The following is a 72,089-nucleotide window of genomic DNA, read 5'->3' as shown; positions in this document are numbered from 1 at the left end:
CAACTATGACGGGTTACTACATAAATTCCATGATGGTTTACATAAGCTTTCTTTTATCATTCTGTATCTTACACTCCAAATGCATCATTTCATTCTGTTTGGGGTAAATGCTTGTATATGTTTTTCTATAAAGATCCCCAACTGTTTAGACTATTAGTATATAGTTAATAACATATCATCCATTTCATATACATAGTCTTGGGGAATCTGACTTAAAACGACCCCACATATAGTCTTGAATATTTTACTATAAAAGATTCCTGTTATGTTTCCGTGATGCATTCCAGTTGGGAGTGCACAATCTAGGGCAAGCCAAACCCCACACAGGTTATCAATTAGAATCACTTAATTTCAAACACCTTCTATTAGGAGGATCACCTTCGTCATAGTGATTTTTCCCAGTAGTTTTATAGTTTATATTTTTCTGTCATAGTAATTTAGGAACATAAAACCAAAAAGCCAAAAACAAATTTTTCTTTCACCCTTTCATAAAAGTTCTTATTTTTCATGTGCTTATAATAGAGTTTCTCGATACATCAATAGTTATGTGATTTTCCAAAAAAAACAAAACGGGCAATGGATTCTACATAGAACAACCCTTAGAAGTACGCAATCTCCATTCTTCTAAGGGCGGTTTAAGGATCAGTTATGTGTTACTAAAGGTCGCCTATATCACCATGCACTTTCTGTCTCAACTTAACCCACATAGATACCAATTGTCCCTTGTGCACCAACATACCATCAAGTAGTCTGTGTTTTCAATATACCAAATGCACCATGGAGGCAAGACCCAAAGCCACAAACCCAACCACTTCCAGGGTTCGTCACACCACTAACTACATTCAGACAAGGACAAAGTACCTACAACAATCAGAATAGAGCATTGGTTCCACCCCCATTTTAACCAAAATCCACCAAAGAGACCTAGTTCCACCATCCACTAGTGTCCAATTAGATAAACCATTCCACTACATTATGCGTAGTAAATCCCACAATACATATAACTGAAGCCACAGTCTGACTGGATTGGGTTCAATAAAGGGCCGGCATGAAAGTTGCCTAATTTAATATCACTTGTTTTGTTTTCAAACTTAGTATTAGAAATCATAGCTTTTGAGTACGAGCTAGTATCTTAAAATATCCCTCCATAATTTTTCAAAAAATTTGAGGATATAAAAATTAAAATCTTACGCCCCAGAGTAACCAAAATGATACTGGATAAACATATGATTTTATTTTCTTGTTAAAACCTCTATATGGTTAGAGATACCTTCTGTGAAAAACAAAAAAAAAAATGAATAGATAGTTGTTTACATAGTTGACATTTCGCACTTTTTATTTCTTGCCTTGTTAATATATTAATAATCATGTATGCATGTTTAATGTTTGATATATGAGTAGAAGCTAATACATATACATCATGCCAATATTTCTACACTACATATGTTTTCAAAAATACAAAAAACCCAAAAATATCATGGTAGAATAATTACGTAGCTTACTATTTAGATATACCATGTACATCTTATTCTATATCTATCAAACCACACTTCAAACTTGTTTGGGGGTGGTATATTTTCATAACAAAGAACATAGTACAGGTTACTGCCATTTTTGCTCATGTTTCTATGATAATCTCTTTCTTTTTCTTCATACTTTATGGACAAAGCATATTTCTGTTTGGGGTGGTATAGTAACATTTTGCAAAAACTAGATATTTATTTATTAGCATTTCTTATATTAGATAGATTTTATATATTTTTTTCTTTCTTAAAATATTTCAAAAAGACCAAATATATTTTTCTATTTAGTACTAAAAGTCTTGTTTTCCTTTTTCTATGATGAATAAAAGGTTTAGAAGTCTCATTATAACAATAGAGTAAAGATTCGTTCTTCAAACTCAGACTAATATACATACAATAGTTTCTGTACCTTTTCATGAATGGCATGCATCAGCATTTGATTGTATATAGCAGTGAGTTTCCGAGACCAAGGTTAGAGCGGTTAAGTTCTATATCCTGTGAGAATCTAGCAAAAAGCCTTATCTGAATGATTATTGAATGATGATACAAAGATGTCCGGATAGAAAGATAACACGTCCACTTGCTTGATCACCACACCATATCCTATGAGAGAATTTAAGCTCTTTTTGGATCAATATAGCCAAATAAACGTTAAAACCCAAAAAGATAATTTTTCCTCTAGTTACCCCCATTTGAACCTTCACCAAATTCTAAAGGCCTTTTTATTTCTTCGCCACCAATCCTTGAACCGTTACCACACACAATAAAAAGCTTATATAGCTGACAAGTTGAGAATTGGATTATATGTAAAAAGAGAAGAGAATGCCTTGTACAAAAATAGAATAGTTAGGAGCTTCAAAAAGAAAAGAAAAAGAAAATATTCAAAGATCAAAATCTCCCAAAAGTTCAAAATCGAAAGGAGTCGAATTCAAAATAAACAAAAGCAAAGTTAGAACTCCCAAAAATTCAAAATCATATGGAGTCACAAAGCCAAAGAACTAAAGAATGAATCACAAATTCGGAAGCAAAGAACAAAACCAGATTTTTCTCTAGTTACAAATATCATGAATACCCAATTTCTCAACTTATCAGAGTTTGTTTTCCCTTCCCTTTATTTTTAAACCATTACCTTAGCCCCGTAATTCATAATAAAAGACATCTAGCTCAACTAGGAAGGGATGGTGTGATATTAAGTGGATATTGTGATCAATCGACCCCGGTTTTTTTGGACGTCATTCGAGTATGTGAGGAATATAAGTGCCCTCTGCACTTGAGAAAACGAAACTTGAGGGAATCTATCAGAGTTGCATGTGATTGCAACACACCCCTGTAGGGGACCCAACTTAAGGACGCTCTCCAAAAGTTTCGAAAACGGCTCTGCTTTTGCATTTCACCACTCATGTTTTGCACGTTTATCTTTAGATGATTAAACTACTGTATATATATTATTCTGAGTTCAAAGAAACTTTTCTTTATCCCCCCCCCCCTTTATGAGATGTATAAACCTCTGAGAATAAATAAGGAAACAAGACCATTTGTACTCAATAGAGGAAGTTTGTGAGTACCTTTTTTAGAAAACTCTCACGAGACTTAAGCTCGTTCACTAGGAAAGTCCTAGTGGTTTAAGGCCTTGTTGTATATGGTCAATGCAATCGCACTCTGCGAAACGAGATTAGTATAATAAATCACACATTTTTTATCTTAGTTTTTTGGGATTTTTTGTAGTACGTCACACTATAATAGTGCACTTTTGAGTTTAGTCACACGAAGTTCAAATATTTGATTTTAGTCACACTCTGTCAACTTTTCTATCTCAATCTGTTAGTTAACGTATTTGACTAGGTCAAACCGTACATTGACCGTATATATATACATAACCCTATATTTTTTTTTATATACAATCCATCATCACTCACCACTATACTCGAGGACAATCTCAGTGGTAGAAAACAAATACATGTTGGGAGAAGTATAAGTCGTTGGGTCAACCTCCAAATATATCAACTCTAACAATCTCTTGATCTCTCTAGCTCTCTAACAATCTCTCGATCTCTCTGGCTCTCTAACAATCAAGCTCTCTCACAATCTAACAATCTCTCTCAATATCTCAACAAAATGGGAGGAGGGGAAGAAGGCGAATCATCTAAACAGGTAAAGAATTTGACCATCTCAAGGAAATTTGGGTTTTTTTAGAATGATAAAGGTACTGATATTTACCCTTTTTGTTTTGCATTTTGGGTACAGGGGGGTTATTTTCTTTGTACTGATACAGACCACATGAAGAAAGACTGTCGTTGGTTGAACTACTTATGTGTGCTGTGCAAATCAAACACAATGAATCTATTTTTTTGTAAGCAAGGCAAAAACACTGGTAAAAGGTTTCTAAGGTGCAAAAGTCAGCCTAAATGCATTGCGTTCAAATGGATTGATCTCCCAGATGAAGAACTTAATGAAGCAAGGCATGAAACACTTGTGAAAATTGACAAGGTGGGAACTGAAGGAGGGAAGGTGAAGGCAACAGTGGAGGGTACCTCTAAATTAACTGTAGAAGGGGGTGTGGAAGATGTATGTGCCTTTGTTAAGTCTTTAGGGTTTGTAATAGATGCAATGCTATTTGAAATGAAATGAAGAATGTATTTTGGGTTTTTCAATTTGATAATGCATAATGACTTTTCTGAATTCTGAATGCACAATGACGTTTCTGAATTCTAAATGCACAATGACTTTTCTGAATTTGACTTTAACATGATTACATATGTTCCTAAAAAGAACGTGAGGGTCCAAAACCTAATAACAAATCTATGTTTCCAAAACCTGATAACAACCACCCAAAACATTCAGTACAACCCAAAATACATATAGGGTACTCATACATACATCTGTTCTAAAAAAAAAGAAAAGAACCCAGTAAAAACAAGTTCATTGAGTTCCTGAAGCTAAAGTTGGTGGCTGAGAAGCACTTGCAGCACGACCCTTTCTTGTTGGACCATTTGTTGTTGGCTGAGAAGCACTTGTAACACGACCCTTTACTGTTGGCTGAGAAGAATTTGCAATAGTAGGACCCTTTTCTTTTGGCTGAGAAGCACTTGTAGCATGACCCATTGCTATTGGCTGAGAAGAACTTGCACCAGTAGGACCCTTTGCTTTTGGCTGAAAAGCATTTGTAGCATGACCATTTGTTGTTGGCTGAGAAGAACTTGCACCAGTAGGACCCTTTGTTGTTAGCTGAGAATAACTTGCACTAGTAGGACCCTTTGTTGTTGGCTGAGATGCACTGACACCATTCTTATGTTTTTTTGTCTGTTGCAAAGCTTGTGCTGATGGGTCTTCAAGTTGTCTCTTTCTTTGTGTTTTACAGGGAGTTTTTGGAAGTCTGACAAACAACTCTAGACACATTGTATCTTGAGATGGAACTGTTAAAGTCTCCTGAGATGCATCCACCTTGTCCCCACCTTTTTCTTTGGATCCTCCACCTTTCTCTGTAGCTGGTCCACCCTTGTTCTTCTTTGCTCTACCTTTCTGTGCAACTAGCCCCCCTTGACAACTGACTTTATTATGACCAATCATCCCACATTTACTACATTTTCTTTGGTTTTTTGTGGACTGTGAGGGCCCCTCATCTTCACCTCTCTTCCTGTTCACCCTAGGCCTACCTGGTCTCCTTGAAAGCATGGGTGGTAGCACATCAGATGGTTCCTACATGCACCACACCATGTGAGTATACAAATGTCACAAACCATGTAAGTATAAAAAAGGCACAAAAAAAAGGATCACAAATGCAACTACTGACCTTGTCCCATGTAGTTTTATGAAGTGGTGGTAAGATGTAGTCTGCATATGTTCTTCTATACATTCTAATAGTTAAAAAAGGGCTACAATACCTACAAATAGACAAATAGACTTGAAATGACAAATATTTTATAAAAATGAAATAAATAAAGGGTATAAATATGAGAGTAAAGACTTAAAATACTTACTGAGTCCAATTTATGCCCTTTTCGATAGTCATATGAGATATAACACATACAACATGAATACATGGTATCCCAGAAAGATCCCACTCCTTGCAATCACAGCTATGAGCATCTAAGTTCACATTCCACCATTTACTTTCAGTTGACACAACAAATGTAAACTCAGTTGACCCTGAGACATTATATCCCTTGACAACATCCAAATGCTTTGCAATGATCTCCTTAACTCTAGGCACAAGTTCAAGGTTTGCACCCATACTATCTCCTTGGACCCTTTTCTAATACAATAAACTACTTATCATAAGAGTGAATTGCAAAGCCAGCTGGTGTATTGGTTTGTCCCTGATTTCTAGAATCCAAGAATTTAATGACTCTGAGAAGTTATTGGTAACATGTTCAACTTTTGACCTTATATCAAAAGCATGTCTTGCCCACAATTTAGTTTCCTCTTTTATAAGGTACTCCTTGGTTGTCTTCACCTTTGGTCTCTTTGGCTGGCCATCTTCACCATTACTTGGTATCCCTTTCTTTCTGATTTCTTCATTCAATACTGCAGTTTCAAGGTCTTCCATAAAGGTCTTGAACTCATGTTCTGTGTATGCACTAGATGCTCCCCATGCCAATCTTTCCATTAAAGGCCCTCTGTGATACTTTTGCATGTTCTGAAATATATGTCTAAAGCAGAACCTCTGATCAGCCTTAGGAAATATAGTGCTCACTGCTATGTCCAAACCCTTCTGTCTATCACACATGATAGTTAGATTAAATGAGTGATCCTCGAGGTCATTCTTCATAATCTCCAAGAAATTTGTCCAATTCTCCTTGTTCTCCACCTTGCAAATGTAGATAGCCAAAGGGAACTTGCCATTATTACCATCTAAACTTACAATTGACAAACAAATCCCACCATATTTACCCTTTAAGAAACACCCATCCAATCCAATGATGGGCCTACAGCCTCTTACAAATCCTCTCAAACTAGCCTTAAAGGCCACACATAACCCAGTGAACTTCTTTGTAGCATCATTCCTTGCACACTTGGAACTGCTACCAGGGTTAGCTATTAGCAACTGCTTACACATCTTAGGTAGTCTATTGTAAGAGTATTCATAATTGCCATGAATCTTATCCAAAGTTATAGCTCTGGCATGCCAAGCCTGCCAATACTTGATCTTAACTGTGAAATCCTTCCATATGATCTTAATGATATTCCTAGGTTTGTATGACTTGTGATGCAACCTCATTTGTTCATCAATCTGGCAAGAAATCCAATTAGCATTAGCCATAAGGTTTCTATGATTGCTTTCTGGGTTACAGGTGTGCTCAAAATTTGCAGTCTTGAGCTTGAAAGTGTGTTGATCATTTAACCTAGTCAGATTGCAAAACCATTTGCATTTCTTCCGTTTCTTCCCTTTCTTTTGTTTCTTTTGCCCTTGTTTCTTCCCTTTCTTTTTCCTCCCTCTATTCTCTTTCTTGCTTTGTGAATGCTCTGTGTCACAAGTTAATCTCAACCTCCTATTGTCATTGTAATCCCATGATATCACAAACCTATTTTGAATACCATAAGTCCTCATATATTGTCTGACTTCCTCTTTTGTAGCCCATTCCTGACCAAGAACAAGTTTTAACCCCTTATCCACATTAGTTTCCTCAACCCTCTCTTCTGGATGACATGTAGAATTATTTCTAACAAACTCCTCAATATTTGAACCTATAACATACTTCTAAATCTCTTCCTCTTGTTCATCAACCTCATATGCATCTTCTAACTCATCCTTAACCTCAACATCAGAATCATCCTCCACCTCAACATCAGCCTCATCCTCTTCTTCAGTTTCTATGCCTTGTTCTTCATTTAACTTTTCCTCATCATATTCACTATCTGAAAGATTACTGTGATAGCCTTCTTCAGGCTGGAACATGATCAATATCTACTCTGACCCCATTATCCATGCATAAGAAATAGATATCAATGAAACAGACATACCCATAAATTTATAACAAAATCAAATACAAACACAATCATACCTTCAACAGCTTCATGACCATTGGCATTCCCAGCAGTCCCAGCAGTCTCTATATCAACACATTCTTCATTAACTGTGTTTCTCTTCAATGGTAGATTCTTCCTCTTAGCTTTTGGGTTAGTGGGGTTCACCTTACATTGTTGGGTGCATTATTTATTGGTCTGTGTTGTAGGTGGGGAAGGCATGATTGGGTTATTGGCTTGTGTTGTAGGTGGGGAAGGTATGACTAGGTTATTGGTCTGTGTTGTAGGTGGGGAAGGTATGATTGGGTTATTAGCATGTGTTGTAGGTGGGGAAGGTATGACTAGGTTATTGGTCTGTGTTGTAGGTGGAGAAGGTATGACTAGGTTAATGGTCTGTGTTATAGGTGGGGGAGGCATGACCTCAGTGAGGTCTTGTAGAAAATCCACATAAATATGCACATGTCCATTTTTGTCTGGATTTGACTTAGTCCAAAGGTTCATCACCCTAGCATCAGTCTCTAAGAGTAACTTTGATCCACTCACCAAGGAATAAATCACATCTTTTTCATTAGGAGGAGAGGGAATAAATAACCTCATGTATCCAACCTAACAGTTTCCCCTTGGTCATGTAATTTTTCTGGAATTTTTTTGAATCAACCACATTACCTCCAACGTACTGAAATAATCTTAATCCATTAATACGATTAATAACTTATTTACCACCATAATGTGCCCTAATGACCTTGTAACTAGGCTGACTCATGCCTACATAGCAATTGAACCACAAACACCACGCTAATCAGTAAGCAATAAACATCAATTGACTAAATAATTTTACCTAATTTGTTAATGGGTACCCTTTGCTAATTAGACAACAAACCCCCAAATTTTTATCATTAAAAATGGATGAAATTATAGTAAACATTGTTAAATCAGGGTAACAATGTTAAATTAGGATAAGCACATACCTTTTGAGGAGAAGTTAACAAATTGTGATCTCTCTTTGTCCCTGCCTCTTAACTTCTTTCAAATGTCATTAATTCCCAATTGGATGTGAGTAATTTTGAAGAATGTTTTGTTTTGTTTCGGGAACCATTAACCCTAGTTTTGTTTGTTGAGTACCTAATTTAATTGACTTTCGACATTCATCGAGATTCAAGTTGTTAGACCAGATTGATAATATTTGTTTTCTACCACTGAGATTGTCCTCGAGTATAGTAGTGAGTGATGATGGATTGTATAAAAAAAAATAGGGTTATGTATATATATACGATCAACGTACGATTTGACCTAGTCAAATATATTGACTAACAGATTGAGACAAAAAAGTTGACAGAGTGTGACTAAAATCAAATATTTGAACTTCGTGTGACTAAACTCAAAAGTGCACTATTATAGTGTGACGTACTACAAAAAGACCCTAGTTTTTTTTCTCTTATCTTTTACTTGAGGACAAGCAAAATGTTGTTTGGGGGTAGTTGATCAGTCCCAAAATGTGCGTTTTATTACCTTTACAATGCTTCATATATGCCCTTCTTGTGCTTAATGAACAGTCAACTTATAACTTTTGCTACCACTTGCAGGATACAGGCCATTTAGGATGCATATTCCTAGTACATGCATTTTGGCACAAAAAGGATGGCTATTTACGCTACTTGGAAAGATTCTAGTTTCGGAGCAAAGTTGCCAGAAAGTCAAAGTCAAAAGTCAAGTCAACTGTCAAAATCAAAGACTCATGACTGAAGCTACAGACCCAAGGACCTAAAGCAAAAATCAAGACTTCTCTTATGTAGGCTTGGGTCAAGGTCCCATAAGTTTGTTTCTAGAAGGAAGGGTATAATTGTAAAAGGTGTCATATATAAACCAAAGTTGTAGAGAGAAACCATCACCCTAAATCTAATCTTTGGTCAATTGTTATTTCTTCATTTTCCATTTTCATGTTTTTTAAGCTTTAGTGTAAACCAAGTTCTTAATCAATTCAATACAAGTTTTCTAATCATTTCAATACAAGTTTCTAAATCATTTCTATACATGTTAAGATTGAGAGTAATTCCAAAATGCCAAGTAGAAGAGAAGAGTTACAAAAGTTAGTGTTTTATCCATCACAAACCTTCCTCTAAACAAAGAATATAAGATGAACTTCAACACCCTTCTCACCACTATCAAATCTTACTCTTCAAAAGTCACACCCTAAACTTTATTTATCCAGAAGTCGTACTATAATCCGTAAGTTCTTTTCATTTATAATCACGAGTTGAGTAGTTTCTCATTGAATTTATAGTCATCAAATTGATATATTTGTATTTGCTCTTATTTGGTTAATTTGCTTCGTTCAAATTATGTAGGTTTTGCGAGTTGGAGTGTATTTACATTTTGTCAGTATTGTGTTGAAGTTGCACACCTTGGTTAGTGTTTTTTTTTTCTAATATATATATATATATATATATATAGCTGAATTTATAGTTCTGTACAAATCTATTTCAATTCCTACTGAATGGTGACATCTGTTTATATGGTCTTTAGCTGAACGAAGAAACTTTGATTCTCATATCTTCAAAACTTAGTGATCTCTGCTGATTCTCAAGTATGTTCCTTCTCATTCTCACACTCACATAATTGACAAAACTAGCTTGTGTTGTTTAATTTTTTTCATCCATGAACGTGGCGATGGGACCTTGGCCAATCACTATAACTTATTGAACTCTTCTGATTCTCAAGTAAAGTGAAACATGTAACATCTCTTCTCTTATAACTCAATCTCTTTGAGTTTCCATTTTCCCCTCGATCTATTTAACCACTCAATCTCTTTGTAAGATCTATTTAATTACTTTTATAACTAGGTGGCTTTTCCATGTTGATAGTAATAACATGTCTATGCCAATGTAGTAATTTGGTTTGAATGAAATGTTGAACACACTTTTGATCTGACATAACCTTATCATCTGTATCCAATATCTAAGGCTTTAATTGTTTGCATTTGCTGATAATGCTCAAAAGTCATTTTGGTATCTAATCTCGGTTGTAATTTGCACTATATTGGATTACTTTATTGTGTGCATTCTATTGAATTTACAGACTTACTTTCATGTGCTTTATTCGGTTCACAAGCAATTTAATATAGTAACATCTAGCATACACGGTGTACGAACTTTTTTGGCTCATTTTGCTGATAATGTTTGACTTCTAAATGATTGGTGGAACTTTAGGAAGTTCACATATGAAAACACAAAGGTCCTAGCTTAGGGGTAGAAGCAATAATCACTCAAGGTCATCGTTATGTACAGCTTGTGTCAAATGAATATTTCAGTTTTGATCATGATGCCCTAAATGAATTCCGAAACCAACTGATGTAAAGAGTGTCGATCAAGGAAGGTGCCAAAGCTATGATGCAATACGACAAAAAGTAGTGTGCCTAATTATAATGTTGGTCAATTGTGCTTTTCTTATTTATCTTTGTGCTATACATATCTGCTTGAGTTGAGATTGTTCATATGCTGCATCTAAGCATATTGTAATCAGCCTTTCAAACAGAATTCTATAATGCTTAAAATTTTGAAGTTGTTTTGTTGGGTGATTGCTTTATGTGTTTCCGTATTTTATTATATTAAAGTCAAGGGTTCAGAAGTTGATTTACTATTTAAGTTTTTTTTTTTTTTTTTTTTTTTTTTTTTTTTGAATGTTGGTTTGAGTTTTTATTTGTGGATAGATGACATCTCAAAGCTTCTTTTTCACTTCTATTGCACGAAAAGACATGATGTCTCCAGTAAAGTAAATGCAAAGACTCGAGTTATATTCGTTTATTTACGTACATTTCGTGTATAATATTGGTCTGATTGCTGATTAGTTATGTTGCATCACTTTTATTCTCCATTATCTTATTTTTGCTCACTATCGAGTTGATATTGTATGTGCACAGAACACTGTTAGGACTTTGACTGCCTGTTTCCTAACACTATATTTATATTTTAGAGAAGATGCCATCCTCATTGAGTCTGTAACAAAGGCTCCATTCCCCCTCATTTAATGAGATTCATTGACTTCATCTGGCTTTAGATCTATAGTAGGTGTGCCCTTTGCTTCATATGTGAAGCGATTAAGCAACTGAAGTAGGCATGCGATATTAGAGGTACTCTGTATGTTGCAAGCATTATCGTGTAGTGTGTCAATTAAAACCGCTTAGATTATAATAATTATTTCTATTTGAATTTCTTATGAGATGATCCCCATGTTTGCAAGTCATATTTTTCCGTTTTATTTTTTCTTCATAATTAAAGGAAAATACATTGCTAGAGGTATTCAATTCTTTGTTGCGTATATGTATGCCAGAGGTGCCACTGAATAATAATGCATTTTTACTGTGTGAAACAATGTTTGTTGCATATAAGTATTTTAAGTGCTTCACACTTATATGTGACAACCAACTTTGGGTTCACCATGAGAAATGGGATTGCAAGCTATGCTTTGAAAGCAATACGAAATAGTATATAGTAGGTAGCGCCGAAGGCGCGTCGAGCTTATCAATGTCGTACAGCACGGGCAAACCCTATTATAAAACAAAAATACAACTTAATTGTGATAGCCCCCATTCCCATAAATGGTGAATCAGACGCTGCTCTAATTCTATGTGTTTGTGCCTATTATGCATATATGTCACTTGTTACAAGACTCTGTACATGAAATTTAGCTGAATTGGAGTTTCGGTTGGGAACAATTTTTGCTATATTATAATTTTAAAAGTAATCATGTGGTTAATGCTAGGCTTAGAGTATGTCTCTATGCATAAACATAAGCATTCAAATAAGTGATGTTTAATGTTTGCTTTTGCTATGTTTAATTTCATTTTGATTGAACTCATTACATAAATACAGTGACAAAAATCAGAGAAGTCTACAATTTCATTTCATTTTCATTGAACTCATTATATTACAGAAACCAGTATTACATAAACACAGTGCACATTACAGAAACAAATACTTATAAACCAGGAATACAACGACCAAAACCAAACAAATTTTCTTAATCTTATAATTCTGGTATTCCAAAGCTGTCACCTTTTTCTTCAACTCCGTTATCTTCTTCTTCTCAGAGTAAACAATTAGATTCAGTTTTCCTTGCAACTCCACCTTTTTCATGTTAGCTTCCTCCAAACTTATTTCAATCCGTTAATCTTTTTGTACAAATCAATTAACCTTTGCTTTGTTGATTTTGGAATGTTGTCCTCCCAATTAAAGTAGCCACAGTCGTGAGTTTTATATTTTGTACATCCAAACTTTCTAAATTTCCAACAGTCTTTGATATTACCAAAAGAGATGACTCTCCTCAAAAGCATGAACGATTCGAATTGATAGAGGTGGATGACATTTTGTAAGTGGTGTTGAGAGTTAGGGTTTTGAAATAGAGGAGAAGAGAGAAAGAAGGTTACACCATTCACTGTAGACCATTTTAAACTCACAATTTCAAGTTTTCGTGTTTTCTAAAATCGTTTGGAATGAGAAAATAGGTCACGTGTGTTTCATGCGCACAAATAATACCACATGTCTAAATGGCTGGACACGTGATATAGGACGGTGACCACATCAACACAAAATGACCGGAAATAGTTCCAAGTATCAAAGTGCAAATTTTTTGATAGTATAATATAGTAATGTGACTAGGAAATTGTATAGTATATCCAAAATGCAAAATAAGGCATAATACATTGTATACTATGCCAATTAAGTGATTCTTAATGAAAAAATAGCCAAAATGGGTAACGTATTTTTTCGAAAAATTTAATTTAGGTAACGTACTTTTTCTCTCGTCAATTTGGATAACGTACTTACTAAATTCGTCAATTTAGGTAATCTATTAACTTGCCGTTTAAATTAACCGTTATCTAATGTAAACAAATTCCTTAATTCAAAAGTTTTTTCCAAAAAATAAAAATGTTGACGAGAAAAATATTTTTTCTATATGAGGTAGCCTGAATATGCATATTTGTCCAATATTTTTCTTTTTTGGAAATTTTTTTTGAATTAAAGAATTTGTTTATATTAGATAATGATTGATTTGAACCGCAAGTTAATTGAAGAATTTAATAACTATATTATCCAAATTGAATTTTTCGAGAAACCGCAAGTTATCAGATTATTTGGATGGAAGAATTTAATAAGTATATTAGCCAAATTGAATTTTTTGAGAAAGTAAGGTACCCACTTTGACTATTTTTATGATTCTTAATTATTTGTAAGCGGCTGGTGGAAAATGTTGAACGAAATTCTGACAGTCTATGTGACGTGTGCAGGTGTGTTTCTTTTACCTGCCATCGTACCAACGTGTCGAGCATACGCCCCATCTCTATTTCTCGACCTAAATGTAGTTATTGCGACGGCGTTAAGGGGAGGGGTTGAACCATTGGAGCTTGATTTCAATCGATGGCGCAGCATTGTATAAGTCTCCAAAGCAATCACGGTCACTAAGTGCAGCTTCTCTTGCAAAACAGGCACGACCTCCCAAAATCCTCAAAAACCTAAAAAAACACAACTGCTCTATTAAAAAAAGTAGGGGCATTTCCGTCAAATAAAAAAACAAACTCACGCCAAGTATAAATACCATTTCTCTCTCTTTCTTCACTTTATATAAATTTTCTCTCAACTCATTTTCTTTTTTTATTATTCTTCGCACGCTTTTTAACAAACAAACGGAAAAGAAAACAAATTTACAAGCCCTAAAATAAACAGTAAGTCTCACCCTACTTATTTTACTCGTCTGTAAACTATCTATAAATTGAAGTATTGAAATGCTACATTTTGATTATGCATTTAAGTTTTTTTGATTGGTTAATTTAATTATGTACGTTAGTTTAGGGTTTTTTTTGGTTTATGAAGTTGGGTTTTGAGGTCAGTAGAATACAATTTCCATCGTTTTAGGGCTTTAGGGAGATAAATTATGCATGCATGTATGTTCACTACTGTTTTTTTGAAGTCTGTTATGATAATGTCGCTGTTTTGGAATTGTGATTGTATTTTTTCATGTGGAAATTTAGATATTTGTACTTTTGTCTGTTAGTTGGGGGAGTAGAGTAGTGAATTGCATTAGGGTTACTTGATTTGTGGGTTTTTTAAATTAGGGTGTGTTTGATTTGTGGGAATTATTCCCACAGTCATTTTAGAGTAAGGTGAAATCTATATGGGTAGTTGGTTTTGATAGGAAAGGTTTCCCAATTTAAGAGCTATAATTCTGCCCAATTCTCCCCACTCCCTAATTGTAAAAGATTTTTAATACAGTTCTGACAGAATAGGAAATGGTTCCAAAATTTCACTCCCTAATTGTAAAAGATTTTTAATACAGTTCTGACAGAATAGGAAATGGTTCCAAAATTTCGAAGTGGTCGTGGAGGCTGGGAAGGAAGGAGATAACTTGTGGACGGAGGTGATCATATCCAAGTATGGCTAGAAGAAAGTTGAATGATTTTCTAAGCTTTGTTCCAAAGCAATACAGCCATGGGTTATGGAGGGCTGTCATGAGTCTGGAAAATAGATTTAACTGGACTTGCAGTGTGTTTGTCCTCTCCCATTGTGTAATTTCTTTTTATATCAAGAAAATAAATTTTTATTGGAAAAAAGAGGCATATATCTTGATGGCTTCAAAGTGATGATACAAAATATATGATGAATGAACTGAAACTCGCAAGAAAGTTGCAACGAACTGCTGGAAGTTTGTCTTTCATACCACATGAATTCATTCTTTTTAGTTTTAATGTGCTCTCTCTCTCTCTTTCTCCCGACTTTTTTCTCCCTCTTTTACCTTTTTTTTGTTATTCATTTTATATTGCCCCCGGTCTCCTTTGTAGGCATTTTTTTTTCTTCTCTGAAGAATGACACTTGTTACTCGATCCGGTTGTAAATTGAAGGATGTTGGAAACAATTCAAAAGGAGAAAACATTGGCATAAAAGGTTCAACTGCTTCAGGTTCTACAAATTCGGATACATCTATTTTAAGAAGATCTACTAGAGAAACCCCTTCAAATAAACAAAGAGATTCAAGCCCTTTGAATACAAGAAAGTCCGAAAGAATTGAGAAGCGGACACCGCCCACTCCTCCAATCAAGAGGAAATCTGAAAGAGTTGAGAAGCAGAAGATGCCTAGTCCGTTGAGAAGGTCTGAAAGAGGTGAGAACAGCCGTTCTTCATGTTCATCAGAATCGAAGAAGTCTGAGAATGGTCTAGAGCTTTTGGACACTAAAAATAAAAAGGACTTGAGAGACAACAATGGGAGGAGACGCACAACAGACAACCCCAGAGACAGGAAAAGAAATGGGCAAACGGATCGTAGGCCCGCTCATTTATTGTTGGGAAAGAAAAGACTGGATGCTCGTAGTTACAGGGAATCATTACGTCAAGAGCAGCCTACGAAGAATCAGGAAGCAGGTATATTGAAACTCTCCTTATTTATCGTATAACATGATTTAATTTTGTGTGCGATAAGAAAATCATTAGGGCGTAAATGATGGGTGTTTTATAGCTCTGCTTACTTATCTTATATTTTAGTTGCCTACACTTTGTTCTTATCATTTTGCTTTCAACATTGTAGATCTTAATAAGAAAAAGCTGGAAGAGCATGATGACACATCTCAAGGGGATACTGACCATACAGAAGCTGGTACTTCCAAGGAAGTTAAAGATGGAGCTGACTGTGTAAGAAACATGGAGGAAGTTGAAGAAAAAGATGCTGGCGAAGGATCAAAAGTAGCTGTTGAAGGCCCCAGTTCTGGTTTAAGAAAGTTGGACCTTGGGATGTCAAATGTTCTTGGGGAGGTAGAGCCGTCTCTTGTTGGCAGGAAGCGTAGAAGACATTCTGATGAGCTTTGTGAATCCAATAATGAACAAGGTTCACCTGTGTCCAAATGCGAGGATAATTCTCTGGAATCATCTAAAGAAGTGTGTGCTGAAGCGGAGACTGCGCAGTTGGATTGCTCAGCAAGGGAGAATTGTCCAAATGTATCTATTACTTCAGAAGGAAGATCTAGATCTGGTGATCAGTGTTTAAAAAGAGCTTCTGATGTTGGTAATTCCAAGAGAAAGAGAAAGAGAAAGCCAGAGGGTTCTAATTCTGATTCTGATGCTTCAGTGCCTGCTGCGAATGAAGAGATCTATACTTCTGGCAATGCTGTTACTTCTGCTAATGCTCTGAATTCACCGCCATCTGAAAGAACGAGGAGCACTTATCTGGAGCTATGTGATGCTTGTACTAAAAGAAAAAGGTATTTCTCATTTCTAGAACCACTGTTTTGTACACCATATATTGGATGTTTTCAGGAATATTAATATCGTGATGCATGGATACTTGCACCTAAAACAAGGGAAGGCAGTTGGTATTGCTCTGTTGAGAAAGACTTGCATATGTTTTAGATCATTCTGCCTGCCTTGCCTGTTTGCTCTTACAGGCGCTTGATAGACCTATCAGTGATGAACCCTACCTAATGAGGGACATGACTACTCTGTATCTCCCTTTTGTAAGAGGGCTTTTGGGGGATATATTGTTATTTTCATACCAATCTTTGGTTGCTATCAGAAGCACATGTGTTTCGCAAGAATCATAGATAGTGGACTTATGGCCTAGTGGGTGATTTTCCGATTTGCAAATTGCAATGCAACTTACTTTGATGGCGCTTTTTGTTATTTATTTATTGTTTTTATTTTCTTTTTCTGAGGTGGGGAGTGTACTTTTGTTTGCTCGGATATCCAGTTTAAAGTTGGTTTACGTGTTAGTTTCTGCGTTAAAACCATACTATCTAAACTGGAGACTTTATACCAATTTCAAAGTGAATCTGATGATATGATTTATAAGGATTTGTTGTCCTTACAGTGAATTTGTTGGATTTTATGCTGAAATACATAAATAGGAAACTCATATATGTACTAGGGAAATTGTTTAGTACTGTATTTCATGCTTCTGTGTGGCCAGTAGAGTTTTTTGACTGCAAAAAGATTCTCAAGGTAACATTCTAGTATGCCTAATGTTATCCAAAAGTGTTGCACAAAACAATTTGTGGATCAAACGACTTATTTAAATAAGTTTAGTGATGTTTGGTTTTGTAGAAGCATTCAAAATGGTTAGGTTTTACTGAAAACAGATTTGTGAATCAAAAGTTATGACATTCTGGCTTTTGTAATGGATAAAAACGGACTTTTTGACATTTTGACTTGTTGATTAAAACAGACGTCAATTGAAATATACCTATTTGGTGTCTTATAATATATCCGAATTGTTTCGAAGGCATGGTCTTTGGGATGGGCTGAGACATTATCCCAAAGGAATGGGGGAGAAATAGGTTACAGACTATTTCCAGCAGCCAGTCAGCAGAAGTACAAGATGACCCTTTGGGATTATTTGGTGACGTTAGTCTGGCATAGAGAGCATCATCACACAAAATCAACATAATCAATACTTCTAACCTTGTCAGATGTTGCAAAAAACAGTTCTTTCAATTCTTTGCGATCTTACATAGATGAAGTTAGGTATGTTCAAATTAGTTCATTTTTACTAAAATCCATTTTTCCTTCTAGTTCACCTGGGGAGAGGGTGTGAGTTTACGTCTTAAACAAGAGTACATCTAACTAAGAATTATGGGAATTAAGTGCCTTTGAAATTAGTTGTTAGTTGTGAACTCCACTTGCAAGTAGCGAGTTCAACTTCCTTAGCCCTTACCAGTTGAAATCACGCACGGAAGTTACATGGAATGTCGTGTTGTCATAAACATAATGAATTTTGTGCTGTCGATCAGATACGGGTATCCGCTTCATCGATTCATTTTCATTATTTGTTTGGGCAGGTTAGAAGTGGATTCACAGAAGTGTAATATGTGCTCTTGCAGCTCTGGAGGGAACCATAATTCTTGCAGTGACCCTTCTCCTGAGGTTTGATCCCGTATCTGTCTCTTTTAATTCTGTCAACTCTTTCTTGTCAATCATTATTTTCTATACTTGTCTGGTTGGGTTTACAATGGGCGTTATCTTTCCAATCATTTTCTTCTCACAAAAATGAATTTGAAAATGATAATTAGCCTTTCCTCTTTGTGATTCTAGTTTCTGCTGGAATGGATTTAGAATTTGTTATTGGAAGCTTGTGCGAGAGTAGCTGGGAGTGGGGATTTAGAAAGTTCATTTTTCAAGTACTCCTTTGGCGAGAAAATTCTAGTAAAATTATCTGATTTCTTGGGATTATAGAAATGCTAAGTTACTCATGCTTATTGACATTTTGGAACTTCACCATCATTTCTTTAGTTGTCATTGTGATCCTTTGTTTACTTCAGGAGTTCTTTTTAGAGGGTAGACTTGTCGGTGGGCTTTGCTTTCTTGGCCGATGCATCTTAAATGGGTATACGTATTTTTTTTTAATGGATTGGTAAACTGAAAAATCATTGTTTAGATGTTTAATCCCACGTAGGATATGTAAAGCCTTGCATAATAATATATAGATCCTGGGGCTGCTCTACTCATCATAATTGTTTTTGAGCCGGATGCCTAAATTTAATATGGTACTGGAGCAGGCTATTGCGTTCGGCCCAAAGGGCCCGTTTACCCAAGTATGTTGTCCATGTGTTAGGCTCAAATAATGCCACACGTGATGGGGCGTGTTGAGATTTTACACCCATGGGATATGTGAAGCCTCGCATAATGATATAAAGTTCATGGGACGCTCTATTCATCGCCAGTTGGTTTTGAGTTAGATGCCACAATTTAATACTCATTAAAGTGGAAAAACAAGATACATCCAATAAATGGGGTCAGTAGGTCCCATGTCTGGCTTCCTTAGCAAGGCACTAAGCTAAGGGTGATCCAAACTCTTTGAAAAGTTACAGTAAAGAAGAACTCTTTGAAAAGTTACAGTAAAGAAGAATCTTAGTTGAATACAATTTGTGTAACTTCTGTCTCTTTTAAGTCGAGTCACCTAAGCCCATCACATTGTAAAAGCTAGATTGAAAGAACCAGCCGGTGCAAGTTTTCATTGTCAAATGTCTGCATATTAATTTCCTTTCATAGGGCCCATACACTCGCCATTGGAATGTTCTACACTAATCACTTTACCGTGATGGGGAGTGAATGGTTGATAAGAGTATTACCAAGGCTTTATGTTTTCTTTGACATACTTAAAAAGTCAGTTTCTCTGTCCTTTTGTTCTTTGACACAGCTGTTTCAGTGTTTACTAATTGTATTGTTTTGACACAGGAGGTTCATCAGCACGCAGCATTTTTTTCGAATCCTGAAAACGAGGAGATGCCTATAACTTGTGTACTGAACAATGAGAATAAAACAGATGCTGACCAGATTGAAAAGAAAAGTGGAGACGATGTTCATCTTCTTAAAAATGAGCTTTTGCCCGAAGTCGAAAGGTGTGCTGCAATTCATTCCTATATTTATTTTCATGTTCATGTTATCTTAGGCGAAGTTGTCACCACGAGCATTTTCTGTTTCAGTCATTCTTATTTATTAACCTTTTCTTCCAGGAATTATGTGCCTGATCAGACCCATCTAGACAATACAGCTGAGATCTCAACCCCTTTGGCAACGGTAACCATTTTTTTTTCCTCAGCTCTGCCTGGTCATTTTTTAATTAATGTTTCCAATGAGCTTATTTATTATTTTGAGCATTTTACCGAGAATATTTTCATGGACCTTTATCTTTTGTATCAGGATGGTAGTGAACATGGATCCAGGGATGGCTTAGGACTCAATGAAGAATCTTGCAAGATGCTGCGGCTAGAGGAGTCTTCTGTGAACACTCAAACGGAATGTGACCATAATGCATGTGTCGTTTGCAAGCTTGGTGGAAAGCTTTTGTATGTAGCCCTACATTAACTGGTTTTCTTTTCTGAAGTACTAATCTGAAGGTGGCAGTAGTTTTGATATGAAATTTTGTCTATCCGAAAGAAAAAAGCCTTGCTGTCCAAGTTGCTTACTGCCCCATTCTTAATTATGTTGGGGGTTTATCCATATTAGCGTTAAGATGTATGGTTTCCCATTTCTTGAGTCGTATGTCAATTCGACAGATGCATAGTATGGCTGTAGCTTTTTCATAGCCTTTCAGGGACCCTTCTACCGTTGTAATAGTTTCTAGATATTCGCACATCCATTGACATGGATGAGAATCTTCAAGGAGATAAAAATTGAAATATTTATGCTACTCATGTAGACTTAGCTATTGACAAGTGGAAAAAGCTCCAAGATCATGTAGAGTTATGCGTTACCCTCAAAGTAAAAGGGAGATGTTAAAAATGGACAGTTAAAATGAAAAAACAAGGCCAACATGTATTTGTATTGTATTTGTGTATCTGTATTTGTTTCATGAATTGTGTATCTATATATCGATGAATTGTGTTTCCTGATTTTATGTATTACAATATCCATATTGTCGTATAAAATGTCAGGTGCTGCGATGGAAAAGGGTGCAAAAGAAACTATCATCTCGATTGTCTTGATCCTCCATTCAAGGTTGTTCCACTTGGAGTTTGGCATTGTTCACAGTGCATTAAGAAGAAGATACAGTTCGGTGTGCATTCTGTGTCTAAAGGAGTAGAGTCTTTATGGGACATTAGAGAAGAGGAGGTGTCAGATTGTGAAGGTATGGTTGCAACTTGCAAGTGAATACTTTTTTTCTGAATTTCTTTAATTTTTTGCACATCTAATTCTCTATGCCCTCTAATACGAGGATTATTGGTGTATTTTTGCTAATATTTACTACGTAAACCGATGGTAGGGATCCAGAAGCAGAAGAAATATTTGGTTAAGTACAAAGGTCTTGCTCATGTTCATAATAAATGGATCCTGGAACATCAGCTGCTTCTTGAAGCTCCAGTGCTTGTCGCCAAGTTCAAGAAACACCAGGTTTCCCATGTTGATATTTCCTTTCAGTATTGCAATATGACAATATGTCATTTATGTTTTTCTTATAGTGAGTCACAGTCAATTTGCGCCTTTTGGATTTCTTATACCACTTTGCATTAGTGGATACGTGTCCCTGTCTTCATTTCTTTTTTCTCATCTAGGTCCTTAAGTCGGAATGGACTACACCACATCGTCTACTACAGAAAAGAGAGTATGAGTGGTTTGTGAAATGGAGTGGTCTTGGATATGAGCATGCGACATGGGAGTTAGAGGATGCACCCTTTTTGAGGTCGCCTGAAGCTGGGACCCTCATAACGGATTATGAAAGTCGTCATCAGAAGGCAATATCGGCGTCGAATCCTTCGAGGGAAAAGGTTTCTCTTCACTTATTAACACTTAAAAGTCATCTCTAACTAAGGATTGCTACTGGAAATTTTAAGTACTTCTTATTATTTCATAGACCAAGTGTTTTTAATAGTGTGGGTTTAATGTCTTCTTTTGATAAGCTCATTTGATTGGAATGGAACTTGTGAGCTTGAATTGCTTTTTATTGAATCCAATTCTAACAAGGATACTGGTTGAGCTGGTCAGCCAATAAATACTTTCCCATTTGCCCAAGCAACATAAGCTAAACCGATAAAAAAGGAGAGGCTAAACCGTTTAGAAATGTTTGCAGATTAGCTATTCCTTTCATCTCTGCCAAGCCTGCAAGAGGTCAGCGATGCTGCTCTGGGTGGATGTAGGATAACTGGAGTGCTGAAACTCTCTTTCATTTTGTTTCAAAGAAATTATTTTGGTGTGCCCATTCAGTTTAATGTACTAGGCGACTAGGTGTGGGTTTGTTTGTGCCCATCTACTATGTTACGATCTTGGGCTGCTGATGGACCAGATTCGAGCTGGACCTGTATAGGTTTAGGATGGTTCCATTAAGTAAATATATAGGTCCAAGCACAGCTTTGATCTGACGTATAAGGTTGGAAATCTAGCCTGAAGCCTGAAATCCAGCCCACAGCCCAAAAATTCTAGGCTTTACCAAGTCGGAGCCCGATGCTAGCTGGAACTGAACCAAACCCGAATTATTTGGTGGTTGTGGAGCTTATGCTATTATATCAGAAGATTAATCGTCGACTAGTCACTACTAAGCTGATCAGCTTTGCTAATAAACCCCCCAACTTAAGTTGGGGCTCAAATCCCCGAAAAGTCCCTCTTAATCGTCCAATTTTCCGATTAATTTCCCTTTTGACTAGGTCCTTTTGCAGATTACTACCCGTTCAACAGTTTTCTTCTCCCTGAGGTATAAAAGGAAAAGCTGATAATATTTTTTCTTCCCTCTTTACGTATAACCACAAATGTTAGAGATAGTGGTGAAATTGTGTTTAGGGATTTTTGTGTCTTCTTTTATTCAATTTTATTTTTGAGTAAAGGTACACGAAATTCTGAATAAAGGTGCATGGTAGAGGGGAGGGAGATGATCATCCGTACTTTTTGAACTTCAAAATTTAAACTGCTGTACATTTTATCCGCAGCTCTGTTTTAAAGCCGTGTCGACGAGACCTTCAAACTAGACCACTCATTGCCACAAAATTGTAGTGAATACATATTTTTTGTTTGGTTCCTTTGTAGGCGAGTTTGAAATGCGATAGTGTCCTGACTGACATAGCCACTGGTGTATGCGCTAAAGGAACATGAAATGTCATGAGTGCTAGAACCGCGAGTGGGTGTGTTGAGAGGTGCCAAAGGCACCTGTCTTTTCTTGAGTGGTATTTTGTAGGTGAGCCAGAGGAGATTGGAATTATGCCGAAGGCACGGTACACGCCTCCAAGTGCATTAGCTACGAGTTGGGGCACCAAAGGTGCATCGAGAGATGCCAAAGGCACCCTAAATTTCTTGAGTGGCGTAGCCATAGGTTTTTGCTAGTATATTAAAAAAAAATCTATAACCTAGCCACCTAGGGAGGTTTGAACTTAGTTGGCAGAGTGTTTCCAGAGACTACCATTTGGTGGAACAAGAAATCAGACCTTTCACACTCTCAAAAGTTGTCTGTGGTTGATGAGCAGCGAGTTCAAGATGTCATGGTGGGGATGGGGAAGCTGACCTTTGAGGAATGTCTGTTTTATTGCTTCCATAGTCTGATAATTGTGACACAAATACACGATCCCTGATGGAATTCTATTTCAAGTTTGGTTTTGCTTGCATTTTGAAAGATGTGATTAGTACTCCAATGCCCTTGTATATTTTATTTTTTTAATAGAATTTGTTTACTTAGGAAGCAAAAAACAAATACTGATCCCTGAAGAATGGTTTGAGAGAAAGGTGAACTTGATTGGTTTGCCTTTTTGTTTTTTTGAGTTTTCAGACAAGTTATGAACTGACCAACGCTTTTGGTTGTTGTGAAAAAGACAGATCCCAAATTGAAAGGGGTTGTGTCACTGGAAAATTCCAGTCCAAGATCGGACAGAGAGAAAGACAAGGAAGTTTTGGTTCGAAAGGAACCAAGTTGATATTGTGATCAACAAGTTAGAAAGACCACTCGAGAAAGTTAAAGGAGGGTGTAGCAGTGAAGATCGAAGAGGGATGAAGAGCTTAAGAAGCTGAAGAAAAAGGTTCTTGGTGTGGGGTGAATGGACAATGGGTGATAGTTGGATGATGATAGCATGGAGTAGAAAGACGAGAAAGGAAGTGAGGTTAGGCTGGTGGCTATACAGGAGGAAGCAGTAAGAGGAAGGCCTTTTTGGTAACCTCATCATTTGCCAAGGAATTGTGATCCAAAGGTCTCCGGTTACACTAAATTACAAAGAAACTTGAGTTCTTCCCCACACTACCTGTCAAAGGAAGTGAGGTTAGGCTGGTGGCTATACAGGATCCCCTCACTACTTCTGTCAAAGTTGCCTTGCGCATACATTTGGAAACCAGATCAATTTCAAATTGCATGTGGATCCCTGGGACGGAACCAGGATTCGAAGTATGGGGGTGCTAGAGTATATGAAGTCAACAGTTGACTAAGGGGTGCAGTAATAGACCTTCTGGAAAAATTTTGAGGGTGCAAATCCTTGTGGTTTAGACATTTTTCTAGCTAATTACTAATAAGTTGCGAAGTTTTCCCACACTCTCCCTGGTTCCATTCCTGGTGGCCTAAGTGGTGAAGCATTGGGGATTTGGGCCAAGGCTTTGGGATCTATTCCCACCTTTACCTGATATTCTGGGAATGTGTCGGGCTGGGTGGGGAATTAGGGCTTATGGATTAAAATGAATAAAGTTGTAATTTTGTAGCTATCGAAAAAGTAAGTAATGAAAAATAAATAAGAAATCAATTTTGACTTGCACAGATTGTCTATTTTCTCTTATACTTTGCAAATGTTATGGCTAGTGAATCACGTCTAAGGTATGTAAATGTCAAGAGACCTTACAAATTAATCTAAACCATTGATATTTACTCACTCCAAGAAGGTATGGTCCTATGGGTTTGCAGAATGGTTTTACGACTCGAGTTTGAACTGGCTGGTTTGAACCGGAGTCGGAGCTGCCCAGGTCGACTTTTTTATGTTGAACTGGTTAAATATAGAAACGGTTTAATCGCTGGTTTGAACCGTCCGATTCAAGTTAGAAACTGGTAAACTTGGTGGTTCAAGCATAACTCGGTTAAAAATCGGTTCAACTCGGTGGTTTTTACTCAACCCAGCCGAGTTGACTCAACTCAAATATTAAGTACTTTCCTTTATAGTAATTTTTAGGATTAACAAAGACCTGGCCGGGTTTTATTTGAACTGGTCTGGCCCGATCCGGTTAAAAAAACAGGTTCTGAAAACCATGGTTTGCAGGCTGGAAATAGATTAATCACTGTTGCACATGATCCAATTAGTGATTGCTTCACTTGGACTCACAACTCAAAGGATACACAACAGTGGGTTGGGTATTGTCACAGCGTTTATCAACATATACTAAGTAGTGTGTGAGCATTGAGCATACTACGTACCGTGCGAGCATGAGGAATGTTGAGAGAAATGCAATTTGATAGTGCATATAAAGTGTGATGAATCTTGTGGTGCACGTGTCCAAGTTCAAGCCCAAATCTTTTTGTCATTTATATTATTTACTTTAATTTAGTTGACCCATGTGTAATTAGACTATTGGTTTGCTTTGTTGTCAAACAAACCCCAGGTTAAAATGAGGGCTTGTAAGAGATTAGAAGGTTGCTGGTTTTGGATTAATGAATTATAAGTGAGGCTCTTAGGGTGTTCCTGTTTATAGATAGATGTTTGATCGAAGTTTTGGCCGATAAGATCACATCAAAGTGTCTGATGGGTGGAGAGCGTTGCCTAGGTCTGATTGTTGGACTTACAAAGGTCTGAGATAGATAGACCTTGCAATTAATTGTTAAAGGAAAAAAGAAGGGGGATTGGTGGAGGTGGCCTTGGGTGATTGTTTAGCTGCTGTTCGATGGCGTGAGGGTTGAGTAGAGGGCCAGAGACACGGACCATTAAAACACAGCCCATCTTTAAAGAAACTTGTGTATAGGTAATCACTGCCAAGTGATTGATACGTCTACATGTGTGCAATAATTGGGTGTGCAAAACTTTTATGTACCCTCAACCCTACCCTATTGTGGATACTAGAAGACACCTTTTTGTGTTTCCAAGTATCGCTTTGTGTTATGATTTTCTGGTAGTATATCATCTTTCAATTATGGGAGCTTCTTTCCTTGTTGCAGCACTGTATTGCACTAGGTAGTAGGTACTGCAGCCACATATAAATTTTAAAGATTTCCTCATATGTGCTAATTGCCATTACATGCATCTAGTTTTTAATTAAATATTAGCATTGCCCTCCTAGTTAACGTTGCGTATGATTACTTATTTTCCTTATTCACCTTGTATACTCTTTTACGTTGTTATTCACACTTGCATTTTCTTTGAATTACTTATGGCCGTTCTATATATATTAGCCTTCATAGTTCATTCTATGTGCTACACTTCCCTATTATTTTTTGCTTTGAACATTCTGACACATTGCATATGTATGTGTCATCAATTTTATGCAGTTACTGGAGCAAAGAAAATTTACATCCTTTAAACTGTCAAAGTTGCCTGGCGGAAGTGTATCTGGACCTGATAATGATCATCTAAATTTTGTGAACAAGCTTCGTGAGTACTGGCACAAGAATCAGAATGCTGTTGTCGTTGATGACCAGGTTGGCGCTTGCTATATCATAGCTATCCTTATTTGTCTTTGAGTTTTGTGGTTATCTATGATAAGTTTGTGCTTGATGTCAGTTCTATCCCAGCAGTACCTGACATTCGTTTGACCCAAATTCAAGCATTAAGCCCCTGTAAAGATTTAGATATGTAGATGGAAAGTTATTGACCTAGAAATTCTAAGAGTCGGCAGACATTCATAGTGGTGATTCTCAGTGTGTGCTGTTTTAATCCCTCCCCTCCCCCCCACCCCACCCACCCACACAGAGGGAGAGAGACACACACACACGCACACACCAACCAACAAAATAGCCAAATTTTTATGGTAGTTTGTGTTTCAAGTCTTTATTAGTATGATAGTATCTGATGAGGAGCCTAACTTGTGGATCACGAGGCAGTTTTTTTATCCTTTGAATACTATGTTAGCTGTCAATCAACAACCACAATCTTTCCATTTTTCTATACAAAAGTTTGGAAACTATGTGAAAAACATTTGCAAGAAACTGAAACCAAAACTAGGAGAAAATTATACAGTCTAAACCAAACTCCTCATTGCTTTTGGATCTCTTACACATAATTGATGTTCTGTGAGATGATTATAATATCAAGTGTTATTCTTGCATGAAATTTATATTTTGAGAGAATATGTATGCTGTCGTGTAATCGTTAACTTTCTTTTAAGCTTGTTTATTACTTGGAGTCACGAACATAAGAGTCCTGAGGCAAATCAAAGACCAATTTGAACTGGTATGAAGAGTTAACAATCAAGTATCTAAGACTCTTCATTAAAATGCTTGGTTGTCACCATGCCACACAGTAGGTAAATACTAGGTTTTGAGTCAACATGTCCCTTTTTGTTACTTTATCCATGATGAAGCATTGACTATAGTATTTTCTATATTGTTGAATCCTTTTTGACCTGTATCTAGATATTCAATGAAATTCTGTAGACCTGTATAAGCTAATGTTATATATAGACATTAAAACAAATTCTGTGAACTGTTGCATATAATACACACCTTTCACCTAAGTAACACGGACACTTCATATTTTTTAAAAGATCCGTGTCGGACACAGACACTCGGGCACGTTGTGCATACGATTTCAATCTAGGGTTTCTGGACTTTCTTCTATATCCTAAAAAACAAAGAAAATAATCTATTAACATAGTTACAACTTCATGATATACCACTTTCACAGTTATTTATTTGTAACAAGGGCTTTGTAAGGTCTTGACCCCAAGAATTAGTTTTGTAACTAAAAAAGTCTTTTTATAATTACCTGCATCCCCGTGTTGGACACTCTGTATCCGTGTCAATGTGACTTAGCTTTACAGACTTGGTTCACATGGGTTGGCTTATAACAACTGCCTTGGGGCTTGTGGTGTTTACCTTTGTTTTCGTTGAGTCATTTCTTTATAAAACGCTTGCAATTGAAGAACATGAGTATGTAAAATCATCTATTTAGGTTGTTTTGATTGGGAACCAGCTTACCTTTCCTTGAAGGTGTCAAGTGACGCACCTTGAGAGTCCCATTTTGGGTGGGAGAGTGGTCCTGTTTTTAACCCTTGTGGCTGTGTGGCTTGGATGGGCATTATGAATGTTATTCCTGTCTTTAAGAATGGTATTAGATATATAAGACAAGATTAGTTTTGGGAGGATGCTTGGTTGGGGGACAACCCTCTTAGGGAGAAGTATGCTAAGCTTAAAGGGGATACCATTTATGAATGCTTGGAATCTTGGGATCGTCAACGGATTAGCTTCTCTTATGGCTAGACTTGGAAGTGTTAACTTAAATCTGTATATTGGTTTTTTCTTACGAGGTCTTTGTATTTTACCCTTTGTTCTTGGTTACCACCTACTAGTTATTTCCACCCAATCTTTCCTGGGTTCCAGAATTGGGGGTTCAGAGGCTCCTACTACACAAATTGCATTCTTTGTTTGGTTTGCAGCACTGGAGCGCATTCTCACCAATTATTATCTTAGAAAAGGAGATTTTAGGGGCCAGATTCCAAATTTGTATCCTTAGTGATCTGGAGTTGAGGAGTTAGTTAACCATGCATTGCTGTGTTGTCCTTTCTCTTGGCGAGTTTGATCTTATTTCCATGAGGATTCCGAGTTGTGTTGGGTAAGTCCTAATAGGGTGGTGGATCACCCTAGTTATTGGGTCCCTTTTCCTTTAGACGTCAGTGATTCGGGTACCGTTTGCAATCATTTGAGGTGCATGCTTGGAGTGGAACAGGAGACGTTTTGAGGGTAAACTATAGGACTTTTTGAGGGTCCTTATAGCTATAAAGGCTTCTTTGTTACTGGATTAAGGTGTTTCTGGACCTTTTGAGCATTTTTGTGGCTAGATGAATATATGTATACAGATTCTTTGTTGGTATGTATGGGGAGTTTTGGTATTTCTGGCTGTATTTTGGTTTTTGTTTTTTTTTTCTTTCTCTTGCTTGTAGATCTTCTCGACCTATTTTTTTCTCTTGGTTTAGTGAAATACATCACATTACCGATCGAAAAAAGAACAAGAATGTGCTTGTATCCTTGGTTTAGTAAATAATACTACTATGAGTAACGCCAGTAGGAGCTTTATGAGTCTTAGGTTAAAGGCTTCAATCAGTTGGTACTGGTTTGTTTGACGAAGATGACTTGAGGGTCTTTCCTAGCAATTGTAATCTCTGGAAAATCCTCTTCTCTTCACCAATCTTCTCAGCTGAAGTGTCTCTCCTTCCATTATCCGTCCTCTATCTTGCTTAATTCTTCATATCAGAATCTCTCTTGGAAATGGATGCTCAGGCTATGGGAATTTTTTTTGGGTCTCACCTCCACTAGTGTATGATTGGCATAGCCTGAACTCATCTTAGGTTTGGAGCTTCATTGTTTAACTGGTTTAGTTTATAAGGAGAGCATGCCTAGTGGTGATCTGGGTCAACTTGTTGGCTTGGTTGTCGTGGACTCGTTTGATCCTACTGTGTTTGGGGGTTGAGTTAGGGAATTGGCTTGCAGCATGATTCAATATATTTTTGGTGTGCGACATATTAGAGCTATCTACTTTCTTACATTTCCTAGCTTTTGCAGTTGGGGGGGAGGGGGTGTAGGGAATTGGCTTGCAGCATGATTCAATACATTTTTGGTGTGCGACATATTAGAGCTATCTACTTTCTCTAGCTTTTGCAGTTAGGATGCAATCTTTGGGCCTTGACTTTGCTTGCCTTATGATGGTCATTTGCGGCTTGTGGTTGGAACCTCAACATGATTGGTTGTGGATTTATGTTGTGTAGAATTTTCGGCTTGGGTTGATATGACTTGCTTTGGTTGTGCCTCACTCTGTGGGATAGATTGTAATGGATTGGAACTCCCTCTAATGTTCATATTCTGAGGGAGATACTAAAATATTTATGCTTTGGCTAGTGGTACAGGTTGGGGCTGGACAAGCCCTACAAGTTGTTTCCCTAATGGAAACATGTGTACAGATATGTTTTTACAGTTGAGGGGAGTGATGTTGGTAGATAATCCGCTGAGATATCACACACATAACAAACAGGTTTTAAAGTTGGAATACGAACTACTCATGTAGTTTCATGCTGAAGTAACAGTGTCATGCGTCCATTGTTGAGTATGAGCTTACTGTTCAGTTGGTGGTTGGCTACCCCTCGAAGAGTTAATTGATTCATATTGGACTGAAGCCTTCTAGGAGCAGCAGTTGACTAGTTTTAAACAATATCAATTGCATCGAAGGGGATGAAGCTGTAGTCTTCTAAGTACTTCTAATCATATTTAATATGCTGTATTTAGTTATTCCATCTCTATTCTTTCAGTTTTCTCTGTCTCATTGATTTGGTCTTTACCTGAATTTTGTTATTCCTACCGTTCTATTGCTACTTGCTAACTCTTTTTTTTTTTTTTTTTGCTCGGTAAAAGGGATATTTCATTAATAAAGGAAAAGTAGGCTGAGAAGGTCTACATTACAAGAGAAAAACCGAAAAATAAATATTTACAAGAGATGAAACAAAACATAAGGAAAACCCCCAAGACATGCACCGTCACTCCATGTCTAAGAACATAAGACGGTCCCATCTAGCTACAACAAACTCAAAGAAACATCCTCTAAAACATCAATATGTTGATGTATGGGTTTTATATTTGCAGGAAAGAATTTTGAAGGCCGTCTTATTTATCTTATCTGTGCAATCTGATGTATGCCGTCCTTTTCTTATCATCTCATCTTCCTCTGCTATATCTGCTTGGGAGGCTGAGTTCAAACAATCAGCACCATCAGTCAATGTCGTAATTTACACTGGGAACAAAGAAGTCCGGGAGAGTGTACGAGCTCTGGAATTTTATGAGGACGGTGGTTGTGTGATGCTTCAAGTACTTTTATCACCTATAGATGCTATTATTGAGGTAACTTGATTTTAATTGGTATATATTGCTTTTCAGAAGCTTTGTAGTCCCATGTGGTAATATTTAAGTTGTTTTATGCATCAAGTTTCTCTTGGCTACTGCTACTATAGGTATACTTACAAGAAACTAAGAACGTTTTGCCCTTCCTGAATGTAATGAAAAATTGCTGAAGTGCCTATTGAAGATGGGCATCCAACTTAAAACCAATTGGTGATAAGTGGAGAGGCCCCAAGACTTATATACTTTGATGTGTGGCTTAACATAACCCATGTGGGAGTAAGCATCTCAACAGTGCTATCTATACTGGACATTCTCATGGTTACCTGACAATCAGATCAACACTGGATGGAATATATCCTACAAGTGTTTTTCTTCAAAAATTTCCATTCGTTGATTTGAGTTGTCTTCGAATATTTTGGTTCTTTAATCTCGTGATTGGTTTCAAGCCGCTTGATGATTTGCAATTTATGCATACAATATTGTGGACAGTTGGGCCTCGTCTTGGATAGTTGATAGTAAAAGTGGTTTTAAGAAAATTTATTGTTTCAAAGTTTGCAACAATTTCTGTTGATAAATGGTCTGTCTTGGCTCGTTTTGATAGTAACACATGGAACTAGATTTTGAGCCGGTGTCAGTTTACTAAATTATTATTGTGCTTTTGATCAACCTCCATAATTATATATATCTGCAGGATCAAGAATCCTTGGAATTGATAGGGTGGGAGGCAATTATCGTTGATGAGTGCCACCGCTCAAGAATGTCCAGATATTTTGAACAGATTAGGATGCTAACAAATGGATTTAGGCTTCTGTTTCTCAATGGTCCAGTGAAGGTATCTATTTATCTTATTCAGATCCCCTCCTCTGTGTGCGTGTGTTTGTTGTCTGTTGATGTTTATCTCAACCATCGTTGTTGACTGTCCAGGAAAACATAGTCGAGTACCAAAATCTTCTGTCATTTCTCGAATCTGGAAGTGACAGAAATGGTGATGCTAATCTGAAGATTGACAGTGTGAAGAATGATTCTGGTCACTCTATTAGTAAACTGAAGGAGAGGTTTTCTCATTTTGTTGCATGTGAGCGAAAGTCAGTCTCTTCTAAGTTTGTTGAATATTGGGTTCCTGTTCAGCTTTCCAATGTGCAGCTTGAGCAGTACTGTGCCAGTCTACTTGCAAATTCTATATCACTGCGTTCGTGTTCAAAAAGCGATCCTGTTGGGGCCCTTCGGGACATTCTAATATCCGTCAGGAAGGTCATACACTGTATTTCTATTGTTTAGTTTCCATTTTCCTGATATGTTTTCTAGTTCCTTACATTTTATTATTATTATTATTTTTTTCTTTTGGCAGTGTTGTGACCATCCATATCTTGTGGATGAATCCTTGCAAAGCTTGCTGATGAAAGACCTTCCAGAGGTTAAGTATTTGGATGTTGGAGTAAATGCCAGTGGAAAGCTTCAAGTTCTTGACAAGATCCTACCAGAAATTAAAAAGAGAGGCTTAAGAGTGCTTATTCTTTTCCAGGTATTGGCTTGAACAATATCTGTGTCACTTTCTTATCTGTGCTCTGTAATTTTTTTTTTAGTTTCGGAAGTCTATTAATTGTAGCATGTCTAGTGATCTCAGGTATGTTAGGCTTATAGTCTGTCGTTTTGCGTCTTTGTGTGCCTCCTTTTAATGATCTAACTCTTAGGGAGGCTTGTAAGGTTTACCCTTTTGCAATATAAACCGGTGGGGGTCTGCCTTGACCCCATAACTTTTTCAAAAAAAAAAAACTGTGCTGATAATATGGTGTAGTGGTTCATTAGTTTGGTAAGACATTGAGTGAACCAACCACAGATTTTGGGTGTAAAATATGTAAGGTAAGTTTGACTGAAGAGATATTGGTATGAAAACGCTCGTATCACTCTTGAGCTGTATGACACTCAGATGTTTGACCATCTTTGGCTAGGGTGCTTTCATTAGAGTCAAATGGTGTTCTTTTTGAGTAAGGTTGGCAATTGAGAATGTTTTATATCTTTTATGCAGTCTATCTTTTTCATTTTGATTCTTAAATTAGTATCTTCCAAAACAAAGTGAACATGTAATTGGTTCACAATCTTGTAACCACATCTCATTTAATTTTCGGTTTTATAATTTTTTTTTTACTGTTTGGTGTGCAGTCGATTGGTGGTTCTGGACGGAATTCAATTGGTGATATTTTGGATGACTTTCTGCGCCAAAGATTCGGGCCAGATTCTTATGAGCGCATTGATAGTGTTTTAGTCAATTCAAGGAAGCAAGCTGCCTTGAACATGTTCAATAGCAAGGACAGAGGGAGATTTGTTTTTTTAATTGAAAATCGTGCTTGTCTTCCAAGCATTAAGCTCTCTTCAGTTGATATGGTTATTCTTTTTGATAGTGATTGGAATCCATTAAATGATTTAAGAGCTTTGCAGAGGATCACTATAGATACACAGTTTGATCAACTTAAGGTGTTCCGTTTTTATTCATCTTGTACTGTGGAAGAGAAAGTCTTAAGTTTTGCTAAACAGGAAATGATTCTTGACAGCAATGTACAGAACATAAACCGTACTACTAGTCACACTCTACTGCTTTGGGGTGCTCAATTTCTTTTCCACAAGCTGGATGAGTTCCATGGTGGCTGTACCCAATCCTCTGCTTCAAACGTCTCATGCGAGCAGTTATTTGTGAATGATATAGTGCAGGATATGTTGAGACAACTACCAAATTGTGCTGAAGATAATGGCCCAAAAAATTGTAAATATGTTAGAAAGGCGGAGCAGAGTGGAGCATTTTATTCTGGAGACATTCTCTTACTTGGGGAGAGGGAGATGCAATCAAGGGTTGATGAGTTACCTCATGTTCTATGGGCAAATGTACTTGATGGGAGGCATCCTCAATGGAGATATACTTCTGGATCATCTCAGAGAAACCGGAAAAAAGTTCAAAAATTTGATGATTTACCCTTAAAACCTCAAGTTGAAAATGATGAAATTGTAAAGAAGCGAAAGAAAGTAGATACCAATACTCTTGACCCAAATACTCCTGAGAGTTGCCTCGATGAGAAAAGGAACATTGTTAGGATGGAGAGGGAAGGTAACTGACAGACACATTGAACTTGTGTGATTATTTAGTGTATATTTTTTTCAAGAGAAAGTCTTCCATGGAAAGGCTTTTCCCCCCTTGTTCCTTGTCTTAGACTTATATTTTGAAACTGAGGGTGATCATTTTTTTCTGCAGGAACACCACGTACTCAAGTTGGTAATGGGTCTCAAAATTTGCTGACCTCAATAGCTGATACAAATTCTATGAATCAGTCTGTCTCGGACCAACCTATGGTTGAATCAGAGGGAACAAGAAATATTCATGATTCAAAGAAGGACCTTCATCTCTCTTTGAAGCCATTGATTTCAAAGCTTTGTGAAATCCTACAACTTCCAGTAAGAATCTCTTAGAACTCGATCATATTCTTTTTTTCTTTCTTGGTTTTCACCTTTTTTCTATTGTGTAACCAAAGAGATGTGATCTCTTTTGGTAGGTTTTTTTCCTCGAGAAATTTATGTACTTTATGAAGTCACAATGATTTTTCATTTCTGCAACAGTTGAGAATAGTTTTGAATGTCCTCCCTTTTTGGAGAATGCTGGTGTCAGTCTGTATAAGCGCTGAGTTGTCCATGTATCTTTGAGTCTTTTCGCCAAAGACACTTAAAATGTTACGGTTTTTTAATTCTGTCTGATGTGGATTCTTTTGATCTTAAATGCAGGAGGACGTCAAGAGTATGGCTGGAAAGTTTCTCGAATACATTGTGTATAAGCATCGTATCAGTAGGGAGCCAGTGACGATATTTCAGGCATTTCAGATATCTCTGGTTAGAATATTACCCAAACTGTCATTTCCTCTTCTCTTGGAGTATAATTTGCACTGTGAACAGAGGATTGACTTAACTAGTAAATATAGACATTGTTAGAAACATCTGTAACCACATGAATTGAAGAATACGTTCCTTGAGTGAAATTTAGATTGAGATAGTAGGATACAACAATGATGGTGTGTATGCAGTTTCATTGTTATGATCTTGACTAAGCCCCACCTTGTAGGTTCCGTTTGCATTTCTAACTGCATATAATAAAGCAAATGAGATGAATGTCGATCTTGCAGAAAGTGGTTCATATTTCGAAAATGAATGCAGTCTACTAATGTTTATGTATTTTGAAATTGGCAGTGTTGGTCAGCAGCCTCTTTAATGAAGTACAAGATGAGTCGCAAGGACTCCCTTTCATTTTTAAAGCAGCACTTCAACTTTCAGTGCAAAGAAGAAGAAACACAATCTGTATATTCGAAATTGCGAACACTGAAAAAATTGTTCTCTCAAACAAAAAGTGTTGAGTCTATTTCAGCAGACAATTCCTCACCAAGAGATAAAGAGAAACACTTTATGAGTGTGGGGGCTAAGCAATCAACATTTTCTGCTCATCATGAGTTAGAAGATGGGGAGATCGGAGAGAGTCGCCAGTGTTTCGTTCAACAAAATTCTGCCAAGAAAAAGCAGGATGCTGAAGCTGTAAATGCCAAGATATCATTAAAAAATAATCTCTCTATGAACTTCAAAGTGAAGAAAATTCATAGGCGGAGAATGAGAAAGCTGTATCAAAAGCAGATGGAGGAATTTGAGAAGTTCAATAAAAGTAGGGAGAAGATTATGGAGAAGGAAATAGCAGAGCTAGACAGACAGCACAAGCTGGAGTCCATTCTCATTCGTAATATACACAATCAAATATCAATTAGATTAGAGAAGCTGAAGGCGGTAGATGAAGAGTTTGCAAGGAAAAAGGAAGAACTAAATATTCATTTGGAGAAACAACAGAAAAAACTTGAAGACATGCAACGGACAGCAAGGGAGGAAGAAACACGGATGAATGATCATTGGTTGGAAGAAGCGAAATCTGGAAGATCTGTGGATGCATATGATAAGGAGCACTTGTCAGAATCTGGTTTCAGAATGGAAAGTATGGAGGAACTTGAGCATGTTGTAGTCAGTCATGAGGTTTCAGGTTCTGGGTTAAGAGCTGAACACTTGAATGACTGCGAGCATGATGAGGTTGGTTGTGAGAACGCAACTACATCATCTAGGACGTCTTCAGAAAATTCAGATACCAACGGAGCTGTATCAGTATTGCCTTCTGAAGGCGTAACTGTTGAAACCTCTGCTGTAGTTCCAGATAAACTGCTTGGGGCTGAGGCATCAGAACTACCACCTCTTACGATTCAATCATGTGAAAAAGGTGTTGCAATGGATACTTTGGTTCCAGAAGACACAGCTGATACTAGACCAGACCAGCAAAGTAGACTAGCTGGTTGTGACTGTGACTCAACATTTTCAGAGCAAACTGCAGTTGCACCATTGGGTCAGGATCATGCTGCCCCTTCGCAAGATGATCAGGTTCCATTACTTCAGGTGTGGACCTTTTTCTTGTTTTGATTCTGATCTTAAGTAGTGTCATCTGTTGTGGCATTCTTTAGTTCGTCTTTATTTGCACTGTCCAATAAGATATATGGCATGATTGAAGTCTTATGCATTCATCTATGTAGCGCACTTATGTGCAGTGGCACACTGATATGTTTTTTGTTGGGGGTTCTTGTCCTCACAAGTGGCTCTCTCGTCTCAGCTCTTTGAGAGTTGGTTGTGTATGTCCTTGCAGTTCAGGACCACAAATCATTATTCAGGGTAATTGGATAGCTTAGGCATCCTTACTTATTTCATTATTTACATTGCGTATGTTGATCATCCTTTTTGCTATTAGTGTTTGCATGTGTACTCAGACTCATCGATCTCCCATTTTGTTATAAAAAAAAAAAGCTTTTAATCTGCAGTTTCATTCTCATACTATTTCTTGTCAGGTTCCTGTCAGTGAGCAAGCTCAACCCTCTATACCTGAAGTTAGATTAATAGAAACACAGGGCTGTGAAGTGCAGAATTCATTGCAAGCTCACATTCAGTCATCACTGCCTACTTGTGCTGTGTTATCTGGTCTTGTTGATGACAATACCCCTGTTCTTCCACCTGCTGTTCAGTTGAATCGGTCTCCTTTAGTTGCTCAACCATCCAATGAAGAGTGTCAACCTGACATTTCTGTACCTACTGTGGTTAATCCAGAAGAAACAAGTGAATCAAGTCAACAGTTCGAATCTGAAATACAGGTACCACCTGAAGAACAAGATGTAATAATTAATCACTCCTGTCCAGTGTCTGACAATCAGTTAATGCATGATGGTTCTCAGCAGACTCAAGTTCGGGTTCCAGCCACAGATCCAGCTTCCACAGAACAAAGTCCATCACCTCCTGCTGAACAAAGTCCAGCTGACGTCCCTGCATCTATTGAAAGGCATAATTGCCTTCAACAGTATGAAGCTCAAATACATCCCCCTGTAGGGGACCGTGATCCCATGCATGACACTCAATCCAGAGTAACTTCTGCTCAACCGACCGAAGTTGCCTCACATCCCGCACTACGAGTGCAACCTGACCTGTTTAATGACTCTGTTTCACAATCCAGTGGACAATCACAACTGCATCTGCCTACTGTATCAGCTGCGACTGGCAGTGGATCTCATCTGTCAGATTATAGGAGCATGGGAATTCTTCCTGAGTTTCGTCCACACCCTCCACATATTGCTCCTGTAGCTTCCCGGACACCTCAACAGTTTTGCCATGACCCACTTCAAAATGAACTTGGAAGAATACGTAGAGAAGAAGAACAAGCCAACAAGATGCATGAAGATGAGGTTTGTGTTTGTCTCTTATGTCTGCATGCCAATGTTTAATTTTGATTGCAGTTATTATATATGGAGTGTGCTCATTCTGTTTCTTTCTTGTGCTTTTACATATGAGTAGAAACAGCGGCTGACTTTTGAACGTGAAAAAGAGATAGAAGTGATCCGACAGAAGTACAGTGTGATGCTTCAGGATGCCGAAGTGGAATTCAAAGAGAGAAAGAATGCCCTTGAGACAAATTACAATATAGTACACATGAATCGGATTCTAGCTGAGGCATTCAGGTTCAAATGTGATAATAGGATGGCTGTGGCCCCTGGACTGCCTCAAGGTATATAATGTTAGAGCACCCCTTTAGTTTTTTACATCTGTTATGTATTTATGGTTAAGACTATAGTGCATAGTTGGCACATGCCATGCACATGTCATTTTAACGTAAACACTTATAAATAGCACGAAGAAGAATAAAACAAGCATTCATTTACTCTTAAACTTATTTTACACGTAACTCATTCAATTCCCCATCTGAGAATGAGCGTTGCATGGACTCGGCCAGTACATCTCCTGGAGAAGTCTGGGACAACATTTTCAGTTAAGAAATGGTGTGTCCGACATGGGTGCGTCTTCCTTTTTGAAGTGCCCATTTCAGCGTAGCTGAGAACTAGAAGTCAAATTCCTCAGTCTAGTCATGAACACAGCTCTTACTGGCTGATCCTTAATTTTTTCCAAGGATCTGAAGATGACTCAGTTTAGGCGAGTCTTGTTTCCGATTCACAATTCTCTCTACTTCAACTTTTCAGGAGCACCTCCAGGATCCATGCAGCAGGCATTTCATTCTTCATCACCGCAAATTGCAGAGAGACCTGTGCCTATTATGCCTGGTGCACCTACATCCCCACCAGTACAAATGGTCCACCAATCCTCAGCACTTTTCTCAAGCAACCCAGTCAGATCACACTTTGGGCAAGTCCTCTCTCCATCTGGGAATCAGCAAACTGGATCTGAAATGCGTTCCCCGGCCCCACATTTACAGCCTTTTAGACCTACGACCTTTGTGGCAGCACCCAGTCTCTCGCCTGTTTCTTCTGTATTGCCAGGCCAGCAGACACTTGGTGTTCCGACCTCAGCTTCTTCAGTACGTCCACAGCATACTCCCCATGTGCCTCCGTCCATGGGACCTTTTAGCAGGACCCATCAATCTGAAAATATGACTGCTTTGCGAGGTTCTCATAGTTCTTTGTCTGCACTTGAGCTGCTCATGGACACTGACAGACACCCTAGTCCAAACCAACCAACTTTGTTACCGCCGTTGCGAGATATTGGGCAAACCAGTGACACATGGGGCATGGCCGAACCAACACTGATTGGTACTTTACGTGGCCCTGCAGTTCACTCAGCTAATGCTGCTGGCATCGTTTGCTTATCCGATGATGATTAATTGATGGGACAAGATCTTCGACATCCTGCAAATTTCTCCAACTTGTTTAACAAATTCCATTTGCAACTGCCCCAACTTGCCGCGTAAGTCCAATTCCAACCTCTGGCCAGGACTTGAAAACCAACATTTTGAATCAATTTTGGCTACCATGTACAGTAAAATTCTCCAGTAGCTGTGCGATTGTGACGGTTATGGTGGGCGTCAATTCTAAGCGACCAGGTTCTTCGTGTACTGTATTTTCACTGTTGCGTTTCTGGGAGTAGTTTTTGCCCACTTACATATGCGATTTATCTGTTCTGTAAATTGTTGTACAAAAATGTTGTGGATCTCATTACAATGTAGGCTTTGCTCATTTGTAGTTTTGTACAACTGCAAGCCGGTGTGGTCAGAACCACTTTAGGGGAGGTTGCAAATAGAACATGAGGGACAGTAACGTAGCAGGAAAGAACATTATAGTTACTTTTTCACTATTGTAGTTCATACAGATTCAGACGGCAAGTTGATCAGCAGTTACATTGGTATCCAGTTTCTGCGTTTTTAGTTTTACAAGACGCTGAGAAAAAGAAAAATGCTGCAAATAGATCAGCCGGTGAAGTTATCAGCGTTTGTGGCAGCAATATGCACTAGATTATATAGCTAACATGGTTCTTAGATCAGGCTTGATAGAATGGTAGCCAATGTTTCCTGCATTATATATTCACTTGTAAGTTCAATCCTGCCACTTAAATACACTTTAAACAAGAAAGATCTGCATTATCCACAACAAGGAGTGACTCTCAAGGACAAAAATGTCGAAAAAATAACTCTCAAGGACACTTTTTTATTTTTGTAACTCACAAGGACCGGGTAGATGAAAGGTCAAGTATATTCTTGACGCAAAATTAAAACGGATTGGGTAGATGAAATGTCAAGTATACTCCTGACGCAAAATAATTAACGTTCCGGCCTAGACGAAATGACCCGGTGTATTAAGTAGGTATAAACATTCAATGTTTATAATTTTTGGGTATGAACATTCAATGTTTATAGTCTTTTGGGTATGAACATTGAATGTCCATACATGAACATTCAATATTTATAATCCTTGGATATGAACATTGATTGAGTATGAACATTCAATGTTCATAGTCTTTTGGGTATGAACATTGAATGTCCATACATGACCATTCAAGACTATGAGCATTGAATGTTCATACCCAAGGACTATGAACATTCAATGTTTATAGTCCTTTGGTATGAACATTGATTGTGTATGAACATTCGATGTTCATAGTTTTTGGATATGAACATTCGATGTTCATAGTCTTTGGGTATGAACATTGATTGGGTATGAACATTCAATGTTCATACATCAATATTTATATAATAAAAAGTAATGGTGTGGGGCCCACGGGGACTCCATCAAGTGGTTGTCATTGTCTTTTAGTAAGTTGTGACATGGTAGATCCAAGTGTTTGGAGAGTTTGTGTAATTTTGTTAAGTGTAACCAATACCATGGGATCTGTCTAAAAATCAACCAAAAGTCAACAATTGCGGCTGGGCTTATAAATTGTTGAAATTTGGCAATAAATTGTTAGGCCTCCAATTGATTTGGGCTTATAGATAATGGGTAATTGGGATGGCCTTGCGGCTGGACTTATAAATTAAGTTGTTTCGCTGGTCTTGCGCCGAATATTTTGCACCTAAGATGCGTGTACGCCTTGCGACTAAGGCGCGATGAGTTGTCGAGGTGGTGCTGCAGGCGCGTCGAGGTCTTGCGGGCCGTAGGCACGGGCATACCCTAGTATTGTATAAGGTACATTCACCTATTTGGATATGAATAATCATTGTTCATACACCAGCAGAAGATATGAAGACCATTGTTCATAGTAAAATGGCAGAAAGGGTAAAATTGAAAAATATTTATTTTAAATTCGGGTCATTTGTCCTTGAGGGTTATTTTCACAGAAGGGTATAACTGGTATTTTAAAAAATGTAAAAAGGTGGGGCCAACTTATTTTGTCCTTGAGGGTTACTAATTTTGAAATAGTGGGTTCGTGAGTTACTTTTCTCCAAAATTTGTTCTTGTGAGTTACTCACAAAAAATCGTGTCCTCTAGACTTCATTTTCCCCAAAATTAGGCCTTGGGACTAATTTCTTGTATCCACAAAAAGAAAAAGTAAAAAAGATAATTTTGCAAAGGGATATTTTTAGAGAGAAGCTCCGACTCTCTCTCTAGAAAAGGCATAGGAAGCCCTTTGTTGCACCTTTTTCATCTTTTTTTAGCTAAAGTTGATTGCTTTTAAACCTTTTAAACCTTTTATATATATTTATATATATATATATATATATATATATATATATATATATATATATATATATATATAATGTGTCAGTGTCTTGAATATTACATGTACTAAGATCATCCTGCAGTTGGCTTTGTAACCAAATGGGGGTTTCCATCTCCCAATAACAATCCTGGAGGTGAATAGCCTTGGTTGCTAACAGATGTGCAACCTTATTACAAGTTTTATCTATATGGGTTACAAGCAAGGTAACAAAAGAGGATGAATATTCCTGTGCATCTATAATTATATTTCGGGCTGTCCTCCGAATGTTAGTAGCTAGCCTATTTCAAAAATCAACTACTGTCTTGCAATCCGTTTCAAGTATTATGCATTGGTAGCATCGGACGTATGCCAATTGAATGGCGCATTTGAGACCCTTGTTTTCTCCCTCCTCGGCGTCTCGTCCACTTGTTCTGGTTGTGCCTGCGGCTAAGAAAAAGCCATTTTCATCTCACATAACATAACCAATACCAATAGGTTTACATTCCAAAAAAAAAAAACAGTCCACATTGATTTTGACATAGGACGATGGTGGAGTTTTCCAGGTTTTATATCCCGGTATAGGATTGGATGGATGTGGGGGTTTTTTATATAGTTTGATGAGGTGGAGTAATGTGAGATGGGTGGCCGTTTTCGCAATGTCAAAAGGTGATGGCTGTTTTTTGGTCGAAAAAACAATGTTACATCTCTCTTTCCAAATGGTCCAGTAAATGTAAAGGCATGTCAATTTCCATTCATCTAATTCTACAGGCCAATCAGGCAGTGGTTTAAACCTTTTACTTTTGGGTTCCTTTCTTGACTTCAAATAGTAATATGGAGTGAACTTGCCTTCTTCTTTCTCCTACAATGGCCTCAAGCTCACCCCGGATAATTGTGCAACGGATTTCTCCTACAATAGAACTGGCTTTAAATAATCGAATGGGGTATATTTCTAGTTTGATTGGTGGACCTTTATGCACTGATCCAACGACAACTAACCAAAAGATTAGAGTTTGCTAAGGTCTGTGTAGAAATACCCATTACTTTTAGTTTTCCTAAATCTTTGAATCAGACTAGGGGTGCAAACGGATAGGTTCGGATGCGGATATGCCTGTATCCGAATTCGAATCCGAAAATTTATACCGATATCCGAATCGAATCCGAATCGAATCCGAATCCGAATCCAAATCCGACGGATAGTAAAAAATTTATCCAAATCCGATTTCGGATATCCGAAACGGATATCGGATAATATCCGATCCGAAAATTAAAATTAATTAAAATTTTATTTGCTTTAAATAATTCATTTTACCACTATAAAAACTAATATAAATATATATATTTGTTATTTATTATTATTAGTTTGTTGTTATAGTTTTATATTATTAGTTTATGATTTTATATAATATTTTATACAATAAAAAAAATGAATAAATTAATTATATATAATAACTATTAATTTTTTAAATCGGATCGGATATTATCAGATGCGGATATGGCAGTATCTGAATCCATATCCGAAATCGGTTCGGACATAAAAAAAATATCCGAGTCTGAATCCGAATCCGAAATTTTCGAATAATATCCAATTTTTCAAATACGAATTCGAATCGGATTCGAATATTTGGATATCCACTTGCACCCCTAAATCAGACAGTGACTCCCAAGGACAAAATGGCAAAAAAAAAGTAACTTTCAACACCGATTTTTTTTAATCACTTAAAAAAAATTGGAAACCGAGAAACCGAACCAAACCGGCTCAAACCGGCCCGAATTGGCCAATTTTTTTCGGTTTTTTGTAGACCCGGTTCGCTTCTCGGTTCCTAAAAGTGAAAACCAAATGGGTCGGTGCGGTTCTCGGTTTTATGTCTCGGTTAACCGGTTCCAACCGAACCGAACCGTATTTAGTTCTTACCCAAAGTTTTGTTTTATTACAACCGTTGGATGAGAAGCTAATCCTACAGCTCTAATATTATAACTCTAATCCTTCTCCACCAAAAAGGCTTCAGCAGTTCAGCTCACTTTCTCCATCTCCACTCTCCATCATTCCACTTATGCCAACACTCCCTATTCCGGTATTCCCTGAGAGACTCCATTATCTCTATCCAGAGACATGCTCGCGTGTATGTGATTGCAACTGGAATTGTCTAGTCAGGGAGCTCCTTATAAGCAGCCAGGATGCAGGAACAAAATCTTTCTCTTTTCAAATATGTGGAAAATTCTTTCGATTGAAAGAGTGAAGGGACACTGAATATACGAGCCTACCAAGCATCAGCCATACGTCCATATATATTTTATCAATAAGCGGCTGGAATGCTGGATGATTTCAAACATTTTATGAATTATATAGTTCTTTTGGAGTCTAATAACGTTCTTCAGCCTTCACGTTCGGTCAAAAAGAGAAAATAGAGATTGCCTGTTACTTTCTTCAGTTATTGGGTGGGCGGGAGAGATGACATCCAACCAAACTCTCCTTTATGAGCAAAAGCTTGATGCTGCCATGCCAAAAGAAAAGTCAATGTATTTGACACAACCAAAGGTAGCGCCTCAAACATTGAACATGCTAGAGTAACATAGCAGGACATCTAACTATACAGGACCTTTCCAAAGGAAAGTTTACCTTGTAACACTGACCACCCAAAATCAGTGATGAATCATGGACCAATGAAAGAACCAAGCATACAAGGTTTCAAACGAGGGAAGATCTGTTTTGAGTATTCGCCAATGTTTTAAAACCTGTTGTCTTTGGATGTTGACCATTTCAGCGCAACTCTAGGGTGCATCCATTTAACCAATCAATGGATGCAGATCTAAACCTGCCCACAGAAATTATCAACCATAATTTTTTCCTCGCCAATACATGAGCAGACTTCCAAATAGCGCAGACACGAATCCATGTGATTCTCCACAAAGCTTGCGAGTTGCATGGAGTGGTTTTCAAATGTCTGACTCACATGCACATCTGAATTTTGAGGCTTCACTAATTTAGAACATGAAAGAAAGAATTTCTAAATAACTAATCATATAGAAGTATTGGGTAACTTACTGTGTATGTGAGAATTGATACAGCCTGACTTCAGCATGTTATATGACCAAACTGCCTGGCAACACCGCCCCAAGATATTGTACCGCACCAAGATGTTATAAAATCTTGAGCTGGTAAATTTATAGTCCCACATCGCTCAGACTAGAAACAATAATAACATTACAAGTCTATAAATATATGGACTTGGTAAGGTAATCAAAAATTGGGTTTGGGCTTGGTGCAAATCCGGCCTTACGCCGGTAAATAAGTAATTTTGTTATAGAGGTCTAAGCATCGGTTTAAAAAACGAACTGAACCGAATTTATTGTTCGGTTTGCACCCGGTTTTTATGATCCATTGATTGCTGACGGTTTTGATTTTTAGGAACTGAGTACTAACGGTTCTGCTCAAGATTTCACCTAAAACTAGACCGAACTGAACTATTTAAGAACCAAGTACTAACGGTGAGTACTAACAGTTCGGCTGAAGATTTCACCTAAAACTGGACCGAACTGTGGACACCTCTAATTTAAAGGAAGGAGGGACTGGTGTAATAGAGTAATATTCTCATTAAAAAATATTAGCACGCGTTAAGCATAAGCAGAGATCGTAGCGAACTCATGACACTGATTTCGAAGATCGATTCGTGAGTAGCTCGCTTCATGTAGGTGATACACTTCAGCTCGCTCAAAAATACCTCAAGGCGAATGAGCGGCATTAAGCAGAACGCTTCAAATAAAGACACCATCCCTTATCCAGGTGCAATCATCACAGTAGCCATACCTGTACTTCCAATCACCGTGATATATGAACTACTGCACCTACTCCCAATCATCACACAATTCTAACCAAAACCAACCTAACACTCATACTCAATCTCCACCCTACATATGTACATGACAGTACACGTGTCTCGAGGATCTAGACCTTCCAATGCCTATAAATACCACCTATATGAACTACGTGAGACCTGATTTTTTTCTCCCTCCAGAATCAAAAGAGGATACATAGGTAGTTCGCTTACCAACGAACTCGGTCTAAACCTTTTCCTAAATCCAATTCCACTCTCATTCCTCCCCTATATGTAAAGGAATCCAAAAATGCTCCTTTACAACTGGATAGATAGATGAAAAGTCAAGTATACTCTTGACGCGAAATAAAAAATGGCTACGGCTTGGGGTATATAAAATATCTAATATATCCCTGATGCAAAATAATAAATGGTCCGGCCCAACCGAAACGACCTGGTGTATATAATATGAACAATCACTATTCATATCTTAACATAAGCTATAAACAATCACTGTTCATTTCTCAACATATATGATCTCCATGGACCAAAATATAAAATAAATAATATATATCGGTATTTTGGTACACCGACATCGATATTTCCGATATATATCCACCGAATATAGAACTCTTTTTTTTTTTCGATATATATCGAATTTCCGATATGAAACTTTATATCCGATATAATCGATATTTCGATATAATCGATATATATCGGTTGACTTTTTGACCATTTTAAAATATAAATCCGATATTTCCAATATATTTCCGATATATATCCGATATTTCGATATTATATTTTTTCGATATATCCGATATATCCAATATTTTAAATAATTTGGACCGGTTACCAAAAAATAGAATATCAATATCCGATTATCCGATATATATCGGTTTTTGGGTATATATTCATCGATATCGATATTTTGGGCCTTGGTAAGAACACCTATTTGAGCATGGACAATATCACTGTTCATACATCAACACTGTTCATATTTCAATATGAGCTATGAACAATCAATGCTTGTATTATTTAGGGTATGAACAATTATTGTGGGATATGAGGGTCATTGTCATACCTATTTGAGGTATTTATCACTGTTCATACCTCAACATAATGTATGATTAGTAAAAACGCCCACTAGAGTATGAACAATCATTGTTCATACATCAATATAGTGTATAAGGTATATTCACATGTTTGGATATGAATAATCACCAAATTTCTCTGCTTTATAAATACAATACAGAGGGGTGAAACTGGTGTTTTTTTTTGAAAGTAAAAATTTCAATTATTTATATCTATAATAACACGGATAGATAAACTATGTAATAAAAAAAAAAAGTAAAAATGTCGGGTCAACTTATTTTTTCCTTAAGGGTTACTAAAATTGAAATAGTGGGTTCATGAGTTACTTAATGCTGAAATTTGTCATTGTGAGTTACTAAAAAAAATGGTGTCCTCTAAAGTTGCTTTGGCCCGAAATTAGCCCTCTACACTATTTTCTGGTCTTTTTGAATATGGGTACTAGGGTGGTTGTTTTTTATTTTGACTCCGTGTAGACCTCTCTCGTGTGATATTTGTACACGGTTTGGATACAAGTCGCCAAATGTCCTAAAAGGTCAAATGGAAGGCTGAATATGACCACCATTAAATCAGCTCTTGAAAAAGCATGGTACCCTTTTAAGATTGAAGACATGGTTTTGTACAAAGGTGAAATATATCAAATCAGGTTGGAGTCTCAGGAACAGGTGGCTGCACTTCTGCTGGGGCAGCCTTGGATTGTAGCTCAGCACATTTTTCAGATTATCCCATGGATGGACTTCTATGAAACCAAGGAGTTAAATTTCTCAAAGTTTTATGTTTGGATGCATTTACATAACTATCCTGAGGTATATTTGGACAAGGAGATTATTGAGGGGAACTTGATGGAATCTGGTTATTTTGATATGTCAGATCTCAAATTTATGGAGTTGTATCCTAAGACTGAATCGCACCCTAGTTGTGTTCGAGTTAAAGTGGTATTGGATGTTCATGCACCAATTCCCCCTGGCTTTCTCATTCCGGAATCCATCAATGGAGTTGACTGGATATCATTTGGTTTTGAGTACCTCCCAGTTTTCTGTTTTAAGTGTGGCTTCATTGGACATCATTTTGCCGCTTGTAATGTAACTGAAGATAGTCATGGGACTGAAGTTCGAGTTTCTCCAGGAGGACAAAGGTTTCAGTTTTACTCTTCCAAAACTCGCTATCTTCCAAAACCCTTTGGAGACCGAATTGTTTATGGCTTCTCCTTGTTGTTTACCACTGATCTGAACCAACCTTTTCTTCCGATGATCACAAATGTCGCTGACTCCTCGGTTAATTCAAAGCGCATCAACACAACTGCTGAACATTTAAAAGCTCCCATGATCATTGACATATCGTCACCTCAACTGCCTGCACATGATGGCCCTAACAATGAAACTGGATGGCAAATTCCACATGATCACTTACCTCTTGCAGTGGAAGCGCATAACCCTGGACAGCTGGGTTTTTCAACTCAAATGGATTTCAATAATTTTCATCCTTTGCATGAACTGGAATGTCCGTCTGGATTTGCTCAGATATCAACTGATCCTCAGAAGCTTCATTTCATTGATTTGGCTCAGCTACATAATCAGGCTGTTCATCAAGAGGATTACTCTTATAAAAGACAAGAGATATCGCAAGGGGTTGCAGCCAAGGATAAGATGCAACAAGATGGGGAGACTGTCAATGAATTGGTTGAAAGTTTTCTTGAGGAGGATCGAGAATCAAGAAGGAAAACTCCTATTCATGTATGTGAGGTGGAGGTTGAGTGTCACACCCCGAATTTCGACAGAATTCGGAAAAACATTATTTGTCCCCGACTCTTCGATTTCCGAGGTGTGATGCACTCTCCACTCCCAAAAAACCCATAAACAGTTTTAAAATATGCGGATAATTCAAACCAATAAAATTTTTAACTTAAACAACAATCATCTTCATTACCAAAAACAATTTACAAATGAAAATGCAAATAACCTTATCTCAACTGAAAATCTATATCACCTCGAGGAAAACAAAACTTATCACGAGATCGCAATGCTAACGCAAACCACAAGGCGAGAACCAATCTTCTTCATCACTAAACTCAATCAAGACTTATCAACTATGTTCATTTAATGAACACACCCGATAAGCAAACATGCAAATCGGGTTGACATAAACAATCAATCTTTGGTGTGAGTAGCCCTAAAACAACATATACTTATACAAATATAAACACAATCCACAAGGCGGTTAGTTCCTCCACCGAGCGCTTTAACTTTCAACGACAAATACAACATCCTTAAGAATAATAATTAAAGGCGGTAGTTCCTCCAATCGAAACTTTTAACTTCCCACTAACCACACAACAAACTATACACATAATAAATAAGGCATGTAGTTCCTCCATCGAGGCCTTTAGGTTCAACTAAACAAATAACCAAACAAACATATTATATACATACCTCATTTCATGCTCAATCACGAGTGGGTCGCGTCTACCCCAAGTAATTAGTTTGACCCACCCTTCGCAAAACCATATATAATCATCTATCTACATATACATCATTAACAAACATATTACCATAATTATATTAATTAAGGTTTTCTTTTGGCGCGTGTCCCTAAAATCACGTCAGTATCTATGTCTTACCTAGTTTCCACGGCTACCCAATCGCTACCATCGCTACCCAACAACATGTACATCCACATGCCTCCCCTTACATAATGAACCACTCCGGTGCGTAACCACCCCGAAGCGGGATGCCGCGACACCGACATAAATCCTCACACGGAAAGCAATTATGTAAGTCTCGCCACTATTCGCATAAAATATTAGCATCATCGTTCTATTTTTCGCGAACGGAATAATCAAGCCACTATTATTCGGCGCCCGGGAGGGCCATTTCGACTTTCTTGAAAACGCGGAAGAAGGTCAGGCCGCAAGGCCATTCGGATTAATCGAAACGCCCGGAAGGGCCAATCACATGAGTTGTGGTAGTCGGGGTTCTAGGATTTTTAGTTCGTAATTTATTCGGTGTCATACATTAATGACTAATAAACAATCCACTATATCACGTCGCGGTCAATTGCTTTTATTAGCACTAAGCCACAATATTTAGAAACATCTCAATTATATCTCATAACCAAAATTCATTCTTTCACGCGTCTTGATATATTATTCAGACTACACCACACTCCCGTGAAAAATATTCACTAATATTATCTTTACCTCATAGTAGCATCTCACATATAAAATAATGGGTGTATATACATTTCTCCAAGATATTGCCTTAATATAAATATCCCAACATATGATATCATGTCATAATCTTCAACGTGATCGCATACATTTTATTATAACGATTAGGAATATAATATCTCCTAACATCTCAATATCGTCGCGTGTCAAAAATACACAACATAAATGTCAAATCTTTCTTAGATAATGACAACCAAATATATACTGAAGCTTCCATTTTATCATCGATTTTATCATCTGATTTCTCCATACAATATACAACTTAACACGAATTATTAGGCGATCAAAGTCCACAATCAAAACCCAATATATAAATGTTTTACACACTACTCACGTCAAATCTAAATTAGATAATGACCAACCAAGTTATATAATATCGACAATATTTTATATAATCAAATATGTGAAAAACTAGAAAAGTCAACATTCCACAGTCAAAGTCAACGGTCAAAGTCAACAGGTCATGGTCAAAGTCAAAGTCAACATGGCCTGGTCAAAGGTCAACACATCATGGTCAAGGTCAAACTTAACATGTCATGGTCAAAGTCAAAGTCAATATGCCATGGTCAAAGGTCAAAGTCAACCGTCAAAGTCAACGGTCGATGGTCAAAAGTCAAAATCGTCGTCAAAGTCAAACCGTCGCGTTTCATGTTCGATAGGTTCAGGTCATAATGCCACGGTTCATGGCTAAGGTCAAAAGTCGTAGCTCGTGGGCTCGTGACCAAAGGTAATGGTTCGGACCCAACAGGCGGAGCCCAAACCTTAGAATCCGGAAGTCTAAACATTTCAAGACCCAATTAGATCTATTTTAAGTCCAATGGACTGGTCCATGCAATATTAGATACGGGCCCAAAAACAGATAAGTGGTTCGGTCCAAAAATTTCAAAACAAAAAGAAAAGGGCCTAACCACTTAAATTAGATTTCGGCCCACATAAAACTAAAACTGAAATTTCGGCCAACCACCATCGAAATTTCGGCCAAGCCACTAATAGAATTTGGCCCAAACCAACTTAACCTTGCTAAGACCCAAGGCCCAATCATCTAAACCGGCCCAAGCCCACACCGAAATCACTGTTCATCTTCCCCTCCACCAACAGCCACCAAAAACCGACCACCACCATTCCAATCGACCACCCAAACAAACCAATCGGTTTTAACCCTTGCAAAAACCCCTATAACATTAACAAAAGCTAAAACCTCAAATCCTAAAATCCAAACTTCATCAAATCTAGATCTAAAAATCGTGACCGCCATTAATGGCTTCCCTAAGCTCTCCATCAACACTCTCCAGCACCCGCTCATCCCCCCACTACAATCAAACGTAAATCCAACCACAATCCAACCAAAACAATCAACAAAACAATCAAAAACATTTAAAATCGATTTACTGGAGGACGTCTGGGCGTGCTGCCATTGATGGACTCTCAAGCTTCGAACTCACCCCCGACAGTTTAACCATCGATAACAACCAACAAAATACCCAACAGTTTAACAGCATTCAAGCCAGGGACGACCACTGTTTATTTGGGCTCACGCCGCCATTAACGGGCCCAAATCAAACGTCGACAGTTTCATCTCAGTTTCCCGAGTTTCAACCGTTCGGACAGTTTCACTAATCACCCAAAAACAATAACCAATATTTAACTAGTTTAATAATACCGAGACACAACGAAAAAGAATGAACAAATAAAGCGATTTCAATTATCCCGGTGAAGTAGAAAAAAGCGAACTACTCACCAGATATTAAAAAAACCCGAATCCTCTCTCTAGTCCAAGTCGTCAAGGCTAACGCTTCCGTGAGCCAACTTCAGCTCTCTGCCTCCATTTTAATATATTTTATTCTTTTTGAACCCTATTTTCCGAAACAATGTGTTTATATACTTGGGTCCAAAACCCAAGCCCAAAACAGACTTCGGGCCCAAAACCAGGCCCACGTATCCCGAGTCCAATCCGACGAATTTTGAAAATAAATAAATAATTAATTAATAAATAGAAAAATACGTATTTAAAAATACGGGCGTTACATTGAGCGCCCTAACATTTTTCAGAAGAAGAATTCATTGGGGAAAGGAAAAAAGCTTCAGTCGGTTAAGGGTTCTGGCCGTAAGCAGACCCTAAAGATTCCATGAGTCTTCTAGCTTGGAACAGTCGAGGGAGTGGCCGACCTTCGATGATGGAGGAGCTGAAAAAACAAATCAAGGATGTCAGGCCTCTTTTTAGTTTTATTATGGAAACTAAGTGTCCTGTAAATAAAGGAGTCAGTTTAATTAAAAGATTAGGGGATTTTGAGTCTTTTGTAGTTCCAAGCCGGGGGTTATCTGGTGGTTTGTGGATCTTTTGGGATAACTCTGTGGTTGTTGAAGTTTTGATGTCCGACTCTTGGTTCATTCACTGTAAAATATCAGTAAAAGTGAATGGAGTACATGAAGGTTTCTTTTTGTCATGTGTCTATGGTAACTCTAAATCTTGTATTAGGAGATTACAGTGGCCTGTTCTTACTATGTTTAAACCCCCAAATAATGAATCATGGTTGCTCATGGGTGATTTTAATGAAATAACTTGTCCAGAAGAAAAATGTGGGGGAAAACTTTTTAATTATCCCAAAGCGAGGAATTTCTTGGATATGATGGATAATTGTGAGCTGTTTGATTTGGGTTTTGTGGGTAGTATTTACACCTGGACAAATAGACAGAATGGGAGGCATAGAATATGGGAACGAATTGATCGAATGATGGCAAATGAAGGTTGGAGTTCAAGATTCTCTGGCTGTAGAGTTCATCATGTGTTGGCCACCAGTTCTGATCATAAGTTTCTGATTCTAAAGTTGCTACAAGACAGGGTAACGGTTAGACGACCGTTCAGGTTTGAAATAATGTGGGTGCAACATGAGGGTTGTCAGGAGCAGATAAGAAATGCTTTTCACAATGAAGTGAGAGGTTCTCCTTCTTTTGTCTTATGTAAGAAGCTACAAAACTGTCAAGAAAAATTAAAATGGTGGAATAAGTATGTCTTTGGTGAGGTGGAACATAAGTTGGACTGTGTTTTACAGCGGTTGAGTGAGATTCAAAGTTTGATAGAGAATGACAATGACACAGAAGATTTATTCAGGGTGGAGAATGATTTGATACTTTGGAACATAATGATATCTTGGTACGTAAAGCAAATCATTGGGGGGTAAAGCTTGTCTAGATTGGTTCCAATTTGGAGAACAGTAATACAAGGTTCTACCATAATATGGTAAACTGTCGACGACAAAGGAATTATATACACTCTATCAGAGATAGAAATGGTGGCATCTTAACTGAAAGGAGACAGATAGGTGATAGGCTCAGTGAATTTTTTGAAGACACAATGACTACTTCGGATCCTGATCTTATGTCACAGATTTTCAATGTTCAAGCCCCATCTCTTGCGGAAGATGAAAAATCCAACTTGTTAAAAGGCGTGACTACTGCTGAAATAGTCACTGCTCTGAAGCATATGAAGCCTTTTAAATCTCCAGGACCGGATGGATATCAGGCATTTTTTTCCAAAGATTTAAAGAATTTGGTGGGGATCAAGTAAGTCGCGACAATGGAGTCTTTTTTCTTTCGGGCTCTTTCTCCCTGCAGCTAAATCATTCCTTCATTGCTTTAATTCCAAAAATCATGAATCCTTCACTCCCGGAACATTTTCGGCCAATCAGTTTGACAAATGTGGTTTAAAAATCATTTCTAAGATTATTGTCAATCGACCGAGACCTATCCCGCAAAAGAATTATTGGTCCTTTTCGACTGCCTTCTTACCCAAGAGAAGTATTCATGACAATGTTTTGCTTGCAAATGAATTTTATCATAAGATAAGAGGGCATGGGAATAGAAAAGCTAAATATTTTGCTCAAGATTGATATCACGAAAAGCTTATGATAAAATTGAATGGAGTTTTAAAGGGTGATGCTAACCAAGTTTGAGTTTCGATTGAATTTGGATTAACAAGATAATGTTTTGTGTTCGAATGTTTCTTACTCGTGTTACTAAATGGTGCTTTGCACATGGTTTTTTAAGCCATCTAGAGGACTAAGACGAGGTGATCCCCTTTAAGCCCTACCTTTTTATTTTATGTTGAGCTCTTGTCTTTGAATTTCTTGAAAATGAATAGAGAAGGGCTTATACATGGTTGCAAGTTGGGGAGATTTTCTCAGCCGGTATCTCACTTAATGTATGTTGATGATCTTTTAGTCCTGGGTAAGTGTGGATTTGAAGAGCAACATCATTTGAACAATCTGCTAACGGAGTATTGTAAAGTTTCAGGTCAGACTATCAATAGAACCAAGTCGCAAATAATTCATCACCCCAAATTGCATAGAAGGTTCGTTTACTTTTTGAGAAAAAGTTTCATGATGCCGTCTACTTCTGTCCTGCCAATGTACTTGGGAGTGCCAAATTTAACAGGGAAGGGTAGAGTTCACGGTTTTAGTCCTCTTACGGAAAGATTTCAAAGGAAACCGGGATGGAAAGCTAATTGTTTATCTAAGGCAGTAGACTCACTCGTAAATTCTGTTTTATCTTCATTTTGCCTACTCATATGATGTCTGTACAATTTTACCTTACGAATCTTTGGATCGAATGGAGATTATCAGAAGATCTTTTTTATGGGGCCATACACCAGAGACAAGGAAACTACATTATTTCCCGTGGAAATTAGCATGTATGTCAAAGAATAATGGAGGGCTGGGAATCAAGGAACTGCAATTACAAAATTATGTTTTATTAGCAAAGAAAGGATGGGATCTTCTGAATCCAACATCATTATGGGCTCATCAAATGAAACAGAGGTACTTTCACAACTCCAGTTTCTTGAAGGCGGAAGTCAAATCTACTTTATCAGTTATGTGGAAGAGGATCTGTGACACACGAAAAATTATCAATCACGGGTTAAATGCGGAAGCTGGGGAATGGTACTTCTATTAAGGCATGGGAGGAAAAATGGATTACACATTCTAAGGAATTGCCTGAAATTACTCAGAAACCACTTGACTGTCCTTTTCACTTTGTTTCTGACTTCATTGACATGGATACTAATACATGGGATTGGGAGCGGTTAAATGAATTTTGGCCTGTAGAATATGTGGAGAGAATTGTTTCCATACCTTTAACACCAAATGAGAAGGATACTTTGATCTGGAAATGGGAGGATAATGGCGAATACTCGGTGAAGTCTGCGTATGATGGTTGCATTCAGTTGATTACAGCAACAGATACTTTGGATCGGGATAACAATTTTTATAAACAGGTTTGGAAGATGAAAGTCTCATTCAAATAAAGATTTTTCTTATGGAAATGCTTGCAAGGTGTCGTCCCAACAGCGGATATTTTGGCATCTCATCATTTTCAAGTTTATCCAGAATGCACCATGTGTGACAGCTTTCCTGAATCTCAAACTCATGTTTTCTTTGAGTGTTCCTTTTCTAGAGCTATTTGGTGTGGAACAAATTTTAGTGGCCTCGTGGATCAGAGGAATATGAATGTTGGCAGTTTTAAGGACCAGTTACTGAGTTTATTAAAATATATAAGGACAATGCAAAACGGGGAAGTACAGTGCTGCTATTTTGTTGGGGTTTTGTGGATTATTTGGATCGCGAGAAATGATTCAAGGTTTCAAGGTAAGCGTCTACATCCATCTCGATACATCAGCAGAGCCTTGAAACACATACAGATGGTTATGGAAGTCATGTTCCGTCAGAAGCATAAGGAAAAAATGCTTGTTTATATTAAATGGTTTCCACCCAATGAAGGCAGGGTTAAACTGAATACAGATAGGGCTTCGATTGGGAATCTAGGACATGCAGGGGGAGGATGTATCCTCAGGGATTTTGCGGGTCGTTTTATAATGGGAGCTTCGATACAAATTTTCTTCGCGAACCAAAGAATGAGGCGAATTTGTAGCTATATTATATGGACTTCAAATTGTGGTCGAAGCGGGATATATGAAGGTGGAGGTAGAAACAGATTCTCAATTGCTATATAAGGTTTTAAAGGATGAGAACTTGCACCGTCATTGGTTACTAGCTCGAATTATTTCTCAGATTAAGATAGTCTTTGAGTAACTTCCAAGAAGTGCACTTCATTGGGTTTATCGGGAAGCAAATGGTGCTTTCAGATACTGGCATCGCATGCGCAGCCGGATCAAGTAAAGAACTTTCGTTTGTCACGGCAATCAAGCTGTACACTTTTCACTGGACCTTTCCGAGACCATCTTTCCTTCCGCTTTTCTACCGTGCGTGGTGGCATCATCAGCGCCAATGGTTGTACATATGCAAGTTCTTTATGATGTCTTAGGATTATGTAAAGTACGTTCAATCTAATAAAAGATTAAATCTTAACCAAAAAAAAAAAAAAAAAATTCCTTTTTGATGCAATTTTCGCAACGTGGTAATTGATAACGAAACAAACCATTGAATTTGTTTCTCAGGATAGTGAGTAAAAGACAAATTTAACTTTGTCAACCTCACACTGTTGTCAGTTACCTTTTCTATAACACTAGGCCACCATAAAGCTTTTGAAAGAAACAAAATATATGCATTTGTGCACCTCTCAAGCCCCAAACTTGCACAATCCAAAGTCTCCACATATCTGACTAAAACCATGACAGGGATCATATATGCATTTCAAAAATCTATGTTCTTCATCGATCACCATTTTGGTATTAACTCCTATATATGAAGATATAACTATTGCACTTTGGTTTTCTAGGACACTTTGCATTCAAATACCTACATGACAATACAAGGTGTGTTTTGGAGTTGCAAATTTGACACGTTGAGTTGCTTCGACTACCATGGTTTGCTTTGACAACGAGAAAGAAGCCATCATAAATCAATAAGGGTTTTGGAGAGAAGGATTTTGGAGATGGAGTATGGAGGAAGTAGAAGCTAAAGATAGGTATTTGAGGAAGTACGCTTCAAGTGGCGTGTGACAATTGCACTGGCGCGTGGGTAGGTCACATCAAGTTTGGCGCTTTGCTGTTTCTATTTGTGACCAACCTAGAGTTGGCACCGATTTATGAATAGAATTTGTCATTTTTGTTTACATAGTTTGTGGATTTGTGAACACTACCTAGAGATGCTCTAAGGGGCTTCAATGACCTCTAGAGAGGGAAATAAAAATAAAAATAAAATAAGGATGATGAGTAAGAAATTTTGGCTTGTTTGCCTGATGGAAACTAAGGTTAAAAATGATAAGTTTGATCATATTTCCAAATTTTGTGCTCTTAACTAGAGCTCAATGAATAACTATGATTGTGCCTATAGTGATAGAATTTGGATTCTTTCGGGTGAGTATTTTCTCATGCAAAATGAATTATGAAGTCATAATAGATTATTAACCATATAATGGATTCGGGTTAGTAATGGATACCCGCCCTTCCCCCATTATTAGTTGCAATTAGTGTTACCTCCATTTTCAAAAATATTTGGGATACCCCCTATTTGTAAGATCCAACGGTAATGTTTCTACATGTGAAAAAAAAACTTCATCTCGTAGCCGTTGGATCTTGCAACTGGGTGGGGGGTATCCCTAACTAGCCCAATAGATTCTATTAACAGTAACTTTCAAGGACAAAAAAAGAATAAAAGTTCACTCTCAAACTAACCCACATTTCTTTTTTATAATCACTCATAAGGATCGGGTAGATTTTAGGACAAGTATACTCCTGATGCGAAATTAAAAAACGGCCCGAGTAGTAAAAAGTCAAGTTTACCCGTGTCGCGAAATAAAAAAACAACCCGACCCATCCAAAATAACCTGACATATGTAGTATGAACAATCGTTGTTCATATCTCAACATAGTGCATGATTAGTGAGAACACATGAACAGTCACTGTTCATACCTCAACATAATGTATGATCACTAAGAAAACACCTATTGAATTATGAACAATCATTGTTCTTATCTATTTGGGGTATGAACAATCACTGTTCAGACCTCAACATAATGTATGATCACTAAGAAAACACCAATTGGATTATGAACAATCATTGTTCTTATCTATTTGGGGTATGAACAATCACTGTTCATACCTCAACATAATGTATGATCAGTAAGACCTATTAGTATATGAACACTCATTGTTTATACATATTTGGGGTATGAGTATGAACAATGACCTAAACATGAGCTATGAACAATCACTGTTAGTTCATTCCTTAACATAATGTATGATTAGTAAGAACACCTATTGAAGTATGAACATAATGTATGATCAGTAAGACCTATTAGTATATGAACACTCATTGTTTATACATATTTGGGGTATGAGTATGAACAATGACCTAAACATGAGCTATGAACAATCACTGTTAGTTCATTCCTTAACATAATGTATGATTAGTAAGAACACCTATTGAAGTATGAACAATTATTGTTCATACTATACCTTAATATGAGCTATGAACAATCTCTGTTCATACCTCAACATAATATATGAACAATAATTGTTAACTTATTTGGAGTAAGAACAAACACTGTTCACACGAGGAGGTAATACCAAAACGATAGAAAGGATAAAATCGGAAGATATTAATTTCAAATATGGGCTATTTGTCCTTAAGAGCTATTTTCACCCGAAAATCCGGATTGTGAGTGATTTCGGAAAAAAAAACCGGTGTGTTCTCCGTGGGTATTGTGGTTTCGATGGTCCCCGCCCGGGTGATCTACAATGGCGTTTATCGACACTCCCATTATGTCTGGGTGGTTTAGGTATTTATTGTGCCATTGATGTCTTTACATTTGCTTTTGTGGCATCCCGTTTTCAGACTTCTGAGCTTCAGGACCACATTCTTAGAAGTTGTGGTACGGTGCCTTTGGATGAGATTTTTTGATCTTTGCTAGCGGTGCATTGAGTCTCTGCCTACGTGATTTTGACCTCAATTCTCTGGCTGTGAATGCTACCGTCCCCTCAAAACCACAAAAAGTTTTGGCGGCGTTATGGTAAGATTGTTTTGGTCTCGAGAGGAGTTTGATTTATCCGTTACGTCAAAAGGCGGTTATGGGATGCTTGCAATTTGACCGTGACATTGAACACGCAAAAAAGATTTTCTACTTGCTATTCCGATGGAGGGACTTGGACATTATGGATATATATGACTTTGATGTCGCGGTGGAGTATTGTTCTATTATTCGATACCGTCTCATGATTTCTTTGTACTATGACAGTGGTTTATGCCCTGTTTGCAAAAAGAGTAGATTGGATGTTTTTGGGGACCATGCGGCCTGCTGTCGACATTTTTCAGATTTCAAATAATCGACATGATCATGTTAGAGATATTTTATGTGATGCATTTTGGAGGGCTGGAGTACAAGTGAAGAAAGAAGCTCTGTTAACTTTCTCATCGATCCGAATGAGGGAAGATCGACTCTTCGACTGCGGATGTCTTGATTCTTGTTGGTCCGAGGGGCATGATTTATTTTACATTGTGAGGGATTTATTTTTAAACATGCATGTGTTGATGTAATGTATTTTAGATGAGTCTCTCCATTGGTAGGGTTGGGGAATGGTGACTTTGAGGTGGGAGAAGCGGCTAAAAAGAGCAAACGAGGGGAAGACATAGTGAAGCATGAGGAAGCTTTGCGGGGAGCTAACCAACATTGTTTCATTCCGTTTAGTTTTTCGACACTTTTCGGTTTCTTGGAACAACGATCATTGGTTTTAATTTCTCAAGAGACTTCGAAGAAGTTATGAACGATAATGTTATGGCGGTGATTCTAACGAGTTTATTTTTAGAAGGATAGAATTTGCTATTCAGAAAGGACTTGCAGCGCAACTTATTGCACGCTTGTTTTAATTATTTGTAAAATTCCTCATCAGTATTAATAAAATTTCCACTTGAAAAAAAAAAAAAAAAAAAAAAAAAAAAAAAAAAAAGGTGTCTGTTGATTTTGGCGATTTCTTGTTCTTATAATTGTTGGCAAACCGACTCCATTGTTTTCTTATAAACAATTGCAATTAAGTCTAACATGGTTGTCAAATTTCTCAGTCTGGTCACTTGGTCAGGAGGACAACTTTTATGAATAATGAATACAGTTTTCTTATTTGGTTTTAAGAATGGATACTGGATAGTCCTTCCCATTGTCGGAAAGCCGAACTGCTAAAGCGTAATGGTGCCCATAAGTTGCCTATGGGAATTTCTCTACTGATCTTCACATCTCAATTAGAGATGACAGTGTTACGGACATGTCGTATCAAATATTTGGAATGATCTGTATAGTACATCATCAATGCAAAGATATGTCAATGTTCAAAGAAATTAACTTTATATATAATTTAAAATAAATAGACATCATTAAGGGTCCGGAGATCACATTTTTCCGGTATAGACATGGTGTTCTTATGAATACATGGTATATCTTACGACATGGACATTTAAGAAGACTAAAAAATCCCCGTAATCAAAACCAAATAATTTCAAATGAAGCTGTGAATGTACTAACAGATTGGAAGTGGTTCACCATTCCAGTCACTTAGGCAATCGAAAAGGGGATCAATGGCGATTGGACCATCTCCCCAGTCAGTAATCCAGTTCCCAACTCCTCCCTCACAAACTTGTACAATGGGTATGACCTGCACTCCTTATCTGGTTAGCAATTGCCAAGGTACCAGTCTCGTACGAGTTTCTTGCGCTCTCAACTTCCTTAGGCAAAAGGCTTTTTAGTTCCTCCTCGAAGGCACTAATCTTTTGGAAGATTGAGTTGTCAAAGTTCCTTTCTTGGTCTCCATTGTTCAATGCATGTTCAACAAGGACTTGCCTTAGTTTTTGCATTAAGGGGTATGTTGCGCTGCATGGGTCGTCGATGTAGGCAAAGACATACTCGCAATCAACAACCTTGAGCAAGTCCTTTTCACAAAACCTTGAAGGATGAAGTTCGCCGTTAACACCCGTTGCTAGAACTTTCATAGCCACTTGGCTCACTGTGTTCTTGACTGTGCTCTTTAAGTTCTTCTCCAAATGGCTCAGGTCGATTGCTTGACATAGTGCAACCAAGAAGCTTGTAGACATGAGCTTCAAAATGTCGACGGCTTCAGCAGTTTTCCTAGAAGAGATTAAGCCCAAGGAGTTCACATCTTGATTGTGTTGTTCTGCACTTTGAACATGATTAGTTACTGTATTAGCAAGGAACTGCAGTTCAGAGCAGTAGGAAGCCATTGCAATCTCGGCACCCTTGAAACCATAGTCCAAGCTTGGATTCCTACCACCAGATAGATTTGAAGGCAACCCGTTGTTGTAAAAGTCATTAACAAGCTCAGAGAATTGCGCAAACATTAGCCTCCCAATCGATGCAATTGCCAATCTTGTGTTGTCCATTGAGACTCCAATAGGAGTCCCCTGGAAGTTCCCACCATGCAAGGCCTTGTTCCTTGACACATCAATCAATGGATTATCATTGACAGAGTTGATTTCTCGTTCAATGGATTTGGTTGACGATCGAATGACTTCAATGTGAGGTCCTAGCTATTGTGGAGAAGTACGAAAAGCATACCGGTCTTTCTTAGGCTTTTGTAAGGGGTCAATTTCATGTAGCTTCTTAGCTGCTTTCACATAGGAACTGCCATCCAAAATGTGTTCCATAATGGCTGCAGCCTCAATTTGACCCGGGTGGTGCTTCAGTTTGTGTGTCAAATGGTCCGTAAACTCGGGTTTACCTTGCATGACTTCAGCGAAAATCGCTGATAGGATTTCTGAGAGAAGGGCTAGAATGTCGGCATCAAATAAAACCATTGAAGCTAGGTCTGATCCTACTGCAGTGCCATTAACAAGTGCAAGACCTTCCTTGGGCTGTAATTCAAAGAATCCACTATTGATCTCAGCCAATTTAAAAGCTTGTTGAGCATCAAGAGATTGACCGTCGGGCCTGACAGCTTTGGAATTGGGTCGTCCAGTTAGAAGCCCAGCAATGTAGGACAGAGGAACTAGATCACCTGAAGCAGTGATTGTGCCCCGAAGTGGTAAGCATGGGGTGATGTTTTGATTGAGAAACTTGGTTATTGCTTCCAATATTTCAAAACGGATGCCTGAGTATCCTTGTAGAAGTGTGTTGATCCGGACCAACATTGCTGCTCTTGTTGCAGGCTGGGGCAGTGTGTGGCCAGATTCAGTCCCATTCCCAAATACTCCAGCGTTCAAGCATCTGATCCAACAAGTTTCAAACAAAAAGAATAGTAATTGAGTTGAAATGATATATAATAAGAGAATCAACCATTATATCGCATTAAGTAAAGGCTACGCTTATAAAAATTAATTGTTTTTTCTTTCTGAAATAAAGTTGGGTCATAATATAGTGGATTAGTTAAAAAGAAAAGTTGGGCGAAGAATAAAAAAAGTGAGCACTGATGGTCAGTGATGGATCAAATAAAATCGATGCTGAAGCAAAGCATGTGCATATAATTGTTTATGTACTTCTAAAAAAAGTGCATATCCCATAGTTGTTTATGTACTTGCGGATATTCTTTTCTTTAATAGAAGACACGCTCACACGCCAACACTCTTAAAAGCTGCATACCTTTCTCTGAAATGTCCACAATACCCCCGGATGTCAAATGGTTGTCAGCTCCGCTCCGCGTAGAAACTAGTAGAATACAAGAAGTTTCTTTAGGCGCAATATTGACTTGGCTCGAAACCAGGATTTGGCATACCATGTCTCATTTCAAGTTTTCGTAATAAGTCAAATTAAGTGACCAATTGACTAAGAGGTTGACGTGCACTCCTCTAAAGGTAAAATACTTGTTTTTGGAGTGTTATCTAAACTGATATTAGGAACACAATCATTAATTCATTTGTTTGTAGAGTATAGCTACTAGTCCATTCCTAGTTCTGACATGCGATTGTTTTTTAAAATCAGTCCCGTGATAATCTGCCGAATATTTGTTGTTAATTAGATTATATACAAGCTATAGTCTATAGGAGCATAGGATCTACATACTCTCCCTGTTGGTCCCGCATATCCTAAAATTGATCATATCATAAATGAGTAAATGGCTATGGTAAACATATTACTAACTCAGTTGGGTGCCTCTCAAGCCACCTACCTATATTTAGAACTAGTATATAGCCTGTGCCGTACCACCCGTACGGCACTAAAAAAACTCCAATCGAAACCCATTAGAAATCCGACAAAAAAACCAACCGAAGCCCACAAAATGATAATGCAACACTCTTATTCCACACTATTAAACGACCCACACCTTATAAGCTCTACGATTCGCCACGTCATAAACTAGATCCAAAGATTAAGGGGTGGTGTTAGATATCCAGCACCACCCTAATTTGTTATATAGATTACAACCAGAAGATATAAAGATTTTCATAAAGATATAGGGATACATAAAACTTGTGATCATTCGTAAAAGAGTTGAATAATGTGGACAAACCTATCAAATTACAGACAGCTCACCTAAGAGCATCTCTAGGTGGTGGTAGTATACTCTTCAAATTTGGAGAAATTTTTTAAAGAATATGGTCGCAAATTTTGACCAACTCTAGGTAGTCGCAAATTTTGACCAACTCTAGGTAGTCACAAATGTAATTGTAGGCCCTACCACGCGTGCCATTAGTACTGGCGCGCGCCAGTACTAATGTCGCGACATTACCACTGTCGCCCCCAAGTTCAAAAAAAAACTCTCGCGACATTCCCACTGTCGCACCAAATTGAAAAAGTAAAAAGAAAATAACTTGCGCGATATTAGTAGTGGCGCGCGCCAGTACCACTGGCGCGTGGTGCTTTGGTCAAAGTAAATAAAAAAACTTGGAGCGCCATTTGTACTGGCACGCGACATTACTATTGTCGCTCCGCATCTGTATCCAAATTACCAAATTTGCGAACAAGAATGCGAACAAACAAGTGATGCGACCATGAATAAAGCCACCTAGAGATGAAATTCCGAGAAATTCCGAATTTTTTCTTCAAATATGAAGAAAATGACATGTTATACTACCACCTAGAGATGCTCTAATGAGTTCGTTCTGAACTGCAACTCCTTGTTTAGTTCTTCTGTGAGAAGTTGAACCAAATCCAGTTGTAACACCATTGCTATCTGTGCCTTTATTCATGCTGTCCATCACTCAATCACTACTTGCTTTCACTCCTGCTCTAGCTGACTCAGATAACTCAACCTTCACATTTGCACCATGTGCAGCAATTCCAGCCACTTGAGATATAGTAAGTGTCTCACCTCCAAGTTTGACAAGTGGTTTTCTGAACTCTGCCACCATTTTCTTAACTTCATCAAGGTGACTTCCTTTTAATGACTCAGCTGCCGTGCCCCACTTAAATGGGTCTTTGTTATTATTAATGCACAGACTCTCAGCACCATTACCATTTTGATGAATGCTAGTCATGTTCTTCAACAGTAAACGTACACAACACAGTGGCAATATATAACCAAAATATATATGCACAAGCAATGAAGTTTCAAGTTTAGGTATGTAGTGAAAAAGCCAAAACGAGATCAAGCTGTTAAGATCTTTGTATCTTGAATGACAAAATAAGAGACAACAGGAAAACAAAAGAAAGAAAGCAGGAAAACTGATGGGCTTGTAAGGAAAGGTAAATGGTTTGGTTGTTGTATTGTGTATAAGAGAGGATTAGATATTCCTGAGTCTTGTTCAACTACTTTTGCAACTTTAAATAGAGCTGTTGGCTCACCGAGGTTTGCCGAGAATGCCCGAAATGTTAGGTGAATTGAATCGCTGACCGTTAGATTATTCATGTCATCTAATGGTAAGGTGGTCTCCATGACTGGTGCGAGTCGGGAGGAACGAACGTGGGTTGTTGCTCGTCAAGGATAACGCCATAAAGCTTGTAGTTGGTGAGGAGTTTTATTTTGCTGCAAATTAAAATGCGATAGACCATACTTACTCGATCTCTAAGTATTCATGCATACCAAATGTAGATGTTTGTTAGTTTATTGGACAACGACCTGATGATTTGTGTGATGGGGAATGACTGCACTCTTCTTGGAATAAGAATTGCCTACGTATCAAGTTTCTTGGGGTCAAACTTGAATCAAGCCTTACGTAGTTCATCTCTCTTTACTTATAGATATTTGAGCTGACCTTCCTTATTTGCTCTATGCCGTTACGAAGTGTAGATCCACCTTGTGTGCTATCTTGATGATTCGCTATTATTCTGATGTTACAAAGTAAATGACTCCTTGATTGTTGTATTGACTGAGCTCCAAGATTGCGCTAGATGATTTGTTTCTATATATGGTTGTAACTGATGCTGGGACGACCTGGGTTTGAGACGTTTGGTACGTTCTGATTGATTGATACGAGTTGATAGAGTACGACCTGGTGTGTGGACACATGTACTGTAGTGTAGAACAGAGGGTATTTACACCAAGTAATTATATCAACTGAAGTGATTATTCTCGACATATTGAATTTCGATTTGGACTACACTTCACTCTGTAAATGAACTATAAAACTTTTGATGTACGTACTGATCTAGCTAGGCTTTTGATGTCACATATCTAAATAGCCAATGACTAGATGCTATAAAAATTAAAAAAAAATCCTATAAAAAAAAAAAAAAAACTAAAAATTTAACGTTACCTGAATAAATCGTCTTGGTTTAACGACGAAAATCAATAAGAGATATCTAACGGCGACTATGCTTCAGTTATAGAACGGAGAGCAGTGCATGGGGGTGTGGACTGTGGAGTGAGACCTCTTTTTATAGAATTATAGCCTACACAATAAGATTCTTATAACACCCCGTCTTTTTAATTGCATTTTTCCTATAATAATATAAATATTAATAATAATAATAATGTAAATAGAATACATAAATAGGATATCCAGTTGTTAGAAAAAAAAGCCCGTAAGTAAGTAGATAGGATAAAAGCCCGTAAGTAAGTAGATCGGTTTAAAACCCGGGTTTTTCGGAGAGGTTTGGGAGAAACTAGAAAATAAGGGTTTCTCACGTAGAGTTTGGAGAAAAAGAAAAAAAAAAGGTGAGAGTTTTACTGAGAGAAAAAAAAAGGGTTTGAACAAGAAAGATCGTTGTCGACTTCAGGCTTTGGAGGTTTTCGATTTGGGAGCCGTTAGAACATTCGATTTTAACGGTGAGTAGTCATACTATATCATATTTTTATTTGGTTTCGATTTAAACACACCATAAGTGACGTTTTCTCTACCTTGTTTTTGTAAACTCTGTTAAAGGGTTAGATACACTTTGGAACCACGATAGAGGAATTAGGGCGACTCTTGGCAATTAACCGAAGTCACGGACAGAGGGTGATAAATTCGCCATCGCCACACTAAACCGTTATTGGTTCTTTTTTGTATGGTTCTTATTTTTGTTCTGTGAAATGGTTCTTGTGAATGTTATTGATGTTAGATAGGTTGTGTGGGTTGCCGGGCAATGACGGGCGATGGTGGAGGTATGTTATGGACGGTGAAAGCTTTGAAACGACCATTAATGGTCATTCAAACAAGAACCCAAACCGTCCTAATTTTTGTGTTGTTTGGAATGTTTGTTGGGTAGGAATTTTGCTGCTGATTGTTGTTGGGTTAATGTTGATGGTTGGGGGTTGATTTGGGTGTTGGAAAATTTGAGAATTGAAGCTTGAATTGGCTTTAATGGCGTCGGTCGATTTTTTTCGTATTTGATGAGAACTATGTTTTTGATATGGGTAGATGGGGTTTTCATGGAACCAACCAAACCGCGGGGTTTGTTTTACTGATGGGTGGCGGTGGTGGCTGTGTGGTGGTGGTGGTGGAGGAAGTTTGGTTTGAAGAAGGAGATGAACGGTTACCAAAAGCGATTTTGGGCTTGGGCCAAAATCGTGGTGGGCTCTCTTTTGGTTTTGGATTTTAAAATTTGACTTTTTAGACTATGGGCCTTAGGATTTGGGCTTTTGGGTTTTGGAGTTTAGGCGGGTTGACCAGAGTTATTTGTTGACTTTGACCAGAGTTGATTTGTTGACTTTGACCGGGGTTGACTTTGACCGATTGACCCGAAAATTTGACTTTTCCTAAAATTATGATTGATTCTATTAGAATAAATCTAGGACTATTAGCATGTTTGATTTAGGCTAGGACCTTTATAAATATACTTGTGTATGCGTGTATTTCTTGCTTGGTGATTTTTTTTGGTCTTTTCAATACACCACGTTATGACACTTATACATTCATGAAATTAATAACGCGTAAACCAAAATTAATTGAATCAAGATATTCCCTCGTTCTCGAAATAATCTATTCAATAAAATACAATAATCGTAAACAAAACTTACCGCACCCTTTTAGAACTCTCCACCTCAAGTTTTAGAATTGAGTTTATGGTGATGAAGTCATATGTAGGTGGACATTTATTGAATGTGCCATAAATGGCTCGTTAGTGTTATATAAAATTATTCATTGAATGTGCCATGAATGACCGGTATTCATTGAATGTGCCATGAATGACCAGGTTGTAGTTAGTATAAAAAGAGGAACTAAGGTATTAAGCCTTGGGGTTAGTTGTATTCCTTGAATGTATGCGGGAATGTAGGATTGGGTATTCCTTGAATGTGGCGGGAATGACCCGTGGCATTCATTGAATGTGCCATGAATGGCCCGTTAGTGATATGATAGGTATTCATTGAATGTGCCATGAATGACACGAGTTTTGTGCCCAAAAGAGGTGAAAATATGTGTATGAAAGCCCGGAGATGGCTATGATATTGTGGTATTCGGGGAGAGGCACACAGGGAATGTGTGATTTGGCAAATGTGTGGAGTGCAAATCGTGGAGTAGGTACTAAAGGGTGGGTGTATAAGATAAAGTAATTGATTAATTGATAAGAGAAATGGATTTGTTTATACGCGCGTGCTTGGGTTTACCTTTGAATACATATAGAATATCTACATCTGTTATATATACAAGTTCTAACTTTCTTTTGCAGGAGGGTAGGACTTAATAATATTTTGTGCAGGGACACGGTCCTACCCTTATACAGCAGCGGATAACGGTAAGTTGAAATTCAATTATTTAGATATTAAAAAGGAGTTATTAGAATAAGTTAATGAGATGGAAGTTAATAAAATGGAAGTTTTGCTTGGGAAGAAACTATGCCGTTTGAGATGACGGAACTACTTGTCTTCCAAGCTGAGAATGATTAGGTTATGATAGAATTTAAAGTGTTAGTTGGATAAGAAAAGTTTAAAATGTTTATATGTGTTTAGTCTACTCATACCAAATAAATTCAAATTCTTCGACCCATGTTTGCTTTGTTTTGGCAGCGTGGGTGTGTTCTTAGGAACATAGGTGGAAAGCGATGGAACCGCCGGCGTGTGTGATTGTGATTAGTGTTACCGCAGGCGGTCCGATAGTTTTCTTTTAGGTTTGATTTCTTTGTTGGAAGAATGTAATAACGTATTTTGCCTTTTCATGGCATGAGAACATGGTAGTGATGAATTTTATTTGGAGAGTTGTTTGATGTTTTATTTGGAAGGATGTAATCTTAATAAAGAGATTTTGGATAATTATTGGGATTATTTTATTTAAAGTTGTTTCTTTTATGACATGGATATTAGGGTTTGTATATGTAGTATTCTCCGTCATAGTCTGGGTTTTTAAACAAGTGAACCTAGTGATGTTTGAGATAATTATATTTCAAATATTCACTTTGTTATTGTTTAGAAATTAGTTTGTGACATTTTGCATCGAGCCTAGGTTAGCTTAGTGTTGGAAAGTCTAAGTGATCCTCGGATGTGGAATATGGGTTATAGTGTTGAGAGTTTTGGATATATGTGAATATTAATGGGAGTTTTGTTTGAACTGTAGATCATGGTTGAGACCACGACATGGTAATACCTTTGGACCCACGTGAACACTCCATCATGATGTCGAGAATGCAGTTGAATCGGTTGTTGCGAGGCTATCTTGCGAATAACCATCCGATTTGAGGGAGATCCTTTTGCTAAAGCGCAATAAGGAGTTTGGTACTCTTGGTGGGCAGCGATTCTTGGTGCCGGGAATCACGATTCTGTGGAGTCTTGGATTCAAAGTTGTGAAAATGTATTTGGCGTATCATGCAGACTTACCGAGGTTGAAGCGAGGAGTTGGCGGCTCACCAACTTGATGATGATTGCTAGGTTTTGGTGGCGAGCTCTCACTCCTAGTCTGGACACTAGAACTTTGACTTGGGAAGACTTCAAGATTAGATTTGAGAGTAAGTTCATTCCTGAGGCAGTAAAAGAGCAGTTGGCTCAACAGTTCTCTGAGTTGACTCAAGACGGGAAGTCTGTGACTGGGTATGTGACCAAGTTTAATGAGTTATCGAGGTTTGCTCCCTATCTTGTGGATACTGATAAGAAGAAAAACCAAAAGTTCATACGTGGGTTAGAGAGTCACTTGTCCGGCAAGTTGATTCCTTTTGATGGGGACACTTTTGATCGTGTGTTGGACTTGGCCTTGAGATATGAGGAGCGGAGAATGCAGCCCCAAGAGAGTCGAGGGGAAGAGGAAGTTTGGTGAGATACCAGTTGTTGGTCCTAGGCCTTTTGAGAGCAGGCAGCCGAATCGGTTTAGGCCTTATGATGTACCTCAGAGGGTTCCGTTTCAGAGACCATCATCCCAGGGGTTTCAGGGAGGATTTCATCAGCAGGGTGTATTCCGACCCCAGGGAGGATTTCATCGGCCAGGGTGGTTATAGGCCACCGGGCAGACCGGGAGGCTTTAGACCTCGGGGAATCGATGGCGGCGGGGTCCCCGGTTTGGTCGAGCTCCCGCTCTTCCGTATCGACCCGGCCAGACATTACTTTTACGCACCGGCACTGATGCCAATGAACCATAGTTCTGTTGAAAGGGGCTTTGGGAGTGTAGCAGTGGGGCATTTATCTCGTTATTGCCCTACCAAGCGGGGTAATCAGCCAGACCGAGCACCAAAGCACCAGCCACTCGTGCTAGAGCCTATCTTGACTATGCGGGGACACAGGAATGTTGAAGGTACCTTTAGTTCATCTCGGTTTACATTGAGTTTTGTTTGATTCGGTGCTTCACATTCCTTTATATCTCGTCGATATGTTGAGAAAGAAAGTTTTAAAACTACCCTTTTACCTAAGCCTTTGTGTGTTGAGACACCGTTAGGAGGTTCTGTTACCTTGTATGACGAGTGCAAAGGTTTTAAGTTATGTTTCTTAGAACGTGTCTTTATGGTAGACTTGATCGTTTTGGGGTTTGAGGGTTTCCATTTCATACTTGGTATGGGTGGTTGACCGTTATCATGTTACCTTGGATTGTCGAGGAGGGAGGTTATAGTGAATACACGGCATGCGAGGTTGATTCACACCGTGTTAGTAAGGAGGACTTCGGTGATGTCTAGCTTCACGTGCTCTATAGAGATACCCACGAGGGATATCGGTGATGTGGAAGTAGTGAGAGACTTGAAGATGTTTTTCGAGGAGATTCGGGGTTGCCACCCAAGAGGGAGGTGGAGTTTAAATTATAGACTTGTTCACCGGGGACTGCACGGTTTCAAAGTCGGCTTACGAGGTTGGCACCTAAGCTATTGAATGGGCCGAAATGAAAGTGCAAGTCGAGGAATTACTCAAGAAAGGGTAAAGAGTTTAATGTTTAGTGATTTTGTTTTGGCTTAACCATATCTTTTGAGTATGTGGGTTTGAATCTTTTAAGGTGTGTATGACCGGTTTCATACGACCGAGCAACTTCGCCATGGGGTGCTTCCGCTATCTTTGTTTCCAAGAAGGATGGTACTTTGAGGATGTGTATTGACTTGAGGGATTTGAATCGGTGACTATAAAAATAAGTATCCGCTTCCTAGGATTGATGACTTGTTGGATCGGTTGAAAGGGGCTAAGATATTTTCAAAGTTTGATTTAAGGACCGTTATTACGGATGGGAGTTGAAGAGAAGAGTATTCCCTTGACCGCATTTAGAACTTCGGTATGGGTTGTATGAGTTTTTTCTGTGATGCCTTTTGGGTTGTGAATGCACTGCATTCTTTATGGACTGATGAATCGTATATTCAGGCCCTATTTGGATAAATTTGTGATTGTTTTCATTGATGATATTTTAGTGTATTCACAAAACACGAGAAGAACATAAGATGCATTTGAAGACGATTGATCTGAGGCGTTAGGGAACATAAGTTGTATGCTAAGTTTAGCAAGTGCCATTTTGGGAAGAAGAAATTCGTTTCTTGGGACATGTGGTATCTAGTGAAGGGATTCTTGTAGACCACGAAAAGGTTCTTTGCGATGAAAGAATGGAAACAACCGACCACCAGCATTCTGAGATTAGAAGTTTCTTGGGGTTAAATTTGGATATTATCGGAGATTTATTGAGAAGTTCTCACTTATTGCAGCTCACTCACCAAGTTAACTAGGAAAGATGTGAAGTTTATGTGGACTAATGATTGTGAGAAAGCTTTCCTAGAATTGAAAACGAGAGGTTGACAACTGACTCAATTCTAGTAATCCCGACTAGAGGCGGAAAGCTAGTGGTTTTTACGGATGCTAGTGGAACTGGTTTGGGTTGTGTGTTAATGCAAGACCCGGAAGGTGGTGTCGTATGCTTCCACGACAGTTGAAGATACATGAGAGGCGTTATCCTACTCATGACACAGGTTAAGCGGCGTGGTTTTGCTTTAAAGGTGTGGAGACATTATTTATATGGTGAGAAGTTCGAGCTTTACACGGATCACAAGAGTTTGAAGTATCTGTATTCCACGAAGGAGTTGAATATGAGGCAATGAGATGGATGGAATTCATAAGTAGTTATGACTTTGAGATTGATATCACCCGGCAAGGGCAATGTAGTTCGCGGATGCACTTAGTCGATTGCACAGTGTTTTGACCACTCTTATAGTGCAAGAGTGGAAGAGTTTAGAGACTATAGCGACTTATGATGTCCGGACTACACCATATCTGAGATGAGGGGTATATATGCGGTTTGGAGGTCGGGCGGTGATTTTGATGAGTGATTGCCATGCAACACAAAGACCGATTTCTTTTGAGTCGGTTGGATGATCCGGTCATTGATATTTTAGATGATTGTCCGTCGATTAGGCGATGGATTCTGATGGAGGATTGAGATTCCATGAGAGATTATGTGTACCGGATGATCTTGAGAGTTAAAGAAGGAAATATTATATGAAGCTCATCGTTCTCGGTTTACAATTCATCTGGAGGAGCGAAGATGTACCAAGACTTGAAGAGGACCTTTTGGTGGGAAGGAATGAAAAGAGATGTCGGAGAATATATTTCTCGGTGTTTAACTTGTCGGCGAGGTTAAAGCGAGCATCGAGGGCCTTACGGATTATTGCAGCCATTAGAGATACCCATGTGGAAATGGGAGCACATTTCTATGGATTTCATTGATGGTTTGCCTAAGTCTCGGAGAGGTAATGAATCTATTTGGGTTATTGTTGATCGTCTAACGAAATCTGCTCATTTCATTCCTATTGACGTGCGTAGAAATACAGATAAGTTAGTTTCCTTGTACATTCGGGAAGTG

General features: G+C 37.9%; 2 protein-coding genes and 1 pseudogene across 8 annotated transcripts; 1 reads left to right on the top strand and 2 right to left on the bottom strand.

Annotated features, from left to right (window-relative positions):
• Window positions 1-5,775: 5,775 nt before the first annotated feature.
• On the bottom strand, window positions 5,776-7,071 carry LOC147487689 (uncharacterized). Its single transcript, XM_086574111.1, has one exon. The coding sequence runs from the start codon at window positions 7,069-7,071 to the stop codon at window positions 5,776-5,778; it is 1,296 nt and encodes a 431-aa protein (XP_086430237.1).
• Window positions 7,072-13,841: 6,770 nt separating this feature from the next.
• On the top strand, window positions 13,842-39,681 carry MOM (ATP-dependent helicase family protein). Of its 7 annotated transcripts, none has more exons than XM_086569827.1 (23): window positions 13,850-14,205; window positions 15,319-15,895; window positions 16,059-16,728; window positions 18,301-18,385; window positions 19,697-19,860; window positions 19,975-20,038; window positions 20,162-20,307; window positions 20,896-21,089; window positions 21,225-21,352; window positions 21,514-21,726; window positions 26,391-26,540; window positions 30,690-30,944; window positions 31,636-31,776; window positions 31,869-32,195; window positions 32,293-32,466; window positions 33,105-34,041; window positions 34,186-34,385; window positions 34,710-34,814; window positions 35,169-36,401; window positions 36,845-37,144; window positions 37,229-37,729; window positions 37,839-38,049; window positions 38,519-39,681. In XM_086569827.1, exons 2-23 carry the CDS (start codon window positions 15,343-15,345, stop codon window positions 39,154-39,156), a joined length of 7,389 nt encoding a protein of 2,462 aa, XP_086425953.1. In that variant the 5' UTR covers window positions 13,850-14,205; window positions 15,319-15,342; the 3' UTR covers window positions 39,157-39,681. The 7 variants fall into 7 exon arrangements, with proteins under 7 accessions (XP_086425957.1, XP_086425951.1, XP_086425953.1 ...); XM_086569826.1 differs by having other exon boundaries at window positions 37,226-37,729; XM_086569825.1 differs by having other exon boundaries at window positions 13,849-14,205; window positions 19,700-19,860; window positions 36,845-37,729.
• Window positions 39,682-59,864: 20,183 nt separating this feature from the next.
• LOC147487687 (phenylalanine ammonia-lyase 1-like) lies at window positions 59,865-61,826 on the bottom strand (annotated as a pseudogene).
• Between the last annotated feature and the right edge of the window lie 10,263 nt (window positions 61,827-72,089).

This window comes from Coptis chinensis, chromosome 7, assembly GCF_015680905.1.
Source record: "Coptis chinensis isolate HL-2020 chromosome 7, ASM1568090v1, whole genome shotgun sequence".
Classification (NCBI taxonomy): Eukaryota; Viridiplantae; Streptophyta; class Magnoliopsida; order Ranunculales; family Ranunculaceae; genus Coptis; species Coptis chinensis.
The sequence above is the reverse complement of the archived record's forward strand: the minus strand, read 5'-3'. Positions and strand labels throughout refer to the sequence as shown.

What these genes read in the sequence shown, in the direction of transcription:
- LOC147487689 (XM_086574111.1), bottom strand. Translation starts at nt 7,071, where the DNA reads ATGAGGACTTATGGTATTCAAAATAGGTTTGTGATATCATGGGATTAC.
- MOM (XM_086569824.1), top strand. Translation starts at nt 15,343, where the DNA reads ATGACACTTGTTACTCGATCCGGTTGTAAATTGAAGGATGTTGGAAAC. An exon ending in TCTCAACCCCTTTGGCAACG is followed by an intron (nt 20,039 to 20,161) that starts GTAACCATTTTT and finishes CTTTTGTATCAG; the next exon opens with GATGGTAGTGAACATGGATC. An exon ending in GTGAAATCCTACAACTTCCA is followed by an intron (nt 34,386 to 34,709) that starts GTAAGAATCTCT and finishes TCTTAAATGCAG; the next exon opens with GAGGACGTCAAGAGTATGGC.